This window comes from Humulus lupulus, chromosome 1, assembly GCF_963169125.1.
Source record: "Humulus lupulus chromosome 1, drHumLupu1.1, whole genome shotgun sequence".
NCBI lineage: Eukaryota > Viridiplantae > Streptophyta > Magnoliopsida > Rosales > Cannabaceae > Humulus > Humulus lupulus.
The window spans coordinates 62,787,849-62,859,937 of record NC_084793.1 but is presented as its reverse complement, the minus strand read 5'-3'; the positions used below and the strand labels follow the sequence as shown (position 1 = coordinate 62,859,937).

The 72,089-nt window shown below is 36.9% G+C and overlaps 2 protein-coding genes and 2 non-coding genes across 4 annotated transcripts; 3 read left to right on the top strand and 1 right to left on the bottom strand.

The window, feature by feature from the left end:
* The first annotated feature begins 54,263 nt into the window (after nucleotides 1–54,263).
* On the top strand, nucleotides 54,264–54,370 carry LOC133813636 (small nucleolar RNA R71). The gene has a single exon (XR_009884643.1). It is a non-coding gene; the product is annotated as a small nucleolar RNA R71 (small nucleolar RNA).
* Nucleotides 54,371–61,147: 6,777 nt separating this feature from the next.
* Nucleotides 61,148–61,254, bottom strand: LOC133813668 (small nucleolar RNA R71). The gene has a single exon (XR_009884673.1). It is a non-coding gene; the product is annotated as a small nucleolar RNA R71 (small nucleolar RNA).
* Nucleotides 61,255–63,942: 2,688 nt separating this feature from the next.
* LOC133815579 (uncharacterized) lies at nucleotides 63,943–65,588 on the top strand. The gene is made up of 4 exons (XM_062248400.1): nucleotides 63,943–64,307; nucleotides 64,611–64,711; nucleotides 64,996–65,115; nucleotides 65,197–65,588. The coding sequence occupies exons 1-4, from the start codon at nucleotides 63,943–63,945 to the stop codon at nucleotides 65,586–65,588; spliced, it is 978 nt and encodes a 325-aa protein (XP_062104384.1).
* A 39-nt stretch (nucleotides 65,589–65,627) lies between these two features.
* LOC133815572 (uncharacterized) lies at nucleotides 65,628–65,990 on the top strand. The gene has a single exon (XM_062248394.1). The coding sequence runs from the start codon at nucleotides 65,628–65,630 to the stop codon at nucleotides 65,988–65,990; it is 363 nt and encodes a 120-aa protein (XP_062104378.1).
* The last annotated feature ends 6,099 nt before the right edge of the window (nucleotides 65,991–72,089 follow it).

Here is a 72,089-nt window from a genome sequence, read left to right as displayed (position 1 = left end):
AATAAATACAATGGTCTATTATTGTTATATTTAGATTCTTTAACTTATTGTTTGAATAATTTCTTTGTAAATATCAGAAAAATTCCATATTCATTATTGAGAATGTGATCTTGTATTAGTACGAGAAAATTAAGATCACATGAATGAATAAAAATAGTCAACAACAAATTGAAGTTATGGAATTCTTTAATTAGGGTTGTAAGTATGGTTTACTGAGTATCGTGTTGATACAAATAATCTAGATTCAGATTATTGATGTGGTAAGACATCTCGGTAAAGGTGTTTTATATAATATGATTATATATGACAAGGACCGATATGAATAAAAGTCTTTATCCAAAAACCATTTAATTATGAAGATTTGTAATTCATATAATAACTGATGATCATTTATAGATCAACCTAAATCCTGAGTGTTCATGAACTCTTATTTATGTTTATTAAATCTTTTGATTCATTCGTTAAGGTCTCTTCATAGAATGAGGCTAATGACTTTTGTTTTGGAGATTTAATGTCATGGATGGCTGGGAACATGTATCAACAATACAGAATCTAATCTTTCCTAACAGATCGTATATTGGTTCCCTTATGGGTTAATTCTGGAACTGAATGATTTTCAGCTCAAATCTATAATTAGATTATAGATTAATTATTCACTAGTCAATTAATGGTACTTAAGGAATAAGAAGTAAATTAGAAAGGTAAAATGGTAATTCTTCCATTCTAATTTATGAACTAATTAATTAGAGGGTTTAACTATTGTAAGATGGTTATATCAATGGACAACTTAAAATAAGATTTCTATAAAAGTATATCTATAACATAAAGAGTTCAATTCCGAATTTATAGTGGAGAAATATCATAATTAATAAATTAACTATTATGATTAAAGAGTTTAATTATTTAGTTTTAATTTATTGGAGCTTAATGTTATAAGTCCATGGTCCCCGAAATGGCTCAAACAAACACTAACAAAGATAAATACAAAAATGGGCTAAAGGACTTATTTGATAAGTAAAATATTTTTCTATGCACTAAAGAGAATTATTGTATAATTATGTGTAATTAATTAATTAATTATTTGATTTAACAAAAATATAATTAATTTATTTTTGGGAATTTTGGTATTTAAATAATGATGAAAAAGTTGGGAAAATCACATGCCCTCCCTGGTATGGGTTGGGCGTGTAGCACAGTGCCCAGAAAATGTGCTACAGACAAAAGAAGATTCCAGAAGAATCTTGGTTCAACAATTTTAGTTATTTAAATATTAAATAAATAATGAGATATTTTAATATGATTAAAATATTATTATTTAAACAAAAATCTGATAACTGATTAGTTGTTTTAAATTGTTTAAAATAACTAATATTATTTATTTTAATATATATTGGATATATTAAATATAGGAGATCAATTTTTCTAGAGCAATACTTTTCACAGATAGAAAATATATTGTGAAATCTCCCTGAGAGAAATAGAACAGTGCTACAAGCATAGGTCATTGTTCTTCACAAATTTAGGTCCAAACTTTATGAGATCTCATGTGTTGAGAATATCTGATAAATAGATTTTGCCTATTTTTTTGTTTAACGATCCCACACTCGTTCTTTATGTGTTGAGAATATTTTGGAAGATCTTAGTGTGAAATCTCAAGGATTTTGCTGTACAAAAAGATAGCAGCAAGGAAGGACTTGAGGTAATTTTTCTATTCACCTCTTTGATTCAATATATATATGTATGTGAAGAAGTAGATCTAGAAATCTTGTGGGATTAAATTAACAATTTTGATTGTTGTTCCGGTGCGTATAATCTCTGATTTGATCTATAAAAACCAACAAATGGCACCAGAGCCATCTTCACACACACACACATATATATATATATTGAATCTGTGTGGGTTTAGTTTTATGCATTTATTTATTTATGATGAATGAATGAATGGCTTAATATGATTGAATGTATGGGAATGTGGAATCGTTAATTGTATGTTGTTTTTTTGTTAGGATTTGTTCATGATTAGATCATCATGTAAGCCATTAAGGGGCATACGATATATGCAATTTTATTTGGTTTTTAAAATCATAAAATTGTAATTCTGATCACACAAAGTCAAAACGTAACCCGGGATTCAAAATTCAGCCACCGTTCCTCCGAGGCCATCCTCCGAGCCGCTGCCGGGGACGTCGTACGTCCGTACGGATCCGTACAGTGGGCCCCAACAACACATTTAAGTGCCACGTGTCCCCGTCTTAGTGGTCTAGAATTTTTTTTTATTTTTCTGAAATTAATCTGCTATTTTTGAAAAAAATAATTAAATGTTAAATATCCTATTTGTTAGAAATTTGATATTTAAATAATTAGATATTTTGTTATCCTAACAAATTTTTTTGAATATATTATTTAAAAATTTATTTTTCAAAATAACAGATTTTAATTAAATTTATTTTTTTTAATTAAAAGTTGTGTTAATTAGAAGGAAAATAAAATAATGATTATTTAAAAGTTTTGTTTTAATTAATGAAGATAATTAGAAAATTGTTTTCTTATTATTATTCTGGACCAACGACACATATCCTACCGAAAGTAAAGTGAAGAACCCGAAGGAGATCTAGGCGGTTTTTATTTTATTTTAATTTTATAAAGATGTTGTAAAATTAGAAATACCTAAAAGCACCCGGTTCAACAATTATTTTTTATTTATTTAAGTAATTGTTTTCATGTGATTGATAATATGTTCATGCATTTTGTGCCATACATAATAAAACTCACACAATTATTATCATGCGTCTCATTAGTAGAAACATGATTATTAGGATTGTCCTATATATTTATATGATTTGTTTTGCGAAACCAATTGCATATAAATTACTTAGTTTTATTTTTTTTAAACTTGGTAAAATATCACACCGTTTTTTTTAAGTCTTTATGACTTAATTTCTTTAAACTGGCCTTATTTGAAAATTGTTTTTTAGTAATGTTTAAATGAATATAATTGGTAATTTAAAATTGGATATGGACCTAGAAACATGCTTTCTTACCAATTTTAATTATGTTCATAAAGTTTAAAGAATTTATAATTAATTTGGAATTAACTAGGTTAAAAAACACTTATTTCAAAATAGTGAGTGGGAGAGGGTTGATAACTCAACATAATCTGTGATCTCCATTATTAATATAAAATCGTGAGATATGAATAGCGCCTCGCAACGGCTTGGTTTCCGTCCCCCTAAGGAAGGTGTCTAGACAAGTCAATAGCAAGGTTATATTTCTTACAAAGATAGGAACTAGTGATGTATTTTAGGTTTGCCGACCCTAAAGCGGCATGTCCTAAGTTAAGTCATGAACTCTGAAATAATGGGTTACACTCACAAAGTTATGATTAAGCTTTTGCAGTGGATAATCAAAGCTTGACCAAACTAAGCGGTACTTTAATGTTTAAAAGAAAAAATAATGAGTTATTTTAAGTTTTAAACAATAAAGATAAGAATGTCTTATAAATTCTCTAAGATTAATTTGACTGACCCTAAGGTGGCACTTTAATTGTTAGAAATTTTTTTCGTAGAAATTAAACTTTATTTCATGTGTTTTAATTGTGCTCAACATCACGTTTAATTTTCGAAACTTTGATATTTATTTTTCTAAATATAATAATATTTGTATTTTTTATTCAGAAAATGTCTATTGGTTAATTACACACCGATGCCTTTTTCAAATCCTTGGTTTTTGAACCTAAAAATATGCAACACCAGTTTCGAGGCATGTTGACCATTTTTTCTTATAAAAAGATGATGTCAACCTTCTGTAACAAACCTCCAACAGAACCACCTTTGGCTACTAGCTATGAAGCAGAAGAAAAATATGCAAATTGGATTAAATCCGATCGGTTGGCACGTTATTGCATGCTTTCAACCGTGCCTGGCGAAACAAATGAAAATATATACACTATGACTCAGCACATGAGATGTGGCGAGCAATGACAAAGGAAGTCTTTGCTGAGTGTCATCGTTTATATCAAATGAAAAAGGTAAATAAGATTTACATATATTTTTCAACTTTGAATAATAGATTCAAATACTATGAATATCATATTCAAATTTTTGGATAGTAGATTCAAAAATATATGCCACTAATCTATTTTTTTTTCCTTTACAAAATCAGAACCCTGAAAAGGAGGAAGAGACTAATGAGGATTTTAATAGCAAGTAAAGAGATGGAGAAGTTGGAGAGTAGTTTTATTTAGTAATTTTATTGTTAGTTGAACAATTTAAATTTCTTTATTTTGTTTTAGAAATTTTAGATTTCTTTAAACAAAGAAAACTACAGTCTAGAAATTTAGTTTATTATTAGTAATTTTGATTATTAATGTTTGGAAGCTTATTTCTATTTTTTTGCATAACATTTATTTCTTTTATTAATAAAGTAGTTATTATTTAAAGAAATTATCTATTTACTTGTTATGCAAATGCTTTGGGATAAGCAAAATTTACATACTTATAATGAATGACAAATTGTTTTATAATTCTGAATTATCTAAAACAGCTAATCCTAGATCTATTAAACGACAAAAGACTGATTCCAATAGTGAAACATATCTGTGGCACTTGAGATTGGGCCATATTGGTCTAGACAGAATAAATAGGCTTGTAAAGGATGGTCCTTTAAGAGAAATATCTATTGGATCTCTCCCTATTTGTGAATCATGTATATAAGGCAAAATGACCAAGAGACCTTTCTCTGCTAAAGGTTCAAGAGCCACAGAACCACTTCAACTAGTACATACGGATGTTTGCGGTCCACTTAATGTACAAGCAAGAGGAGGTTATGAATATTTCGTCACTTTTATTGACGATTATTCAAGATATGGTTACCTATACTTGATGCAAAGAAAATATGAAACTTTTGTAAAGTTCAAAGAATTTCAAGCATAGGCTGAAAAGCAATTAGGAAAATCACTAAAAGCACTTTGATCTGATCGAGGAGGAGAATACTTGGATTTTGAATTCGAGGACCATTTGCATGAGCATGGCATTCAATCCCAACTCACTGCACCTGGAACGCCACAACAAAATGGTGTTTTAGAATGATGGAACAGAACGTTATTAGATATGGTTAGATCAATGATGAGTTTCTCATCATTACCATTGTCATTCTGGGACTATGCGATTCAATGTGCTCTATAGATATTGAATGTTGTTCCATCTAAGTCTATCCAAAAGACACCCATAGAATTATGGAATGGTTGTAAACCTAGTTTACACCATTTTCGAATTTGGGGGTGTCCTACACACGTGCTTAAAGGAAAGACCGGGAAGTTGGATTCACGATCTGAAGTGTGCATGTTTGTGGGATATTCCAAAGAGAATAGAGATGGAATTTTCTATAGTCCAAAAGAAAATAAAACATTTGTATCGACAAATGCAACTTTTCTTGAATATGACTATGTTAATAACCACAAACCTCGCAGTAAGGTTGTTCTGGAGGAGATGGTCTCAAATGAAGTTGCAAAGTCACCAACAAAATCTAATGAGAAACGGCAAGAGGAAACTACTAGTTCTAGTCAGAATAGTAGAGAGCCTCATCGTAGTGGGAGGGATAGTAAGCAACCCACACGCTATGAACACGAAGTTCAAATGCTTGTGTCTGACACAAACAAAGACGATCCATTGAAATTTAAAGATGCAATGAATGATTCTAACAAGGACAAATGGCAAGCCATGAACCAAGAAATGGAATCGATGTATTCCAATTCTGTCTGGGTTCTTAAAGATCCACCTGAGAATATCAAACCCATTGGTTGCAAGTGGATATTCAAGAACAAAAGAGGAGCGGATGGGAAAGTAGAGACTTTCAAAGCAAGGCTTGTAGCCAAAGGTTACACACAGGAAAAAGGGGTTGACTATGAAGAAACTTTTTCTCTTGTAGCCAAGCTAAAATCCATTCGTATACTCTTGTCCATAGCTATGTGCATGGATTATGAGATTTGGCAAATGGATGTCAAAACAACTTTTCTGAATGGCTACCTTGACGAAACCATTTACATGTCTCAACAAGAAGGGTTCGTATTAAAAGATCAAGAGAAAAAGGTTTGCAAGCTTCTTAGGTCCTTTCATGGACTCAATCAAGCTTCTAGATCTTGGATTCTTAGATTTGATGACACAATTAAAACGTTTGGTTTTGAACAAAATGTTGACGAACCTTGTGTCTATAAACAAATCAAAGATGGTATAGTAGAATTCCTCGTTCTTTACGTTGATGATATCCTACTCATTGGGAATGATGTAGAGACATTATCAAATGTAAAGAAATTGTTGGCTGACAAATTCCAAATGAAAGATTTGGGAGAAGCGAGCTATGTTCTAGGCATTAAAATTCTAAGAGATAGAAAGAACAAGCTCTTGGAACTTTCACAAGAAAATTATATTGATAAAGGGCTTGAAAGATTCTCTATGGAAAATTCCAAAAAGGGTCAATTGCTGACCAGACATGGAATTACTCTTTGCAAAGATCAGTGTCCAAACACACCACAAGAGCAAGAGGACATGAGAAAGTATCCCTATGCATCAGCTGTAGGGAGCCTAATGTATGCAATGTTATGTACTAGACCTGACATATGTTATGCAGTAGGGATTGTCAGTCGTTAACAGTCAAATCCAGGTTTGGAACACTGGATTGCGGTGAAACATATTCTCAAGTATCTCAGGAGAACGAGAAACTATATGCTAGTATATTCGGGTAGTGACCTTGAACCTACTGGATACACTGACTCATATTTTCAATCAGACAAAGATAGTAGAAAATCTACTTCTGGGTCAGTATTCACTCTTGGTGGTGGAGCAGTTGTCTGGAGAAGCATTAAGCAATCCAGTATAGCTAATTTAACCATGGAAGATGAATACATAGCAACTTGTGAAGCAACTAAAGAAGCAATTTGGCTGAAAAATTTCTACACGGATCTGGAAGTGGTTCCAGAAGTGGAGAAACCACTTGTTCTTTACTATGACAACAGTGGAGTAGTGGCTAATTCTAAAGAACCAAGAAGTCACAAGAAAGGAAAGCATATAGAGCACAAATACCACTTAGTCAGAGAAATCGTACATAGAGGAGATGTGTCCATTCTGAAAATCGCATCAGAACACAACCTGGCAGACCCGTTTACGAAGACGCTTCCTACAAAGCAATTCAAGGGTCATGTACGTAATATGGGATTGAGCGAAATGCCTTCCTTGCTTTAAGCACAAGTGGGAGATTGCTAGGAGTATGTCCTAAAAGCATGTAAAAGACCTTTATTATTTCAATGAATAAATAAATACAATGGTCTATTATTGTTATATTTAGATTATTTAAATTATTGTTTGAATAATTTCTTTGTAAATATCAGAAAAATTCCATATTCATTATTGAGAATGTGATCTCGTATTAGTACGAGAGAATTACGATCACGTGAATGAATAAAAATAGTCAACAACAAATTAAAGTTATGAAATTCTTTAATTAGGGTTGTAAGTACGGTTTACTGAGTATCGTGTTGATACAAATAATCTAGATTCGGATTATTGATGTGGTAAGACATCTCGGTAAAGGTGCTTTATATAATATGATTATATATGACAAGGACTGATATGAATGAAAGTATTTATCCAAAAACTATTTAATAATGAATATTTGTAATTCATATCATAACTAATGATCATTTATAGATCAACCTAAATCCTAAGTGTTCATGAACTCTTGTTTATGTTTATTAAATCTTTTGATTCATTCGTTAAGGTATCGTCATAGATTGAGGCTAATGACTTTTGTTTTGGAGATTTAATAACATGGATGACTAGGAACATGTATCAACAATACGGAATCTAATATTTCTTAACGGATCGTATATTGGTTCCCTTAAGGGTTAATTCTAGAACTGAATGATTGTCAGCTCAAATCTATAATTAGATTATAGATTAATTATTCACTAGTCAATTAATGGTACTTAAGGAATAAGAAGTAAATTAGAAAGGTAAAATGGTAATTCTTCCATTCTAATTTATGAACTAATTAATTAGAGGGTTGAACTATTGTAAGCTGGTTATATCAATGCACAACTTAAAATAAGATTTCTATAAAAGTATATCTATAACATAAAGAATTCAATTATGAATTTATAGTGGAGAAATATCATAATTAATAAATTAACTATTATGATTAAAGAGTTTAATTATTTAGTTTTAATTTATTGGAGCTTAATGTTATAGGTCCATGGTCCCCAAAATGGCTCAAACAAACACTAACAAAGATAAATACAAAAATGGGCTAAAGGACTTATTTCATAAGTAAAATATTTTTCTATGCACTAAACATAATTATTGTATAATTATGTGTAATTAATTAATTATTTGATTTAACAAAAATATAATTAATTTTGAATTAATTTATTTTTGGGAATTTTGGTATTTAAATAATGATGAAAAAATTGGGAAAATCACATGCCCTCCCTGGCATGGGTTGGGCGTGTAGCATAGTGCACAGACACTGTGCTACACGCACAAGAAGATTCTAGAAGAATTTTGGTTCAACAATTTTAGTTATTCAAATATTAAATAAATAATGAGATATTTTAATATTATTAAAATATTATTATTTTAACAAAAATATGATAACTGATTAGTTGTTTTAAATTGTCTAAAATAACTAATATTATTTATTTTAATATATATTGGATATATTAAATATAGGAGATCAATTTTTCCAGAGCGATACTTTCCAGAGATAGAAAATATATCGTGAAATCTCCCTGAGAGAAATAGAACAGTGCTACAAGCATAGGTCACTGTTCTTCACAAATTTAGGTCCAAACTTTATCAGATCTCATGTGTTGAGAACATCAGATAAATAGATTTTTCCTACTCTTTTGTATAATGAGTCCACACTCGTTCTTTGTGTGTTGAGTACATTTTGGATGATCTTGGTGTGAGATCTCAAGGATTTTGCCGTACAAAAAGATAGCAGCAAGGAAGGACTTGAGGTAATTTTTATATTCATCTCTTTGATTCAATATATATATTTGTATGTGAAGAAGTAGATCTAGAAATCTTGTGGGATTAAATTAACAATTTTGATTGTTGTTCCGCTGCGTATAATCTCTGATTTGATCTATAAAAACCAACAACCGCTCACTAAGATCGCCTCGAGCCACCAACTGCAAATATATCCACATAATAATGTAGTCTGAACAATTTATTGCAAATAATTACATTTATGCCCTCAACGGGCCAAAATTACAAATATGTCCTTATCATCTAAACAGGGCCTACATGCATACTAATACTCATAATCATGCATCTCATATATCCATATAATCATATAAGCATGCTTATCACATAATCATGCATTTAATCATTTAAATCACACATAAACTAATTATGCTCTCCCGGTACACTAATCAAGGCCCTTAAGCCTTATTAGTAATTTTGGGTCATTACAACTATCCCCTCCTAATGAGAATTTCGTCCTCAAAATTTACCTGAATAACTTGGGATACTGATCCCGCATCGCCGACTCAAGCTCTAGGTCGCCTCCTCGACCTTACTATTCCTCCATAATACCTTAACCAGAGGAATTGTTTTATTCCATAGGACATTATCCTTCCGATCTAAAATCTGAACTGCTCGTTCCTCATAAGACAAATCTGTCTGCAATTCCAAGTCTTCATACTTCAACACATGTGTCGTATCTGAGACGTACTTCCGGAGCATAGAAACATGGAATACGTCATGAAATCCTGACAACAGCAGTGGCAAAGCTAACCTATAAGCCACCTGTCTGATCCTTTCCAGGATCTCAAAAGGTCCGATGAATCTAGGGCTTAGCTTTCCCTTCTTCCCAAACCTCTTCACCCCTCGCAGTGGTGAATCTCGCAAAAACATATGGTCCCCAACTTGGAACTCCACGTCTCTACTCTTGGGATTAACATAGCTTTCTTGTCTGCTCTGTGAAGCAAGCATCCTAGCTCGGATCTTCTCAATAGCTTTATTTGTCCTCTGAACCATATCTGGCCCCAAATACTTCTTGTCACCCATCTCATCCCAATGAATGGGTGATCTACATCTCCTCCCATATAACATCTCATATGGAGCCACTCCAATCGTTGATTAGTAACTATTATTGTATGAAAGCTCAATCAACGGGAGGTACTTATTCCACGATCCCTCAAAATCGATCACGCACGCTCGAAGCATATCCTCCAATACCTGAATCGTCCCCTCAGACTGTCCATCAGTCTGAGGATGAAAGGCAATGTTGAACTTCAATTGAGTACCCATAGCCTTCTGCAAACTACCCCAAAACTTGGAGGTAAAGATAGGATCTCTGTCTGACACTGTAGACTTAGGAACCCCGTGAAGACGTACGATCTCCTTCACGCACAACTCTGCATATTGATCCACCGTATATGTCGTCTTCACTGGAAGAAAATGAGCTGACTTGGTGTATCTGTCTACTATCACCCCCACCGAGTCATGAAGCCCTACTGTCCTGGGTAAACCTCCCACAATGTCCATCGTAATATCCTCCCATTTCCACTCAGGAATACCCAAAGGCTGAAGCAACCCTGATGGTCGCTGATGCTCAGCTTTCACATGCTGACAGGTTAAACATTTGGCTATGTACCCCACCACATCCTTCTTCATCCCGGGCCACCAATATAACGTCCGTAGATCTTTATACATCTTCGTGGTACCCGGATGAAGTGAGTACGGTGTAGTATTTGATTCATCCAATATCTCACATCTAATTCCCACATCAGTCGAAACACAGATCCGACCCTGATACCATAGCAGACCAACCTCAGAAATAGAATAGTCCTAAGCTACTACCACTAAGACATTCTCTCTAACCTCCTGTAATTGAGCATCTGCCAACTGACCTTCCTTAATCCGCTCTAGTAGGGTCGACTGTAGAGTAATGTTGGCCAACCAGCCCACCACCAACTCTATCCTCGCCCTATACATCTCATTTGCCAACTCTCTTGAAATCTTAGTGGAACTATATAACTAACCCAGGCCCCTCCAACTCAATGCATCTGCCACTACGTTGGGTTTCCCTGGATGATAAAGAATATCACAGTCATAGTCCTTAACCAACTCTAACCAACGCCTCTGCCTCATGTTCAGATCCTTCTGGGTGAAGAAGTACTTCAAACTCTTGTGATTGGTGTATATCTCGCACTTCTCCCCGTACAGATAATGTTCCCAAACCTTCAATGTGAATACCACCGCTGCTAGCTCCATATCATGGGTAGGATACCACTGCTCATACTCCTTCAGCGGTCATGACGTATAAGCTATAACTTTCTCGTTCTGCATCAACACACAGCCCAAACAGAACCTTGACGCATCGCAATAAACCACAAACTTTCCTTCCTCCGAAGGAAGACTCAGCACAGGTGCAATAATGAGTTGTCGCTTCAATTCTTGAAAATTTTTCTCACACTTGTCTGACCAGACAAACTTCAAATTCTCCCGTGTCAAATCTGTTATCGGTGCCACAATCTTCGAGAACCCTTCCACAAATCGTTTGTAGTAACCTGCTAACCCAAGGAAGCTCCGAACCTTCTAGGCGTTCCTTGGCCTCGGAAAATCTCTCACTGCCTCCACCTTAGATGGATCCACCTTAATTCCATCCGCACCAACAATATTTCCAAGGAATGTCACTTCTGGTAGCCAAAATTCACACTTCTTAAACTTGGCGTACAACTGATACTCTCTCAACCTTTGCAGAACCTGTCGAAGATGTCTCTCGTGCTTTGCCTCTGAACTGGAGTACACTAAGATGTCATCGAAGAAGACAATGACGAAATGATCCAAGAAGTCCTTGAACACCATGTTCATTAAGTCCACGAAGGCTGCTTGGGAATTGGTTAAACCAAATGACATGACCAGAAACTCATAGTGTCCATACCTCATTCGAAAGGTCGTCTTCGGTATATCCTCGTCCTTAATCCTCAGCTGGTGATAACCAGATCCTAGATCAATCTTCAAGAATACCGTCTTTCCCGATAGCTGATTGAACAAGTCATCAATCCTTGGTAGAGGATACTTATTCTTGATAGTCAACTTGTTCAATTCCTTGTAGTCTATACACATCCTCAGAGTCCCGTCCATCTTCTTCACAAATAACACTGGAGCACCCCATGGCAAGTAGCTCGGCCTGATGAACCCCAAATCCAGAATCTCCTGTAGTTGTATCTTCAATTCCTTCAGTTTTGTCGGTGCCATTCTATATGGTGCCCTCGACACTGGCTTTGTCCCTGGTACTAACTCGATAACAAACTAAATCTCCCTATACGGTAGCAACCCTGGTAAATCCTCAGGGAATACATCCAAGAACTCACAAACCAATTTGGTCTCCTCTGGCCCTACTGGCAACACCCTGGTAGTATCCACAACACTCGCTAGGAAACCTATACATCCTCCCAGTAACAAGTCCCGGGCCCTCAATGTTGATATCATGGGTACGCGGGGTCCACATACCGCAATCACGAAAATAAAGGGATCCTCGCCCTCCGGCTCAAAAGTCACCATCTTCTTTCTACAATCAACAGTAGCTCCATATCTGACCAGCCAATCCATCCCCAAAATCATGTCAAAGTCCTCCATACCCAACTCAATCAAGTCTACTGACAATTCCCTACAATCAACCATCACTGGCAGTGCTCTAATCTACCTCCTAGAAACTACCAGTTCTCCTATAGGCAATATAGTCTCAAACCCCGCAGTATAATACTCACTAGGTCTACACAGTCTATCAATCACCTTACTAGAAACAAATGAATGTGTAGCACCAAAGTCAATCAATATAGTATAAGAAGAGCTAGTGCTAGAAAGCTGACTTATCATTACCGATGGACTAGCCTCGGCCTCTGACCGCGTCAAGGTGAACACTCTAGCTGGAATCAAGCTGTCCACCTTCCCTGGTTCCTCCTTCTTCGATGTAGGCACAAGATCCTGTGCAAACTTCGCGAGCCTATCAAACTTTAGGGCATATTCTATCACCATCATGTTGCCCAAAACCAAACCCACAAATTCATTAACCTTTGCTGCCCTGATGGCAACATTGTAATACTTCTGGCTGAACAAATCCTTGAATCCATCCCAACTCAAAGTAGTAACATCCCTAGTCCGTGATGCCACTTCCCACCAGATGCGGGCATCCTTTCTCAACATATATGCGACACAGGCCACTCTGTCATGATCCTCTACCCTCATGAAATCTAAAATGGCAGTAATCATACTCATCCACTGTTCAGCCTTTAGTGGATCTGGTCCTCCCTCAAAAATTGGAGGATGCTGTCTCTTGAACCGCTCATACAACGGTTCCCACTTATTCCCAACCTCCATAAGCTGTATAATTGGTACCACTGCATGTGGCACAATGGATGCAGCACTTCCTGACAGAGCCTGCTATACCAGAAATCGGTTCTGCTCATCTTGGCTCTGAAGCCGGGCTTGCATATCTTCCATAACCTGCTGCCAGTTCTCAGGGACTGGCAGAGGGTTCTGGCCCTGGTCATCATCTCTAGTCTTTGATCTATTTCCAACTAGTCGTGTAGATCATCTTGGACGCATAGCTATCCAAGTTAATCTGCAATCAACGACTCGGTGACCAAACTATGATGACAGGGTAATAATCCTTCCATAATCCTCCATAGAAACCCAACCAATCACAAGCAATCAAGATATAACAATTTATTCAAATATTCATTCACATACAACAGCAATGCTAATAAGCATGCCTCAATATCATCACACGGCAGTCAAGGGCCAGGCCCTATCAGTATCTCATGCTCCTTATTAATCAAACAGATATCAACATTCAGATTTCTTTCCAATAATTTAAGCATATAAACATGTATACAAAATTACCAAACCCTGAGTTGAGCTTGTCTTTTGCAGCGAATGTACATGTCCAGCCAGTCTTCAGGAACCCTTAAACTTAGGATGCTCTGATACCAAGTTGTAACGCCCTGGGTAGCCAAGACTGTTACACTGTGTGTTTATAAAGGTGCAAGACTTGTTAATCAAGTCATTTAGTTAGAAGCGTGTTACTGAAACTATAATTGAACCAGGGTTAAAAGATTTTGATCATAAAGGATACATTTCATTTAAATAAACATTTCAAACATGGGATCCCAAAAGAAACTGGGTTTAAGGACAGTTTACCAAAATTCCAAGATATAAACAACTACTGGTCACTCTAAGGGCAAAATAGACATTTTAGGTTCTCTTATCCCTATACCATCCCTCGGCCGTGGCGGCCGATTAGCTGACTATATACATTTAGCCCCAAAGCTCTCCAACTCAGGACTGGTTGTAGTGCACCAAAAAAAAATTTAGATTATTTAAATTTTGTGATTTATTTTATTTAAATGTTAAGTGTGATGAATTGTTTTATTTAAATGGTGTTTCTTTTATTTAGTTGTTGTTTTTTTATTTGATTGTTTGTTTAATTGTTAGAATTGATTGGTATAATCTTTTGAATTTAAATTTGTTAATTGTTTGTTTGGTTAATTAATTTAATAAGTGAATAATTGTGTAACATGTCTATTTTACTATTAGTGTTACATTTTAAATAAGTGTGACAATTGAGGTAATTATGTGAGTTTTGGTTGAATGCGCTAAGGTGCATGGCAGATAGAGATGCACCCTAGTGATTTAGTATGTGCTAGTGCATGGTAGCATGGTACACATGTGTAGATTTTCTACACACTCTTTCCTTTATTGGATTTATTTTAGTTAAGTAAAAAAAAGGGAAAGGAAGGTGCTTGGACGTGTAGTGTGTAGTGGGAAAGGGATTGATTTTTCCATTTATTTTTCTAAGGCAATAAAATCAAATATTGGAAGAAACTATCTATTTTAGGATAGGATGTGATCACCCTTTATTCCTTATATCTATTGTCATAAAAGAAAATAATAAGAAAATTAGGAGAAAATTAAATAGAAATAGGAAACTTACCATTTTGTGTTGGTGAGGCTTTATTGAGAGAGTTGAATAAAGGGGAAAGGAAGAGAAGAGGAGGGCATTTTGTGTGGCTGCCGTGACCTAGAGAGAGAGAGTGTGGCGTGTAGAGAGAGAGGGAGAAGAAGAAAGAAAGGAAGAAAGAAGAAGAAGGTGAAGAGGAACCAAGTCTAGAGTATTTTTTTTGTATTTTTGTTTGTCTAATCTCTTTTTCTTGATTATATGATATTGACTTTGTTTATTTGTTGTGTGTGATTGGATTCTTTCTCCTCCTCGTGGTGGTTTTCAAAAATAAAACCCTAGGCTTGAACAAGGGGTGTGAAGTTTGGGTGTTGATCATATTGTGTTCTTGATTTTACAATCAAGAGAGGTAATGGTCTTTCTTAGCCTATATGTTGGTTTTGATGGGTTTATCTTTGAGGTGGTTGATGGTGATGCAAATGGTTTGATTATTGTAGGATTGATGATTCTGATTTGTATTTTTTTTTAGAGAATATGTTTTGTTTAAAAAGGGCTCATGGGTATGATTGAGAAAATGGATTTGATAGGGTTTATAATGAGGATTATATTTTATGTTTATATTGCTATGGTTATTTTTTTAATCTTTGATTTATGTAAAATGGCAAATGATGATTTTAGAAATATGATAAGAAGTATGTGATTTTTGTACCAATGAATCTTGATATGCATAAAAGGAGGAATGATAGAAATATGTTAGGGTTATTATAAAGGCATGTATATGAAATATGATGTTTATGAATTTATGTATGTTATTTCCATTGTTATTGTTGTTGGATTTCATGTGTAGATTCAATGGAATAGAAAAATGGGTTTTATAGGATTTCATGTGAATATGTTAGTAATATTCTTAGAATTATGTATATAATAAGAGTATGATGAGATTTTGGACATGTATGATTTTATGTGAAATATTTGGGATAAAAGATGAATTTCATGAGAAATTAAGCTTGCTGATTTTTTGTAAATAATTGGGTAAAAGTTTGATAAAAAAAATGATTTGCATGCATAAGTAATGTCCTTGATGTTATATTAATTTTATAAAATTAAAAAGGGTATTTTAAGTCCCATTAAAATGATATTTTACTCAAATAATTACCTACAGAATTTTTATTGAATTTTTGAGAAAATATGAGTTTTTAAATTGAATATGGTGATTTTTAAAGATAAAAATAGTTGCTGGAATTTTTGTAAGAAAATGTGAAGTGAATTTCACTAAAATAAATTTGATGAGTTTTTGGAACAAATTATTATCCTAAGTTATGGTAATATTGAAAAATGGTATTTTAAAATGGTATGAATGCATATTTTGATAAGTTATGATTTTCCTTTATTTTGATTGAGAAAAATATTTAGATTCTATTTATTTGTGGTTTTTGAAGAAAATAAATAGTGGCTGAAAGTTTGGTTTAAAAATGTTAAAAATGGTTATTTAATTGTCACATATGGATTTATGTTACATAAAACTAAGTCTTAAATAATTTAAATAAGAATATATTTTCCACACTTAAAAATATATTTTCTCACATCATTTATGTAACACAATGATAAAATTTATTTTTCTAAAGAAACATATTAAACATAGGTATTTTAATTGATTCCAAGCTTTTTGGTTAATTCTTTGTAATTTGAGATTAATAAATGAAATTGTCACATAATTCATTTTTAAGCTAAATCAAATTATTTTATAAAATAAAATAATGTTTTGAGAAATTTAATCAACTTAGAAATTTTAAGAAAATTAAAGCATGTTATATGTCTATTATTTTTTACACAATAAAAGTAAGAAATGTAGAATTATCGTTTTTAAAACGTCACAATTACGTAATGTTCCCACATATGCATGTTACATGCAACTCCACTTTTACGTCCAAAATTATGTTTATTATTCAACTATGTGGTTTTTATAAAAAGATCATGCATGTAACATAGATAAAATGAGCATCATTCTTTTATAGCTTTATGTGTAGTTAAGAATAATTGCGTGTTATGTGTAACTGTTATTATGTGTGCATGGCCCATGCACACATGAGTTGTATGGAAGGGCAAAATAGTAATTTTATGAACCTAAGAAATGTTGTTTTGATTATGATATAGGCTCGTTGAAAGATTGTGAAAATTTCTTAGGTTGGACCTGAGGTAAGGAAGTTAGATAGATTCTATGATTTTATGCTATGAATGGTAAGACTATTGTATGAATGAATTGTTATGAAATATGAATCCCATAATGTGATGATATGTTGAATATGATATGTGTATGGATGTTAGATACATCAAACAAGTTACGATGTTAGATACATCAAACAAATTACTATAGCTAAAGACGTAACTCCTAGGGCGGACGCGCCGAGGTTATTCAAGGACCAGAGACTCCTGTTTACCTCATAGGGTGACATGGACAACTAGCGAGCCATGCTCATCATGTATGCTGTATGATTGTGATATGATGATATGTTACGATTACGTTATATTATGCAATGATGATATGTTACGATTATGTTATGATATGCCATGATGTTGTAGATGAACGTTAGTGTTTGTATTGTTGTATTCTTACTTGCTTATTGTTTGTACTTCCTTACTGGGCTTTTAGCTCACCCCCCTTACTTTCCTTCCAGGAAGCAAATAGGATTTCTTTATGGCACGCGTGGTGACGTGAGGAGTTCTATCATCATGGGGTGTATGGCGTGGGGTAATCCTATGGATGGAAAAACGATCATCGTAGAACGCCATTTAAATTATGTTTTGTTTTTAAGAGACTTTCCTAAATTATCAGTGGGACTCAGTTATTTAATTTTTGTTTCTTTGAACTTTGCATAAAAATCTATGTTTTCTTTTAAAACTTATGGCCCCAACTTGCATGGTTTTAAGCAAGTCCCCACTGAGACTTTGATAATGAGTGGTATTCTTTTATAAACTATGTTATGCGAATGTTTTGTAAGTATTAGTCTAGGGCGTTCTTTACACTGGTCCACCTTGCCCTTGCCTTTACCTGCACCACGTAGCACCTGTGAGCCAAGGCCCAGCAAGAAAGCAATAATACTGAGCATAAACGATAATCAACCGTCAGATATTTCACAAATCTTCACTCTAATATACAACAGGTCATATTGCTCACATAATCAAAGATATCAATTTACAAGCCAATAATCAGTCATCCAGACAACAAACTTGTCGCAATCATCATTTAAACAACAATAAACATATCACACAATATCCAGGGTTGGCACCCGTAGGCCGCACCCTCTGATTGACACTGACTCTTGCTCGCTTAGACCGAGCTCAGTGATTATGTACTTAACCTCAGCTACCAGTGGCCGAGCCGCATCCTGTGCGAAAATGTTATGTCCCCGTGGCATAATACCATCTTATGACATCACATACAAGCATAGGGAACTCTTAGTCCCAACATAATCACATAACTGGGTGCAGTTTCTTACCTTTGATTCCGAGCGCTCTGGTTAAAGAAAAAGACCTTTGAGCACGATCCCGTCCGAGCCCTAGCGTACACCTAGTCACAACCGTAAAATAGAACTATCATTAAATTTCAATTTCGTAACCCAACTTCGGGACCAATCCCAAGCCCTCAGGAAGCCTAATTCCACCAAACAGGGTGGTGGAATCGACCCCCGAGCCCCCAAGCAAAAACCCTAAGAAAAATACCCAAAACCTACTTCTGGAGGAAATGTAGTGCTACAGCGCCACAAGGTGGGCGCTACAGCGCTACAAGCAGAGACAAACGCCTCCCAGGAAACCAGGCAGAGCGTTGTAGCACTCTAATGCTAGCGCTACAAGTTGTACCAGCAACCCTCTGAGTTTTTCCTTCGAATTTCCCCGAGCCAAAGCTCCTTAAATCCCCTCCAAACCTCAACCACACTTCAAATTAAGCCTACCATCCACTACATCTCATCCAACATGGCCCAACAACACCAAACTTGGCCACATGCACCATCAAACACAAAAAATCAAGATTGAGCATAAAGCTCAAGAACTTAACCAGAAAACCCATAAATTCAAAACTTCAAAGCCAGAAATTATTATCTTTAATGGGAGAATTCGACCTTAGGTTGTTTCTATGCCCTTCCAGCCTTTAGTTCTTCAAATCCCTAAGCTCAAGCCCCTTGATTCCCATCCAAAACTCAAATTCAGAAACAACTTCATCAAAGTCAGAAAATTCAGACCAAACTCTCTAAACTTAACCTTTATTTGGACACTAACTCCAGCTAAACTTCTAGCCACTCCAAGGATCAAAGTACCAAGACTTTTCCTAGACCTTCCCTGAGTTTCCAGCTCCAAAATCCACAAGAAACGGTGAGGAATAGGGCAAACCGTGTGGAAGAGAAAGAGGTGAGTAAAATGCTCTATTTTTTCTTCTTTCTTTCTTTCCTTTAGCTTCTAACCTTTTCTATAACTTCCACTAACTCTAAAAAGCAGATTAATACTTATCCTTTTTTTAAAACCAAAAGACCATTTTGCCCTCCCAACCAAGCCTTTTAGTCATCTAGGGGTATTTTGCTCATTTGTTCCCAATTCCTGCTAACTCCTCAAGTGTTCCTAATATTTACCACTTAAATCCTGTCATCTAATTAATTACCAATTATTTTCCTCGATGCCTAATTATCTCCAATATATTTTCCCAAGTTCCCAGAAATACCCCCAGGCTCCCCCGAGCCGGGTATAAATCCCCACTGTGACTTTTTCGCTAAACCGCTCACTAGGATCGCCTCGAGCCACCAGCTGCAAATATATCCACATAATAAAGTGGTCTCAACAATTTATCGCAAATAATTACATTTATGCCCTCAATGGGCCAAAATTACAAATATACCCTTATAATCTAAATAGGGCCTACATGCATACTAATACTCATAATCATGTATCTCATATATCCATATAATCATATAAGCATGCTTATCACATAATCATGCATTTAATCATTTAAATCACACATAAACCAAATATGCCCTCCTGGCACACTAATCAAGGCCCTTAAGCCTTATTAGTAATTTTGGGTCATTACATAGGTTTTGAAATAAAAGGAAAGAATAAGAAAAATGGGAATGGTCTAAACCTAAATATTAAAAGTACCTTCGACAACTTAGGACTTCGTTCTATACCTCAAACACCGAAATCACTCCAAAATCTTACTTCCCAAGTGTTTAGAAAAGCTTTAGATTTGAAAGCTTTAACCCCCACAACCCTAGTGTTTCTCTCTAGAATGAACTTAGCAGCTTGGAGGCTCTGAACAGTGCTTGAAAGATGATGAAAATGGCTGAGTGAAGGGTCCTATTTATAGAGTTCAAGGAGTGAAACTAACTCCTTTTAAAATGAATAAATAAATGATTTAAAATGAATAAATTTTAATTATCTGTTCAACAGATGCCCAAAACTCGGTTAGAGATGTTCCAGAACAAGTCAAAGTTGTTGGGGGCTATTTCTAGTTTGGTTTCCACGAAAAATCAAAAATGGCTCCAAGAGTCGATATATCTCCTACCCTAGGCGATATATCGCCCCTACCTATGCCTTAAGGGTCCGTGGTTTCGTTCGTGGGAAGTCGACGTGTTTTCCGTATCAATCATAGGCGATATATCAAACCCCATAGCTGTGATATATCGGCATACACTGATATTTTAAACACATTTTCAGCACACTTGAAGTTTGCTAAAACCACTTTGACTGAATAAAACGTAATCCTAATAGATGAGGGAAGGTTCTAAACCTTCTAGATCTATCCTTTAATAAATTATTCATCCAAAATGCTTAAATCCTTAATAATCATACATGTGAGAAGTGTCACGCTCTTAATAATTCTATCTAAACCTTAGGTTATAATAAATAATATTTCTAGGACTAGCTATATTAATCAAACCTTATGTTAAAATTAATATTTCTATACTATGGGCTAAACTTATAATATTCATAACTATCTCTACGAGTTTCCAACTAAATCCCAGCTTGAACCAATAACCATGAAAACTAAAATTCTAAGCTACCACTACTACTATCTAGCTAAGTAAAATTCTGAGATGCTACAGCTGGACATCCCATATGGTGTTGTAAGCAGAGGAGCAGTCTACACCCACTAATGTGCAATACTCCAAGACCTGGCGAGGCACTTCTCCAAGTGTCACTGACAGCTTAATCTGCCCCATCGGAATTTGACCTTCCCCCGAGAACCCGTAAATAATGGAGGTGCAAGGGGATAGGTCACTAGCAGCAAGCTCAATCTTCTCAAAGGCTGACTTGAACAAGATGTTCACAGAACACTCGTTATCCACCAAGATCCGAGCCACCATCTTATTGCAAAATTTGGCTCTCGACCACAAAAGAGTCGTGGTGGGGAAAATTCACCCTCCGAGCATCATCCTCGGAGAATGTGATGACTTGGTCCATCAATTGGGGCATTCGTGCTAACATCTAGGCTAGCGCCAACACTTGATCATCGTGGTTTAGGGCCCACGCATAGTGATTCTGCAAGTCCCTCGATGTGGACCCAAGTGGGTCCTCCGGAGATTGTCCCTACTCTCATGTTCACCAAGGGAGGTCCATGGGCTACTTACTGCTACGAGGTCGCGGGCACTTGGCCTGGAGCCTGAGGAACAACCTATTGTGGAGGTAATCCTACGAATGGAGCCTGGGTTGGGCATGCTCCGGCCCTATCATACTGGTGTAGGTGCCCCAGTTTGATGAGATTCTCAATTTCATCTCTAAGTGGCTTATACTCGTTGGTGTGGTGCCCAACATCATTGTGGAACCAGCAAAACTTAGTTGCATCTCTTCTCTCCTGATCGCTCCAGATAGGCTGCTATTTCCGATAGTGGACCTGCTGTTCCAAGGCTAGGAAAATATTCTCCCGAGTATCCACCAGGTATGTGTACTCAGAGTATTTTGGGAGTGTACTTCTCATCAGGAGATGCTTCAGTTCTCTTAGGCTTCTTGCCTTTGCCTTTTCCCCCGTGTTTTCCCCTGCTAGGGGCCTCGCTGGGTGCTGCAGATTGGGCTGGAGCCGCAATTCCAGCACTGAATGCAGGATAAAAGGCACTTTATCCAGTTGGAGCTGCTCCATAGTCTATCAGGATGACTCTAAAACCAACATTTGGCTTGGTGCTGAATCCAGCTAGTTGAACAATTGGACTAAACTATGGAGTGCTCATAACACTCGGGCCAAGCGCTGAAGTGTATGGCGAGTACTGGGTTTTTGGATCCACGCCGTTTGGGATCAACAAAACGGGGAAAAAGACTGATCCTTTGAATGTTTCAATCTGGGAATCCTCCCAATTAATGTACTCTTGGGCTCGACGTATGAATTCATCAAACCTGTGGCATCCTCTTTGCTAGAGGTCATCCCATAGTGGGGATCCTGCACGAATGCCAGCTTGTAGGGCCATTAGCTGTTGGCCATCATCGACCTTCTTGGTCCTGCTTGCTTCTTCCATAAAGTGTTTGATGGAGGCTTTAAGGGTCTCAAGGGGTCCCTGTTTTATTTTGGCCAAAGCATTGACCTCAAAGTTCACCTTCCAAGCATCTATGAATTGTCTTCAGAAGGAGGAGGAGAGTTGGTGACAGGAGTGAATGGATCCCATCTTGTTCTTCTTGAATCACTCACCTGCTAGTCCCATAAAGTCAACAAGAAGGTGTGGCACTTGGCGTCCTCGGAGATGCAGTGGTATTTAACACCCAAAATGTGACAACCACTAAGCGATAGTTGTAGTAAAATTGGGTGGTCGATCCACAAGGAGGTAATCTAAACCCAAAAAGTTAGTTGAAAAATAACACAAAAGGTTAGTAACATGAAATAAATAAAAATGAAAATGAAAATAGATTTGAGATTCTGATGTTGTCTTTTTTATGAAATGATAAAATGAGACAAATTAAATAAAAATAAGGTGTAATCAAGAGTTGAGAAGTGTAAAGATTTTAAGAATCATCCATATGCTTGTTTAGTTACTTGATTTACAAAACTACACAAGTAAATAATTCACATCCCAACATTTACTTGGAAAATCTAACATTAAATTCCATATTCTTTTCTAACAAAAGTCCATTTGAGTTATAAAGTTCTTTACTTTAGGAGCGCAATGTTAATCTTATGAAAAATCTAAAAATGACAAAATACCCAAGGGCAACAATGCAATAGAAGATTAGACCTAAAATTATGTATCAATATTACTTTTACTAATTGGAAGTACATAGAAAGAGCATGACTAATCCTATATACTATTAGCACAAGTAAATAAAGATAATAAAATAAAGATGAGGATGAAAGAACTAAACAACTCAAATGCATTGTATTAAACATGGTAAATCAAAGTAGCAAAATAACACCACTAGCATTGTAGAGTCCCAGAATATTTACTTAACTAGCTAGATAGTAGTAATAGTAGTAGTAGTAGTAGTAGTAGTTAGTATTAGTTTGTAGTATGTTAGATTCCGTGGATTTTGGTTCAAGTCAGGACTTAGTTGGAAACTCATAGCAATAGTTATGAATTTTATAAGTTTAACCTGTAGTTTAAGAATATTAATTATAACATAAGGTTTGATTAATATTGTTGGTCCTAGGTGTATTATTTATTATAACCTAAGGTTTAGATAGAGCCAATAAGAATATGACACTTGTCATAAGCGTGATTATTAGGGAATTAGAGTTTGTTATTTTATGGTTAGTTAAGAAATTTGTGGATTAGGTTGTTATTTATATAATTGAATAGATTTTCCCGTAACTTTAGGGAACTGTAACTTCCGACCTAGTTTTGACCCAGTTATATTATCAATTTCAAAAAATAGTATTTCTAGAAAGTTGTAGATAATTGAATTAGCTTTCTAATGGAATAAAGATGGTATAAATAAGAGTCCTACAGCTCCAATTATGTTGATTTTACTATAGGTGAGTTTAGAGTTACGAGATTTAGGAAGTTAGAAGTTAGGATTCTATTTTATTATTTTATTTTTATTTTTAAAACAAGCTTTGACTCCTTAGACCTACCTCTGAACTATTTGACCGAGTCCTAAGCCTTTGACTGACGAATATTCAAATATTTTCAATTAAATTCATTATTTTTATTCAAAACCAAAAAGAATATTTTTATTCCTATAACTCTATAAATATGACTTAGAACCCAGCCCTTCTCCTCACTCTTCAGCTGTGATCAGACTCCAAGGTGCTAGTACTACCATAGAGTGATAAACACTTGGGTTGGGAAAAAGGTTTTCCATTCTTACGCTTTATAAAATACTTGGGAAGTGAGGTTTAGTGTATTTCAGCATTGGAGTTAGACCAATCCATAAGGTCAACTAAGGTACTCCTATTCTTTAAGTCCAATTCTTTAAAACTCTTTAGTTTTCTTTAGTTCCTTTTATTCAGATCCTAACTTTCGTTATTGGTTCTTGATTAGGTTCTTGAAACTTAAGTTCTTTCTTGATGGTTTAGTTTCCACATTCATTCTTTATTCTTTAGAAATACTCACCATTTGTATTGTTGGTTTTAGGAGTGTTCCAAATCCCATCCTTGTTCTCATGTCCCGATGTTGGTAAGAAAAATAGGATAGATTTTATGTGCTTATATGTTATGTTATGTTTATGTTATGTTTTGTTATGTTATGTTATGTTATGATATGTTATGTTATATGATTATGCTATGATATGATATGTATATGTATGATATGTTTTAGTTCTTGGGTATATGTTTTGTTTAGATAACAAGCATATAATTTGTTTAGATAACAAGTCCCAATAGTATATTCCTTGGGCATATGATTTGTTTAGATAACAAGCCCCATAAATTTATATGACTTGTTTAGATAACTAGCCCTGTAGAATTATGGGCATATGATTGCCTAGCTAGCAAGCCCCAAGATGTATGATGGCCATTGTAATAGATGTTTTTGTAGCCATATGTTTATAGTGTATGCTTATGATATATGATATATGTTTTAGATAGTCTTATGTTCTTTTATAGTATTTGATGTAGTCTTATGCTTATGTTTACGATGTATGTTTTGTTTTTAGTAGATTTTCCTTGTTGGGCATTAGGCTCATTCCTTTATTTTAGTGTGATGCAGGAAAATGATTATGGAGGCGGAAGGATTCTTAGTAGCATGGCATATGTGTTGAGGAATAATGGAATGGATGGGTTGCGTTTCGATCGAGGATGACGTTTATTTTAGTCTTTTGAAATATGTCTCTTTTGTAATTCTGCACTCAACTTTTTTTTTAACTTATTTTTAAAGCTATGTTTTATGTTTTGTAAACAATGGGATCTCATATCATATCACATTTTATTTTACATTTTTAATAAAGACAGCTATTTCTTATATTTTGGGTTTTCAATAAAGGCATGTTATTTCTTATGTTTGTATCGAAATAGTAGCTATGTCTAGTAGTTTTAATGGTCCGAGGTCTTAGAAATAGTTGAGTCATTACAGTTGGTATTAGTGCAACAGTTCATTTACATGAAGTTCTCCTTGATACACATGCTCAAGCTCCGAATCTAATCACCAATGAAAGTGTTTATGTTATAGTTGTTATGATTATGTGTATTAGCCCTTATGTTTTCAGTTAAGAATATTTATAAATTAGTTTTTTTTTCGTTATTTATTTTATTTATTATCTTTGCATCTATGATTGTATATAGTGAAAACCTATTTCCAAATAAATATCATTGTTATTTTTAAATGACATGTATGAGTTTGATTTTCTTTTACAATCATAATAAATAATGACCAAGTTCGGTGAGGGTGGATACAAATCAATGGACCGCGTTTTATATTGAGAGTTAGGGGGCCATAGTAGTGAGAACGACTTTACTGATCCCAGCTCTCCCTCAATATGGTTAACTTTGGAACAACAATGAGTTTCGAGCCTGAGAATTAAGTCATATAGGATAATTAGAAACACACTTAGGAAATAATAAAGATGGTTTATTTTTTTAAGTATAGAAACACACCATAATTAAAAGAAGGCTTATAAAAATATTTCATAAGAAGTCATAATTAATAGGTTCGAGTTATGTTTGCTTAGATTAAGTTTTTTCCTTAGAGCCTATTAGGGTAAGTTCTAATATGTTTCCTCGACTATTAGAACTTTGCTGAAGATGCCGCTCAGAAGATCTGCTCGCAACAACGCCAATGCCCCAAGCGTCGCTCCTGAAACTTATGAAGCCCCTACAGTTCACAGAAGGAGGCGTGCAACCAATGCTGCTGCTAATGAAAGAGCGTCGCCGCTGCCGGTTGACAACACTACAGAAATTGTAAGACTACGACAGGAAGTGGAGGAATTACTACAGCAACAGCGCAACAAACTCAGCCTCCGCCGCAACCACAGCCTCAGCAAATGGCTTAAGTACCCCATCAAGTAGGTCATTATGGGGGATGGCCAATGGAGAACCATGCGTCATACCCAGCTCAGCACATGGAGGCAATTTACGAGTGGTTTCATAAGCAACACGCTCCAAACTTTGAAGGGACAACAGACCCCTTTGAGGCAGAAGAATTGCTCAGAAATGTAGAGCCGATCCTAGCGCATATGAATCTCAACAACGCGGACCGCATATCATGCGTTTCGTCTCTACTTAAGAGGGATGCTAGAATATGGTGGGACTTAGTTCAGCAGACTAACGATGTCCCCACCATGACATGGACAAGATTTGTGGAGCTGTTCGACAAGAAGTATTACACCTCGGCAGTCATCGCTACAAGGGTCAAGGAGTTTGCTAGTTGGAAGCACGGGAACTTGACAATAGTAGAATATGCTCGGCAATTCGACAGATTAGCCATGTTTGCACTAGAGATGGTTCCAACTGACTTTCTGAGGGTGACCAAGTTCGTTAGAAGACTTAGACAAAAGATTGAGCTAGGAGTTAAGCTAGCAAATTCGAGAAATACTACCTATGCCGATGTTCTAGAAACATCAATAGAAGTAGAAAGGCTTCAGGTGAATGTTCGTAGGGAGAAGGCTAGTAAGCTTGAGCCTAAACAGCAGGGTCAACATCAGAATGGTTGGAACAACCACAACAACAGCTGTCAGCATAGCAATAGTAATAATAATGGTCAGAAGAGAAGGCATCCAGATGATAAGCTGGCCAATGGTGATAAAAGAGCACGGACAAATGATGGAGGCAATAAGTCGAGTTATGTAGAATACCCGCAATGCTCTAAGTGCCAAAAGAAACATCTTGGGGAATGTCATGCAAACATCAAGGGATGCTTCAACTGTGGTCAGGAAGGTCACTGAAGGAGGCAGTGTCCCCAGCTCAAGCAAGAGGAGAAAATGGACAATACGATGGCTCCTGCTAGGGTATTTGCTTTAACCCAAGGAGAAGCTGATGCTAGCAATAAATTGGTTACAGGTTATATTTCTGTCCTCAATAATGTATGTTCTATATTATTTGATTCGGGAGCAATATACTCGTATATCTCATTAAGAATGATAGAGAAATTAGACAAACCTTGTAGAACTAGGTTTCTGATGTAACGCCCTACTACCTTAGAGCCGTTACTAAGTGAGTTTAAAACAGAAATTGTGCATCTAATTGACTCAAGTGGTTTCTAAAACCAAAAGTGTGAATAAACCAGAGTTTAAGGCTGTACTCTTTGAAAATGTTTAGTTTCATTAAAAACGTTAATTATAAAACATCTGGGATCCCAAAATAAGGTTTACAAAATATTTACAACTCAAAATAGATTTACACTTGATCAGCTATCAAAAGAATGGTTAAATACAGCCATATACAAAATGCCCCCAACCAAAGCAGTCGGGCAGGCCGAACATGTACGCGCCGCCCCCACGCTCTCCATACTCATAGCCGGTTGACTGACTCCTTGCTTTTACCTGCCACACGGAGCACCCGTGAGCCGAAGCCCAGCAAGAAAACCCAAATAACACATAACATATGCAAAGTAAATAGCTGGCAATAATTCACTGATACATAGGAAAACCACCATAATAAACAAGTACGGCCATGCCGCTCCCAAGGCCTTACCAAAGCCTGGAGTTTCGGTTCTCACCGCGAGGATAACTCATGTATCCCTTGGGTCCCACCCTGAATATAAGCATCCCATGTGCTGTGTTACTTTCGGCCCACGGCCGCCCCGGCCTATGCCGTACCCGGCCTCTGCCGCTCGTTTCATCATAATAACACATATAGTACATTCAAAATAAACATTCACACACATCATGGTTCATTTAAGTTTAAGCATTTGCACGTAATACAATCCGGGGCCACGCCCTACAATCACACAGTGGGGCCATGCCCTAAACTCGGGTGTTACGGTTTTCTTACCTGTATCCCGTGCTTTCCAAAGTACCACGGTCACGAGCACGGTCCTTTAGCACGAGCCTCTCCGAAATCCTAGTCACAACACACATAAAACACTTTTAATACTAACCAAACCCAAAACCACTTCCCGGGACCAATCCCGCACTCTCGGGACCTCTAAAACCTTAAAACAACACCCCGGAGGCATCCCACGAACCCCCGGAGCTAAGACCTAAAATTGCCAAAAAGAGCTACCCTGAAAATTGCCTTGTGCCGCGGCACCACATCCTTGTGCCGCGGCACCCATCAGACAGAAGCTCCCTTGCCGCGGCACACAAAAACCCTGCCGCGGCACGCCTTCGCAGACCCAGAATTCTGGGTTTTTCCTGCAATTTTCCCCGAGCTTTAACCTCCCCAAATCATCCCAAACCAAAACCTAAACCCCAAAACTCAAATCCAAACCTCATATGAACAATCTAACACCCCATAAACACTAGAATCAAATCCAAAACATCAATACACACAAGATCCACTCCTTTGATTTCAAATTCAACAACCCAAATCAAAACCCATGAAAATCTTAACTCAAGCATTAAATTCCTCAACCAACACAGAAAACAAACTTAAATAAGCATAAGATCCTTACCTCAAGAGTAGAATCCACACTAAAAGTTCCCTTGATCTCCTTCTAAGCTTCCCACTTCAGCCCCTTTCTACACCTCTTCTTCTTTCTTCTTCTTTGCCCTAGCCTTTCTCTCCTCTTCTTTTCCTTCTCTTCTAATTTATCAAAGCCACAAGTGACCCAAATGCCCAAACCGTACCCCCTAAATCCCAGCTGCATAATGTCTATTTTCCTTGCCAAAAGACCAAATTACCCCTCCTTACTAATCCTTCTAAGCTAAACCTTCAAGGGTACTTAAGTCTTAACACTTTCATTTCAATTCTACCACTTCCTATCTTAAAACTTGTTACTCACAGCAGTTACAAATGGTTACCAAATTACCAATACTAATCACTCTTTCTAAACTCAACTTACAAGATTCCCGAAGTACCCCTGGGCTCCTCCCGAGCCGGGTACAACAACCCGTTGTGACTTTTAGACTAACTGGCTCACTAGGACCGTCCCGATGCGTGCATCCTGGTAAAACATCACACTCACATGGCACAATTCACATAGTATAATTATCACAGTTATGCCCTAACATGGCCAAGTTACAATCATGCTCATTTTAAGACAATCAGTTCTACATGCATACTGATTCACATAGTCATGCATCTCAAATAATCCAATAGTCATATAACGTGCAATAAATCATAATGATGCATTAAACTTAATAAAGTCACACACAAAATCCCATCATGCCCTCCAGGCACACTACTCCAGGCCCTTAAGCCTTAACACTGAATTTGGGTCGTTACAACTATCCCCTCCTCATGAGAATTTCGTCCTCGAAATTTACCTGAACAACTCGGGATGCCGCTCCCGCATATCTGATTCCAGTTCCCATGTCGCCTCTTTGACCTTGCTGTTTCTCCACAATACTTTAACCAAGGGGATGGTCTTGCTCCTCAAGACCTTGTCCTTCCTATCAAGGATCTGAACAGGCTTTTCTTCGTATGATAAGTCCCGATCCAACTCCAAGTTCTCATAGCTCAACACATGAGTAGAGTCCGAAACATACTTCCGGAGCATGGACACATGAAACACGTCATGAACTCCTGATAAAGCTGGAGGCATTGCTAACCTATAAGCCACCTCCCCAATTCGTTCTAGAACCTCAAATGGGCCAACAAACCTGGGACTCAGCTTGCCCCGAACGCCAAATCGTTTTACTCCTCTCAGGGGTGAAACCCTGAGGAATACATGATCACCAACCTAAAATTCTACGCTCCTGCGTTTCTGATCTGAATAACTCTTCTGGCGACTCTGGGAGGCGAGCATACGAGCTCTAATTTTCTCAAGTGCCTCATTGGTCCTCTGAACCATCTCAGGACCTAAATACCTTCTCTCACCTGTCTCATCCCAGTGAATCGGTGATCTGCATTTTCTACCATACAACATCTCATACGGAGCCACTCCGATAGTCGCCTGATAACTGTTATTGTACGAAAACTCAATCAGAGGGAGATACTTACTCCAAGATCCCTCAAAATCCAAGACACAAGCTCGTAACATGTCCTCCAGTATTTGAATTGTCCTCTCAGACTGTCCATCCGTCTGAGGATGATAAGTGGTACTAAACCGAAGCTGCGTGCCCATTGCCTTCTGCAGGCTCTTCCAAAACTTGGAAGTGAAAGTGGGGTCTCTGTCGGATACTATTGACCTCGGAGCCCCATGAAGTCGAACGATCTCCTTAACATAAAGCTCTGCATACTGCTCCACAGTATAAGTCGTCTTCACAGGTAAGAAGTGGGCGGACTTGGTATACCTGTCCACAATCACCCATACCGAGTCATGCTGACCCACGGTCTTTGGCAATCCTACCACAAAGTCCATGGCAATATCTTCCCATTTCCACTCGGGAATCCCAAGAGGCTGTAATAATCCTGCTGGCCTCTAGTGTTCCGCCTTAATCTGCTGACAGGTTAGGCATCTAGCCACATAGTCCACCACGTCCCTCTTCATGCCTGACCACCAATACAAAACCTTCAGGTCATGGTACATCTTCGTAGAACCTGGGTGCAAAGAGTAGGGAGTGGTATGAGACTCGTCCAAAATCTCTCGCCGAATGTCTGGATCAATCGGAACACAAATCCGTCCTTTGTACTTCAACAAACCCATCTCAGAAATAGAGAAGTCCTTAGCTGCTCCCGATAGGACGTTCTCTCTACGCTCAACTAACTGGGGGTCCTTTCCCTGTGCTTCCTTAATCCTCTCGAGGAGTGTTGACTGAAGAGTAATGTTGGCTAACCTCCCAACCACTAGCTCTATACCTGCTCTGGTCATCTCTCCTGCTAGTCTGTCAGATATCTGCCTCGAACTATACAACTGTCCTGGGCCCCTTCGGCTCAATGCATCAGCCACCACATTAGCCTTCCCAGGATGGTATAGGATATCACAATCGTAATCCTTTACCAGCTCAAGCCACCGTCTCTGGCGCATGTTCAAGTCCTTCTGGGTAAAGAAATACTTTAGACTCTTGTGATCAGTGTATATCTCGCACCTCTCTCCATACAGATAGTGTCTCCAAATCTTAAGTGCGAATACCACTGCAGCTAATTCCAGGTCATGCGTGGGATACCTCTGCTCGTACTCCTTTAATTGCCTTGATGCGTACGCTATCACTTTCCCAGCCTGCATCAACACGCATCCCAGACCCTGTCTGGAAGCGTCACAGTAGACCACAAACTTCTCATTATCTGTTGGCAGGCTCAGCACTGGTGCAGTAATCAACCGCCGCTTCAGCTCTTTGAAGCTATTCTCGCATCGATCTGTCCACACAAACTTGGTCTTCTTCCTTGTCAATTCTGTCAACGGAGTAGCAATTCTGGAGAACCCCTCTACAAACCGCCGTAGTAACCTGCTAGTCCAAGGAAACTTCTAACTTCAGGAACATTGCTGGGTCTAGGCCAAACCCTCACTGCTTCCGTCTTACTTGGGTCGACCAGTAACCCATCCTTACTGATAATATGGCCCAAAAATGAAACTTGCGATAACCAGAACTCGCACTTACTAAACTTGGCATATAGCTTATGCCCTCTTAACCGCTGCAACACTAGACGCAGATGATGCTCATGCTCTGTCTCTGTCTGGGAGTATACTAGGATATCATCAATAAACACAATCACAAACTTATCCAAGTAATCCTTAAAAATTCTGTTCATCAAATCCATAAATGCCGCCGGGGCATTGGTTAATCCAAAGGACATAACCAGAAATTCATAATGCCCATACCGAGTCCGAAATGCAGTCTTTGGTATGTCCTCATCTCTGATCCTCAATTGATAGTAGCCTGATCGGAGATCAATCTTCGAAAACACTATACTCCCTTGAAGCTGATCAAATAAATCGTCGATCCTAGGCAATGGATATTTGTTCTTGATGGTCAGCTTATTCAACTCCCTGTAATCGATGCACATCCTGAGCGATCCATCCTTTTTCTTAACAAATAAAACTGGAGCACCCCACGGCGAGAAACTCGGTCTGACAAACCCCAAATCAAGTAGTTCCTGCAGTTGAATCTTCAATTCCTTTAATTCTGCTGGAGCCATTCTGTAAGGTGCTTTGGATACTGGCTCTGCTCCCGGAGCCAACTCTATGACGAACTCGATCTCCCGCTGTGGCGGCAACCCCGGCAGATCTGCTGGAAACAAGTCTGGAAACTCGCAGACGACTCTGGTTTCATTCGGTCCCACTGCCGCCACCTTAGAGGAATCCACTATACTTGCTAGGAATCCTATGCAACCCTCTTGCATCAGGTCTCTAGCCTTTAGTGCCGAGATCACAGGTACCCGCGGTCCATCCACCGATCCCACGAACACAAAGGGTGCCTCGCCCTCCGGTTCAAAGGTCACCATTCGTCGCCTACAATCAATTGTTACTCCATATCGCGTCAACCAATCCATCCCTAGTATTATGTCAAAATCGTCCATATCTAGTTCAATCAGGTCAACAAACAATTCTCTACCATCTACCACTACTGGTAAGGCTCTAACCCACCTCCTAGAGACTACCAGCTCTCCTGTAGGCAATACAGTCTGAAAACCCCTAGCATACAAAATACTAGGTCTACACAGCTGATCAATCACTCTAGCAGAAACAAATGAGTGCGTAGCACCAGAATCAATCAATGCAGTAAACAAGGATCCAGCGCTAAAAATCTGACCTGTGACCACTGATGGGCTGGCCTCTGCCTCAGTCTGAGTCAAGGTGAAGACCCTAGCAGGCATGAGGCTGTCACCCTGCCTAGGCTCCTCCTTCTTAGCCTGCGGGCAATCTTTCTTCAAGTGGCTGGTGCTTCCACAAACAAAACATGCCATGATGCCGGTACCCGCTCCAGAGGCGGACCGGCACTCGCCCTGATGCCGTCGCCTGCATCGAGGACACCATGGATAACTCCTCCAGTTGTCATTACCGCCCTGGCGGCCACCCACGGAACCGCGAACCCTCCTGTCGGAACCATAGGGAGTAAATGAGTCTGGTACTCTCCTCTTCTGCTCACTGGGGCCGCTGCCCCGACTAGGCCCAGAAGAAGAAGGCATTACCCTCCTGGTATCACGCCTAGCAGCGCTATCCTTCCAGATCTGATCCTCAGCCCTCTCAGCAGTGAGGGCCTTGTCTACCACTTGCGCATAGGTAGTCTCTGGAGCCATTGTAATACTCACGTCACGGGCGATCATTGCACCTAATCCCCGTACAAATCTGTCCCTTCTGGCCATATCAGTCGGCACAAGCTCTGGCGCAAACTTCGCCAATCTATCAAATACCAAGGCGTACTCAGTGACAGATAACCTGCCCTGAGTCAGACTGTTAAACTCATCCGCCTTCGCCGCTCGAACGGCTACGCTGTAGTATTTCTCGTTGAAAAGGCTCTTGAATTCCTCCCAGGTCATAATAGCAGTATCCCTTCGCTGCCCCACCACCTCCCACCATATTCGTGCATCATGTCTAAGCATATAACTGGCACAATCAACCCTATCCCTTCCTTCAACCCTCATGAAGTCCAGGATTACCGACATTGTACTCATCCACTGCTCAGCCTGCAGTGGGTCTGCTCCCCCCTCAAAGGTAGGAGGTTGTTGTTTTCTGAATCTTTCATATAGAGGTTCCAACCTGTTCCCAGTCACAGGTTGAACCGGAGCCGGTACCACACTAGGCGGTGGTGGTATCACAGTGGCCGGTGGAGGAGCTGGTTGCCTGTACTGACTAAGCTCATCCTCTGTTTTCTTCAACCTAGCCTCCATCTCTGCTAAAATCTGTTGCCAGTTCTGAGGAGCAGGTGGAGGGTCCTGCCCCTGGTTATCATCCTCGGCCTGAATACCGCGGAGTCTCGATGATTGGCGAGGCATTGCAACTAAATGCCTGCAATCAATGACACCGCTCATTACGCATGATAACAAGGTCCAATTTCCACCTCTCAATCTCAACAACAACCAAGATCAATCGACCAAAGTGCCATACAAATATCATGCAGCATACAACGGGCCTTGCCCTGGCATCATGCATATGTTATTTCAATGATCATGCTCATAATAATTTAGGCAGGCACACAAAGCATTAAACACATATTCATGAATATATCAACCGATCATACCAAACTACCCTGAGTCGAGCTTTTCAATGGCAGCGTGCGTACATGTTCGGTCGATCTCCAGAACCAATAAACCTTGGCTCGCTCTGATACCAAGTTGTAACGCCCTACTACCTTAGAGCCGTTACTAAGTGAGTTTAAAACAGAAATTGTGCATCTAATTGACTCAAGTGGTTTCTAAAACCAAAAGTGTGAATAAACCAGAGTTTAAGGCTGTACTCTTTGAAAATGTTTAGTTTCATTAAAAACGTTAATTATAAAACATCTGGGATCCCAAAATAAGGTTTACAAAATATTTACAACTCAAAATAGATTTACACTTGATCAGCTATCAAAAGAATGGTTAAATACAGCCATATACAAAATGCCCCCAACCAAAGCAGTCGGGCAGGCCGAACATGTACGCGCCGCCCCCACGCTCTCCATACTCATAGCCGGTTGACTGACTCCTTGCTTTTACCTGCCACACGGAGCACCCGTGAGCCGAAGCCCAGCAAGAAAACCCAAATAACACATAACATATGCAAAGTAAATAGCTGGCAATAATTCACTGATACATAGGAAAACCACCATAATAAACAAGTACGGCCATGCCGCTCCCAAGGCCTTACCAAAGCCTGGAGTTTCGGTTCTCACCGCGAGGATAACTCATGTATCCCTTGGGTCCCACCCTGAATATAAGCATCCCATGTGCTGTGTTACTTTCGGCCCACGGCCGCCCCGGCCTATGCCGTACCCGGCCTCTGCCGCTCGTTTCATCATAATAACACATATAGTACATTCAAAATAAACATTCACACACATCATGGTTCATTTAAGTTTAAGCATTTGCACGTAATACAATCCGGGGCCACGCCCTACAATCACACAGTGGGGCCATGCCCTAAACTCGGGTGTTACGGTTTTCTTACCTGTATCCCGTGCTTTCCAAAGTACCACGGTCACGAGCACGGTCCTTTAGCACGAGCCTCTCCGAAATCCTAGTCACAACACACATAAAACACTTTTAATACTAACCAAACCCAAAACCACTTCCCGGGACCAATCCCGCACTCTCGGGACCTCTAAAACCTTAAAACAACACCCCGGAGGCATCCCACGAACCCCCGGAGCTAAGACCTAAAATTGCCAAAAAGAGCTACCCTGAAAATTTCCTTGTGCCGCGGCACCACATCCTTGTGCCGCGGCACCCATCAGACAGAAGCTCCCTTGCCGCGGCACACAAAAACCCTGCCGCGGCACGCCTTCGCAGACCCAGAATTCTGGGTTTTTCCTGCAATTTTCCCCGAGCTTTAACCTCCCCAAATCATCCCAAACCAAAACCTAAACCCCAAAACTCAAATCCAAACCTCATATGAACAATCTAACACCCCATAAACACTAGAATCAAATCCAAAACATCAATACACACAAGATCCACTCCTTTGATTTCAAATTCAACAATCCAAATCAAAACCCATGAAAATCTTAACTCAAGCATTAAATTCCTCAACCAACACAGAAAACAAACTTAAATAAGCATAAGATCCTTACCTCAAGAGTAGAATCCACACTAAAAGTTCCCTTGATCTCCTTCTAAGCTTCCCACTTCAGCCCCTTTCTACACCTCTTCTTCTTTCTTCTTCTTTGCCCTAGCCTTTCTCTCCTCTTCTTTTCCTTCTCTTCTAATTTATCAAAGCCACAAGTGACCCAAATGCCCAAACCGTACCCCCTAAATCCCAGCTGCATAATGTCTATTTTCCTTGCCAAAAGACCAAATTACCCCTCCTTACTAATCCTTCTAAGCTAAACCTTCAAGGGTACTTAAGTCTTAACACTTTCATTTCAATTCTACCACTTCCTATCTTAAAACTTGTTACTCACAGCAGTTACAAATGGTTACCAAATTACCAATAATAATCACTCTTTCTAAACTCAACTTACAAGATTCCCGAAGTACCCCTGGGCTCCTCCCGAGCCGGGTACAACAACCCGTTGTGACTTTTAGACTAACTGGCTCACTAGGACCGTCCCGATGCGTGCATCCTGGTAAAACATCACACTCACATGGCACAATTCACATAGTATAATTATCACAGTTATGCCCTAACATGGCCAAGTTACAATCATGCTCATTTTAAGACAATCAGTTCTACATGCATACTGATTCACATAGTCATGCATCTCAAATAATCCAATAGTCATATAACGTGCAATAAATCATAATGATGCATTAAACTTAATAAAGTCACACACAAAATCCCATCATGCCCTCCAGGCACACTACTCCAGGCCCTTAAGCCTTAACACTGAATTTGGGTCGTTACATCTGACATAGTTGCCTTTGGGTAAAATAGTCCTATCATTACGGATAGTACGAGGCGTACCAATCAAAATCGAGGACGTAGAACTAGAAGGATACTTGATAGAGCTAAAAATCAAATACTTTGACTTGATATTAGGCATGGACGGGCTAGCAAGGCATGGCGTAACCATCGATAGCAGATGTAAGCAAGTGATGTTCGAGACTCCTGACGATCAGAAACAATGCTATATGGGAAAAGATTTAGGACTACATACGCTGCTTATTTCATCTCTCAAAGCTCAAAGGATGATAAAAAAGGATGTCGTGCATTCTTAGCCAACGTTACGGATGTGGTAAAGGAAACACCACTAAAAGTTGGAGACTTCCACTTTGTAAATGAATTCCCAGAGGTATTTCCTAGCAACTAGCAGGATTGCCGCCGACACGAGAGATAGACTTCACAATCGAACTAGTACTGGGCACTGAGCCATTCGCTATGGGGAGCACCAGTTATATTTGTGAAGAAGAAGGACGGAAGTATGCATATGTGTATAGATTATCGTGAGCTGAATAAAGTGACAATTAACAATAAGTACCCACTACCCTAACTTGACGACTTGTTTGATCAACTCCGAGGGGCAACCATGTTTTCAAAGATTGATCTATGGACCGGGTATCACAGCTCAAAGTATGGGAAGAGGATAATCCCAAGACAGCTTTTAGAACTTGTTATGGACATTACGAGTTTCTAGTTATGTCTTTCGGTCTTACCAACGCTCCAGCCGCCTTCATGGATTTAATGAATAGGGTCTTCAAGGATTATTTGGACAAATTCATTGTAGTGTTCATCGATGATATCTTGGTGTACTCAAAGGATGAAGTCGAGCACGAGGAACATTTAAGGATGACCTTGTTACGACTGAAGGAGCATCAGCTTTACGCAAAGTTCAAGAAGTGTGAATTTTGGTTGTCGCAAGTAGCGTTCCTCGGGCACATAGTATCCAAAGAAGGAGTTGCGGTAGACCCATCTAAGATAGAGGCTGTGAAGGATTGGCCAAGACCTAAGAATGCATCTGAGGTAAGAAGTTTTCTGGGACTAGCAGGTTATTTTTGGAGGTTCGTAGAAGGCTTTTCTAAGATAGCCACTCCGTTTACCAACCTAACCCGAAAACAGCAAAGGTTCAACTGGACTGATAAGTGTGAAGAGAGTTTCCAGTTGCTTAAGGATATGCTCAACAACAGTACTTTATGTACCGACACCCAATGATAAGTTTGTAGTCTATTGCGATGCGTCAAAGCAAGGATTAGGTTATGTGTTGATGCAAAATGATAAGGTGATAGCATACGCCTCAAGGCAAACGTAGTTACTGATGCGCTAAGTAGGAAGAATTACGGAAGTCTAGCATCATTAGCTGGAATAGAAAAGTCGCTACAGTAGGAGCTGATCAATGCTGGAATAGAAGTAGTCATTGGTTACCTGACTAACTTGTCCATCCAGTCAAGCCTGTTAGAAGATATACGGATTGGGCAAGGACATGATGACACATTAGTAGCACATATGGATGCAGTTAGAGAAAGGAAGGCCACAGATCCCAATATCTAGTCAGGGATTATTAAGATACAAGGATCGGGTATGTGTGCCAAATGATCAAGGGATTAAGATGAAGACTTTAGAAGAAGTGCACAATACCCCATACTTAGTTCAACCAGGGTTGACCAAGATGACTCATGACCTTAAAGTGTTATATTGGTGGCCAGGAATGAAGAAAGATATAGCGGAGTATGTGTCTAAATGCTTGGTATGCCAGCAAGTGAAAGCAAAACATCAGCGGCCTGCAGGCTTATTGCAACCACTTAGCATTCCAGAATGGAAATGGGATGATATAGCCATATATTTCGTGACGGGTTTTCCATGAACAAGTAAGCAGCATGATTCAGCTTGGATAGTAATAGATAGATTAACCAAGTTAGTTCATTTTCTGTCTGTTAAGACTTCGTACACAGCAAATCAATACACAGACGTTTATGTCCAAGAAATAGTACGACTGCATAGAAGCTCTAAGACAATAGTATTCGATAGAGGATCGCTGTTTACATCGAGATCTTGGAGTAAGTATTTGCCGCGAATAGAATTCTCCTACAACAATAGCTACCAGTCAACAATTAGGATGGCACCCTACAAGCTACTTTATGGAAGAAGGGTCGATTGGCGTTGCATTAGGACGAGGTAGGAGAAAAGCAACTACTTGGACCCGAAGCTATTAGGGGAGCTCAGGATGTAGTAGCACTGATTAGAAAGCGTATGCTCGCTATTCAAAGCCGTTAGAAAAGTTATGCAGATGCCAAGCGGCGTGATTTGGAATTCAAAGTCAGAGATCAAGTCTTCTTAAGGATATCTCCTATGAAAGGTGTGAAGCGGTTCGGGAAGAAAGGCAAGCTTAGTCCTAGGTTTATAGGTCCTTTTGAGATATTGGACAAAGTGGGAGCAGTTGCATATAGATTAGCCCTACCGCCAGCTCTAGCAGATAGTCACAATGTGTTCCACATCTCGATGCTGCGTAGATATGTGTCAGACCCATCTCACGTCCTCAAATATGATATGATAGCACTCCAGAAAGACTTGAGTTACGAGGAACGACCGGTTAGTATCCTAGATTGAAGGATGAAAGAATTACGGTCTAAGAGTTTTCAGATAGTCAAGGTCCTATGGAGTAATAGTTCTGAACGGGAGGCAACGTGGGAGTTGGAGGAAGACATGTTAACTCGGTATCCGGAATTGTTTGATAAGTAAATTTCGGGGACGAAATTCTTTTTAGTGGAGGAAAATTGTAGAGTCCCAGAATATTGACTTAACGAGCTAGATAGTAGTAGTAGTAGTAGTAGTAGTAGTAGTAGTAGTAGTAGTAGTAGTAGTAGTAGTAGTAGTAGTTAGTAGTAGTTTGTAGTATGTTAGATTCCGTGAATTTTGGTTCAAGTCGGGACATAGTTGGAAACTCATAGCAATAGTTATGAATTTTATAAGTTTAACATATAGTTTAAGAATATTGATTATAACATAAGGTTTGATTAATATTGCTGGTCCTAGGTGTATTATTTATTATTCCTAAGGTTTAGATAGAGCCAATAAGAATATGACACTTGTCATACACATGATTATTAGGGAATTAGAGTTTGTTATTTTATGGTTAGTTAAGAAATTTATGGATTAGGTTGTTATTTAGATAATTAAATAGATCTTCCCGTAACTTTAGGGTACTGTAACTTCTGACCTATTTATGAATTTCGAAAAATAATATTTCTAAAAAGTTGTAGATAATCAAATTAGCTTCCTAACGGTATAAAGATGGTCTAAATTGGAGTCATACAGCTCCAGTTATGTTGATTTTACTACAAGTGAGTTTAGAGTTACGACATTTAGGAAGTTAGAAGTTAGGATTCTATTTTTTTTTTAAACAAGCTTTGACTCCTTAGACCTACCTCTGAACGATTTGACCGAGTCCTAAGCCTTTGACTGATGAATATTCAAATATTTTCAATTAAATTCATTATTTTTATTCAAAGCCAAAAAGAAGATTTTTATTCCTAGAACTCTATAAATAGGACATAGAACCCAGCCCTTCTCCTCACTCTTCAACTGTGATCAGACTCCAAGGTACTAGTACTACCATAGAGTGATAAACACTTGGGTTGGGAAAAAGCTTTGCCATTCTTAAGCTTTATAAAATACTTGGGAAATGAGGTTTAGTGTATTTCGGTATTGGAGTTAGACCAATCCATAAGGTCAACTAAGGTACTCCTATTCTTTAAGTCCAATTCTTTAAAACTCTTTAGTTTTCTTTAGTTCCTTTTGTACAGATCCTAACTTTTGTTCTTGATTAGGTTCTTGAAACTTAAGTTCTTTCTTGGTAAGTTTCTTCTTGATGGTTTAGTTTCCACATTCATTCTTTATTCTTTAGAAATACTCACCATTTACATTGTTGGTTTTAGGAGTGTTCCAAATCCCATCCTTGTTCTCATGTCCAGGTGTTGGTAAGGAAAATGGGATAGGCTTTATGTTCTTATATGTTATGTTATGTTTATGTTATGATATGTTATGTTATATGTTTATGCTATGATATGTATATGTATGATATGTTTTAGTTCTTGGGTATATGTTTTGTTTAGATAACAAGCATATAATTTGTTTAGATAACAAATAACTTGTTTAGATAACAATTCCCAATAGTATATTCCTTGGGCATATGATTTGTTTAGATAACAAGCCCTATAAATTTATATGACTTGTTTAGATAACTAGCCCTGTAGAATTATGGGCATATGATTGCCTAACTAGCAAGCCCCAAGATGTATGATGACCATTGTAATAGATGTTTTTGTAGCCATATGTTTTATAGTGTATGCTTATGATATATGATATATGTTTTAGATAGTCTTATGTTCCTCTATAGTATTTGATGTAGTATTATGCTTATGTTTAAGATGTGTGTTTTGTTTTTAGTAGATTTTCCTTGCTGGGCATTAGGCTCATTCCTTTATTTTAGTGTGATGCAGAAAATGATTATGGAGGCGGAAGGATTCTTGGTAGCATGGCATGTGTGTTGAGAATGAATGGAATGGATAGGCTGCGTGTCGATCGAGGATGATGTTTATTGTAGTCTTTTGATTTGAAATATGTCTCTTTTGTAATTCTGCATTCAACTTTTTTTTTAACTTGTTTTTAAAGCTATGTTTTATGTTTTGTAAACAATGGGATCCCATACGATATCACATTTTAAATAAAGACATGCTATTTCTTATATTTTGGGTTTTCAATAAAGGTTTGTTATTTCTTATGTTTGTATCGAAATAGTAGCTATGTTTAGTAGTTTTAATGGTCTAAGGTCTTAGAAATAGTTGGGTCATTACAAGCATATAGAATCATCCCTAATATTCCTAGGAAGATTAGGTCATTATGCTCATGATTCTAACAAAATTCTAAGAAGAAAGTGAGTAGAAATTTTGCTATAGTTTCTTTACTCAAGAAATTACATATTAAATGTGAAAGAAGAGTCCCTATTTATAGAAGAAGAAAATGACTAAAAAGAAATTAAATTACAAATGGGTGTACAAAATAAATCTGAAATATTAATAATAAAATATGATTTTGAAAAAATTGAAACTTATTATCAATATTAACCTAGCTATTTTAGTGAATGGTCATTTTTCCTTTTTTCTAAAACACCACAAAATGTGTGCTTTAAAGCTCAAAATGGAAGGTTCAAGGCCCAAAATGCATAAGGGAATGGGCTGGTGGCAGGTTGAAACTTTGACCCAAATGAACCAGTGGGAGAGCGCCATGTGGCACAGCTGGGCAAGAGAAAGGGGGGCGGGTCAGCAGTTGCTTGCGGGTCGATGGCACGGGTCAAGTGGGTTGGGTCCACAAGTCACACGCGGGCAGGAGTCTGGATCACGCGGGTCGGCTGGGGCTGGGATGCAAACAAGTGGCAGGCATGGGGCGCGCCAGGTGGCAGACGAGGGAGAAAGGAAAAAGTCGGGCTTTGGCTTTGAGCCGAATTCTTGGGCCAATTCTCTTCAAAAATGTGACAATTTCAACTCTTTTTTTTTTCAGTTTTGATTCTTTCTTTTTTTTTCTTTGTTTCCAAGTGCCAAAAATACCAATTAATTCTTACAAAATAAAACACAAATTAAATTAAAATTAATATTGTCAATTATAAAATATATTACAATAAATTCATTAAAATATTAATTAAAACTTAATCTATTTTACACTTTAAAACTAGTAAATTAACATTTTTTTAGCACTAATCACAACCCTTAACTAGATTATTGCTACTCCCTAACAATTCAAGCGAAAAAAAAATATCAAGTTGAATAATCAAGTTAAATCAAGCAAAACCATCTAAACATATTCAAAGTATCAGCAAGAAGTCAGAGATTACTATCGAAACTACTTCAATTGCAATTCCAAAGTCGTGTGTGTGCACACCAAACCACATTCATTTGTATCGCAAGTCATAATACAAATAGTATCAAAAAATCTCTAAAGTATATAGGTCTCAACTCCAAATTTGTCACGAGCATTGAAAGTATTTTAATGGGAAGGATAACACTCTTTGAGTTGGAATCAACTTATTGGAATTCAAATGACAAACAACATTTGGGATTTACATGAGACAACTCAAAGAATAAAATGACAACTAACTAGAAATGATAAATAAGAAAAGGAAACTATTAATAATAAGTTTTTTTTAATACAATTACACAAAAAAAAATAAGAGAAAGATTTTTTTGGTCAACAACTACAAAATAATAAAGGAAGTGTTGCTCTTGTTCTCTTTTTTTTCTTTTTTTTTTCTTTTTTCAATTTTTTTTCATCATTTTTTTGGACTATTTTCATTTCTTATTCTTTTTTTTTTGTTTTTGTTTTTTTTTTATTATTTTATTTTATTTTTACAAGAGGCAACACAAAAATTAAATTGAATTACAAATAAAATAAAATAAATAGAACACAAATTTAAAATTTATTACAAAGACTCATTCTTATTTGAAAAATATCCCTCTAGTAAATGTCGTGTTTTAAATTCTAAAGATGTGACTTCACCAACTCAAATAATCAATAAAAGTTCAAAAATTTGTTCTCTCAACTCTCACAACTAACCAAGAAATGAAAAACTTTAAACTTGAAATTTCTCTCAATTATTTGTGTTAACAACCAATTTACCACATGTTTGGAAAGTGCACAAAAGAACTCTGAAAATTACTTCTTAATAGCTAAACATAGTAAAAACTGACTTAAACCAACAAGTTGTACTAATGCTTGGATAATTTTAAGAAAATTTGACTTGAAAATTCAACAAGACAATAAGATTTTCCAAATGATTGCTCACCACCCCCAACCAAAATCAAACAGTATCCTTAATGTCAAAATGAATACTCAATGAAAAAGATAGGGAAAGAGAACACCTCGATGATGACCATGTCCATGAGGCGAGAGCGGAAAGAACCTGATGACAATATCCCAAAACAAACAAAAGACAAAAACAAACAACACATACAAAAGTGAAAGAAAGACAGAAAAAATAAAAATAAAAAAAATAATAAAAACAATGTAATGCTTTAGTCTTTGGCCATCAACTCAAAAAATTCTCCCATCGGTTGGGTTTTCAACCTCAATAGAACCGTTGGGAAATACTTACTTCACTACAAATGGACCAGTCCATCGTGATCTCAGTTTACCGGGGTGCAAGTGCAAACGAGAATCATACAGATGCACTTTCTGATTTGGCTCAAAATGTTTTCGCAGGATCTATTTATTGTGAGGAGTTTTTAACTTTGCTTTATAGATCCTAGAATTGTCATATGCATCATTTCTCAACTCCTCAATTTCAGACAATTGGAGTTTGTGATTGATACATGCGGCATTAAGATCAAAGTTGATGGCTTTGATAGCCCAATAAGCTTTATGCTCGAGCTCGACATGTAAATGACAATCTTTTCCAAAGACAAGTCGATAGAGAGACATCCGAAGAGGGAATTTGAAAGCAATGTGGTATGCCCAAAGATCGTCTGGAAGACGTGTAGACCAATCTTTGCGGTCAGGATTTACCATCTTTTCTAGAATGTGTTTTATCTCCCTATTGGCTAACTCATCTTGGCCATTATTCTGTTGATGATAGGCATTTGCAACTTTATGAAGTACACCATACTTACGCATACGACCCTCAAAAGATCTGTTGCAAAAATGAGTGCCTTGATCACTGATGATAGCGTGAGGAGTATCGAACCTTGATAACACATTTTCTTTCAAGAATTTGACAACTGTAGCGTTATCATTGGTTCAATAGGGTACGGCCTCGACCCATTTGGAAACATAATCCACAATGAGAATAATGTAAAGGTAGCCAAAAGAAGGTGGAAATTGTCCCATAAAGTCTATCCCCCAACAATCAAATATTTCGATAACAAGAATTGGGTTCAAGGGCATCATGTGCCGATGAGACAAGAAATAATTGGTGTCTTTGAACAGAGTGGGCCAGTAATGATCGCATTGTAAGATTTTTGCAGCAGTTTTCTTCACAAAAAAGTGACCACCACAAGCATCATTGTGGCAAATATTTAGCACACTAGACACCTCATCATCGTGGATGTATCTTCGCATGATTTGGTTGGAGCAGTACTTGAATAAGTATGGGTCATCCTAAAAGAAATTGTGCACCTTAACCAGAAATTTGTGTTTGTCTTGTGAACTCCATTCAGATGGGAGTTCACCTATTACTAAGTAGTTCACAATGTGAGCATACCATGATAACTTAGTAATAGAAAGAAATTGTTCATCAGGGAAATCATCATGAATGGGTGGACCATCAGTGGGATTGCTGAATTCAAGTCGGGACAAGTGGTCTGCGATGAAATTTTCAACACATTTCTTGTCTTTGATCGCTATATCAAATTCTCGCAAGAGAAGGATCAACCGTATTAGTCGCGCCTTAGCATCCTTTTTGGAAAGGAAGTATTTCAAGGCAGAGTGATCCGTGAAGATCGTAATAGGTGATCCAATCAAATAAGATCAGAATTTTTCAAGGGCAAAGACGACGGCAAGCAACTCATTTTCAGTAGTGGAATAGTTCATTTGAGCAATATTGAGAATTTCGCTTGCATAATATACAACAAAGGGTTTGCCCTCCCTTTGTTGTCCTAACACATCTCCCACAGCAAAGTTGATGGCATCACACATGATCTCAAAAAGAAGACTCCAATCGGGTGACTGAATGATGGGAGCAAAAGTGAGTGAATTTACAAGCATTCGGAACGATTCCTCACACTTAGGTATCCACTCAAAAGTAACATATTTGGCTAGCAGGTTGCTTAGCGGACGAGCTATCAATGAAAAAAAAATTATGAACCTCCTACAGAAACCACCATGACTAAGGAATGACCTAACATCTTTGACAATGTTAGGAGTAGGCAGGTTGAAGATAAGGTCGACTTTTGATTGATCAACCTCAATCCCCCTATCAGAAACAATGTGGCCTAAGACTACGCTAGAAGATACCATGAAGTGACATTTCACCCAATTGAGCACAAGTCCTTTCTCAATACACCATTTTAAAACAGCTTCAAGATGAAGAAGACATGTGTCAAAGGAATTTCCAATAACGGTTAGGTCATCCATGAATACTTCCATTGATTTTTCAATCATATCACTAAAGATTCTCATCATGAATCTTTGGAATGTAGATGGTGCATTACACAAGCCAAATGGCATGCGCCGAAAAGCAAAAGTGCCAAAGGGACAAGTGAAAGTAGTCTTATCTTGATCCTCTAATGCAATCTCGATTTGATAATAGCCTATATAGCCATCAAGAAAATAATACAAAGGATGACCAGCTACATGCTCAAGGATTGGATCAATGAATGGGAGTGGAAAATGTTCTTTGCAGGAGGCGGCATTTAATTTTTGATAATCAATGCACATGCACCATCCTGTCATAGTTTTTTGTGGGGACAAGGACTCCTTTTTCGTTTGGGACCACAATGACACCAGATTTCTTGGGTACTACCTGAGTAGGACTAACCCACTTGCTGTTGGCCAGTGGATAGATGATACCAGCATCTAGCAATTTTAAAACTTCATTTTTCACGACTTCTTTTATTATGGGGTTTAGTCGCCTTTGAGGGTCTCTTCGAGGGATAGTCTCATCCTCCAGATTGATTCAATGGGAGCAAATTAAAGGGCTAATACCTTTGTTATCAAAAAGTGTCCAACCTATCACAGATTTATGCGTTCGTAGTAGCTCGAGTAACTGAAATACTTGAGAATTTTGAAGGTTGGACGAGAAGAATAACTGGAAAGGTTTCACCGTCTACTAGGAAGACATGTTTCAGACCCTCGGGTAGTTGGGTCAATTGAACGATTGGAACCTCTTCAACTGAAGTTTTTGGTTGTGCCCTTTCACAAGGTAGCTCTTCAAAGTGAGGTTGCCAAAACTTAGTCCTTCTATTGCGTGAGTCTATGTGATCTGATATTACAAGAGTAGACTCAATAGAATCGTGACTTTCATTGTCAGATAGGAGGAGTTCATCAAGATTATCGAAGTTGTTTTGCAATTGAACCTCCTCAAGAATTAAAGCGTCAATCATGAATGTTTGATAACATTCATCGTCTTCTCGGGGTTGTTTCTCGATGTGGAAGATATTGACTTCAAGAGTCATGTTTCCACACAATATCTTCATTAGGCCATTCCGACAATTGATTAAAGCATTTGCAGTAGGAAGGAATGGTCTTCCAAGGATAATATGAATTTTTTACTCCGTTTTTACCACAGATTGGTTATCAAGAATAAGAAATTCCAAGGGGTAATATAATTTTTCAATTTGAACTAAAACATCCTCAACAATACCCATAGGCTTTTTGGTGGAGCTATCGGCAAGCTGCAGCACAATAGATGTTGGCTTCATTTCTCCAAGGCTGAGTTGCGAGTACACAGAGTAAGGCATGAGATTTACACTCACGTTAAGATCAAGTATAGCTTGGTTGACTTCATGAGTCTTAATTTGGCAAGAAATGGTGGGACAACCGAGATCTCTGTATTTCGGCGGTGTCTTTTGTTCAATCACCGCACACACTTGCTCAGTCAAGAAAGTTGTAACGCCCTGGATAGCCAAGACCGTTACACTGTGTGTTTATAAAGGTGCAAGACTGGCTAATCAAGTCATTTAGTTAGAAATGTGTTACTGAAACAATAATTGAACTAGGGTTAAAAGATTTTGGTCTCAAAAGTTTCATTTCTTATAATCAAACATTTTATTTACATGGGATCCTAGAAGTAGTAAAGTTAAAAGACAGTTTACAAAATTTCGGGATTAAAATATAGTTACTAGCCACTCTAAGGCAAAACAGACAATTAGGCTTTTCTCGTCCTGTACCACTCCCCAGCTGTGGCAGCCAATCAGCTGACTATGTACATTCGGCCCGAAAGCTCTCAATCTCAGGACTGGTCCAGTTTTCCCTTGCCTTTACCTGCACCACGTAGCACCCGTGAGCCAAGGCCCAGCAAGAAAACACAATAAAAGAGCATAATCATCAAGCAAACAACCAGATAACTCATGCAGCATAATCATATACTCAACAATCCAAACATTCACGTTATTCAAGTATTCAGCATACCAATTACATCATTTCATATTAATAATCAATTTACACATGATAACCAGGGTTAACGCCCTTGGGCCGCACCCTCTATTTATCCTACTGACTCCGGCCAGCTTAAACCGAGCTCAGTGAATATTAAGCTGTCATCAGCTACCAGTGGCCGAGCTGTGCCCTGTACGCAAGTATTATTTATGGCACCCTTAGGCCTTTTACCACATGTCCCATGGCATAATACCATCTATGACATCATACAAATATAGGGAGCTCTTAGTCCCAACATAAACACATAACCGGGTGCAGTTTTCTTACTTTTAGATTTCGATAGCTTTGTTCAATACAACCTGCAAGCACGATCACGTCTGAGCCCTAGCGTACACCTAGTCATTGTCATAAGTTAGAACCAACTCCAAACTTCAATTCCAAAACCTAGCCTCGGGACCAATCCCGAGCCCTCGGAAATCCCTAATTCCACCAAATGGGGTGGTAGAATCAAACCCCGAGCCCCCGGGCAAAAACCCTAAGAAATATCCCAAAAATCCCTTTCTGGGAACAGGGTAGCGCTACAGTGCCCTAAGGAGAGTGCTGTTGCGCTACAAGCAGAACCAAAAAGCTCTGGAACTTCAGGGCCTAGCTTTGTAGCGCCCAATGACTAGCGCTACAGTGCTAGTCACAGCACAACCCTAAACAGGTTTTCTTCCTTCAAATTTCCTCGAGCCAAACCTTTCCAAAACTCAACCAAACCTCAATCAAACTTCAAAACAAGCCTCCCAACACCCATATCTCACCCCATAAGTCCCAACCATACAAAACCCAATCACATGCACCCCAAATCAAAGAAATCACCATAGCTGAACTTAGAGCTCAAAACTCAACAAGAAAAACAACTAAAACCACAGAATTCAAGTGACCAAGTTCAGAACTTCATACCTTCAAGAGAGAATTTCAACCTTAGGCTATCTTCCACACTTCCTTAGCTTTCACTCCCCAAAGCTTCAGCCTCAATTCCCTAGAATTTCCACCAAAACTCAGCTCAAAATCCATATTAACACTAAGAACCAGAAACTGAGTTACAACCTCAAAACCTTACCTCAAATGATGAATATTGTAAAGGAACGCCCTAAACTAATACTTATAAAACATTCGCATAACATAGTTTGTAAAAGAATAACACTCATTATCAAAGTCTCAGTGGGGACTTGCTTAAAACCATGCAAGTTGGCGCCATTAGTTTTAAAAGAAAACATTAATTTTTATGCAAAGTTCAAAAGAAACAAAAAAATTAAATAACTGAGTCCCACTGATAATTAGGAAAGTCTCTTAAAACAAAACATAATTTAAATGGCGTTCTAAGATGATCGTTTTTCCGTCCATAGGATTTCCCCACGCCATACACCCAATGATGATAGAACTTCTCACGTCACCACGTGTGCCATAAAGAAATCCTATTTGCTACCTGGGAGGAAAGTAAGGGGGTGAGCTAAAATCCCAGTAAGGAAGTACAAATAATAAGCAAGTAAGGATACAACAAATACAAACACTAACGTTCAACTAAAACATCATGACATATTATAACATTTTCATAACATATCATCATAGCATATCATAACGTAATCGTAACATATCATCATATCACATTCATACAGCATACATGATGAGCATGGCTCGCTAGTTGTCCATGTCACCCTAATCATATTCATACAACATACATGATGAGCATGGCTCGCTAGTTGTCCATGTCACCCTAATCATATTCATACAGCATACATGATGAGCATGGCTCGCTAGTTGTCCATGTCACCATATGAGGTAAACCAGAGTCTCTGGTCCTTGAATAACCTCGACGCGTCCGCCCTAGGAGTTACGTCTTTATCTATAGTAACTCGTTGGATGTATCTAACATCCATAAACATATCATATTCAACATATCATCACATTATGGCATTCATAATTCATAACAATTCATTCATACAATAGTCTTACCATTCATAGCATAAAATCATAGAATCTATCTAACTTCCTTACCTCAAGTCCAAGCTAAGAAATTTTCACAATCTTTCAACAAGCCTATATCATAATCAAAACAATATTTCTTAGGTTCATAAAATTACTATTTTTCCCTCCCATACAACTCATGTGTGCATGGGCCATGCACACATAATAACAGTTACACATAACATGCAATTATTCTTAACTACACATAAAGCCATAAAAGAATAATGCTCATTTTACCTATTTTACATGCATGATCTTTTTATAAAAACCACATAGTTGAATAATAAACATAATTTTGGACGTAAAAGTGGATTTTCATGTAACATGCATACGTGGGAACATTACGTAATTGCGACGTTTTAAAAAAAAAAATTCTACATTTCTTACTTTTATTGTTTTAAAATTAATAGACATATAACATGCGTTATTTTTCTTAAAATTTCTAGGTTGATTAAATTCCTCAAAACATCATTTTACTTTATAAAATAATTTGATTTAGCTTAAAATAAAATATGTGACAATTTCATTTATTAATCTCAAATTACAAAGAATTAACAAAAAGCTTGGAATTAATTAAAATACCTATTTTTAATATGTTTCTTTAGAAAAACAAATTTTATCATTGGTTAATTGTGTTACATAAATGATGTGAGAAAATATATTTTTATTTAAATTATTTAAGACTTAGTTTTATGTAACATAAATCCATATGTGACAATTTAAATAATTATTTTTTTTAAACCTTTTAAACCAAACTTTCAGCCACTATTTAATTTCTTTAAAAATCACAAATAAATAGAATCTAAATATGTTTCTCAAAAATAAAGAAAATCATAACTTATCAAAATATGCATTCATACCATTTTAAAATACCATTTTTCAATATTACCATAACTTAGGATAATAATTTGTTCCAAAAACTCATCAAATTTATTTTAGTGAAACACACTTCCCTTTTTCTTACAAAAATTCCAGCAACCATTTTATCTTTAAAAATCACCATATTCAATATAAAAACCTCATATTTTTCTAAAAATTCAATAAAAATTCTGTAGGAAATTATTTATGCACAATATAATTTCAAAGCATAATTAAATTTCTTAAAACATCAAAATCCTTTGCAAACTTTATTTGAGCACTCAAAACATTAATCTCATCATGAACAACATCATTTTTGTACAAAAATCAGCAAGCACATTAAATCATAAAATTTATTCCTTTTATTAGATTCACAAAATTCATGCTCAATTATGCACAATATTTCAACACAAACCCTAGCATGCTTCTAACCCCTTTATCCATTTTAATCACATCATGGGTATATAATAATTCATCATTCACCTTAGAACTTATTCACAAGTCATGAACCACAACCACCATTGATCTTGTGTTACATATATTCTCAATATAATATTATCATGCAATTATTCCAAAAATCACAATCATCATAACTTCATACAAGATCTTGCCACAACCTATCATGTTTCTAAAATTTTCATTGACATAAAACATAATAAAAATAACAATCATGCTTTTGAATACCCCTTTAGGCCGAAACACATACAATAAAAAAATAACCTATTCTTTCATGTATTTTAAACATTCATCATCACTACACATACTCTCATTACACAACCATAAAAATCAAACCCAACAACATAAACCCATGCATAAAATTATAAGAAAACACTCCATCAATCCATGAACATCATATCATTAGGGTTATAGATTTGATACATCTCTTGATTGTAAAATCAAGAATACAAAATGATCAACACCCAAACTTCACCACCCCTTGTTCAAGCCTAGGGTTTTTTTTTAAAACCACCATGAGGAGGAGAAAGAAATCCAATCACACACAACAAATAAACAAAGTCAAAATCATATAATCAAGAAAAAGAGATTAGACAAACAAAAATACAAGAAAAACATACTCTAAACTTGGTTCCTCTTCTCCTTCTTCTTCTTTCTTCCTTTCTTTCTTCTTCTCCCTCTCTCTCTCTAACACGCCACTCTCTCTCTCTCTCTCTCTAGGTCACGACAGCCACAAGGAAAATGCTCTCCTCTTCCTTTCCTTTCCCCTTTATTCAACTCTCTCAATAAAGCCTCACCAACATAAAATGGTAAGTTTCCTTTTTCCATTTTATTTTCTCTTAATTTCTTATTATTTTCTTTTATGATAATAGATATAAAAGAATAAAGGGTGATCACATTCCTATCCCAAAATAGCTAGTGTCTTCCAATTTTTTATTTTATTGCCTTAAAAAAAACAATCCCTTTCCCACTACACTACACACACTACACGCCCAACACTTGCCCTTTTTGAATTTTATTTATTTATTTTCCTATTTATTAAAATAAAACTACCAAAAAATATCAATAAAGGGAAATTATAAAATGTGTAGAAAATCCACACATGTGCACCCTATTACCATATACTAGCACACACTAAAACACTAGGGTGCACCACTATCTACCATGCACCTTAGTACATTCAACCAAAACTCACATAATTACCTCAATTTTCACACTTATTTAAAATGTAACACTAATAGTAAAATAAACATGTTACACAATTATTCACTTATTAAATTAATTAACCAAACAAACAATTAACAAATTTAAATTCAAAAGATTATACCAAACAATTCTAACAATTAAATAAAATAACAAACAATCAAATAAAACAAACAACAACTAAATAAAATAAACATTTAAATAAAACAATTCATCACACTTAACATTTAAATAAAATAAATCACAAATTTAATTAATCTAAAAAAAAAAATTGGTGCACTACAAATATCCTTTGCTAATTCCCCAAGCCAATTCAAGGATCCTAGTGTTGAGTCCTAGCCCAAGCCTTCTCTGAATTTTAGCTCCAAATTTCCAAAGAATTGGTGAAGAGAAGCCCAAACCGTGCAAGAGAGAAGGCTCCTGCTTTTTTTCCCTTCTTTCTTTTCCTTTTTCTTTTCTTTAGCCTTCTACAATTTTCTACATAATCCACTAAGGCATAAAGAATTTTAATACCTATCCCTGCTTTTAACTCAAATGACCAATTTTCCCTCCCCTTTAAAACTAATCTTTTAAACCTCCTAAGGGCATTTTAGTCATTACACCCAATTCCCGCTAATTCCTCGAATGTCTCTAATATTTACCGCTTACTTCCCGACACCTAACTAATCACCAATTATATTCCTCAATATCAAAATAGACTCCAATATATTTCCTAAATTCCTAGAAATACCCCCAGGCTCGCCTCGAGCGGGGTATAAATCCCCGCCATGACTTTTTCGCTAAACCGCTCACTAGGATCGCCTCGAGTCATAGATTACAAATGTATCCACATAATAATGTGGTCTCAACAATTTATCACAATTGGAGAAGCATTGAGTGGTGCATTATTAGGATTAACTTTTGGAGTACTGGGAGAGGTGGCTTTTATGGATGGGTCTTGCAAAGTTGTACCATTTCTAGTTGTGATGGAATTTACCTCCTTAACATTTTGATCATTGGAATTTTAAGATTGGGCCATGTGTTGGCCTTGCACATTGAATGTCGGTTGGGAAGGAAGTTTGCCTTTTCCCAGAATGGCCAAGGATTCAGTCAATTTTGAGAATTGACATTTCATTTCCTTAATTTCTTCCATCATTTGACAATTTAGTTTGGATTGTTCCTCTATGAATGCATGAAGGGTATTCTTAAGAGAATTTCATTGTGGATGAGCATTATATTGAGGTGCAGAATATGCCTTTGATGGTTGAACTTGTTGCTCATTTCTCCATTGTCCTCCAGACAATTGAGCTTGGTTAGAATCTTTATAATTGAAATTTGGGTGGTTTCTCCAACCAGGGTTGTACATATGGGAGAATGTCTTGTTATATGCCCCTAAGGCATTGCATTGCTCGTCATAAACCCCCCTCATTTCATTAAAAGCTAAGCAGTCCTTAGCTAAATGCTTCGTCCCTCCACAAACAAAGCAAGGTTCTTGTGGTTCCGCTTGAGCAATCATGTGTGGTTTTTGGCCATTTTTTTGTCATTAAGTCCTCAAACTGCTTTTTAAAAGCTTCGAGTTGGGCCTTAACACTATACTCTTCTCAATGTTGATAGATCCCAAATGGTTTGTGTCGGTTGGTGCTATCTGTAGCACTTGGACTAGTCCAAGTGTGAAATTTTTTTGCTGTTTCTTCGAGATATTCAAGAGCACCATCTGGCTCTTTTTTGAGGAATTCACCATTGCATAGCATTTCTACAAACTGATGCTCATGACTCATGAGGCCTTCATAGAAGTAACTGACCAAACGCCAGTTCTCATAGCCATGGTGTGGACACTAATTCAATAGATCTTTGAATCTTTCCCAAACTTGATAAAACATTTCATTATCCTTTTGGGAAAATGTGGAAATCTGTTGTTTTAGACTGTTGGTCTTATGGTTAGGGAAGTTTTTTAGAAAGAAATATTTTCCTCCCATGTTCCAATAGACCTAGGTCCAAACAGTATAACCAGCTTTTGGCTTTGTCCTTCAAGGAGAAAGGGAAGAACTTTAGTCGCACAACATTTTCAACTCGGTTATACAACCTGGCTACTACCTCCTCGAACTTTCTAATATGCACGTATGGGCTTTCGTTTTCCATTCCATGAAATGTGGGCAAGAGTTGAATCATGTCGTGTTTAAAGTCTAATGCGAGCATATTAGGAGGGAAATAATGCATGAAGGTGTGGACGTGCGAGTAGGATGGAGGTAGTCATTTAGAGTTCTTGGTTAGATTTCATCATTACGAGCCATTAGGAATGGATTATTATCAACTAAAGTTTGTTGAGAAGCAGGAGTGGTGGAAGGATTTCCAGAAGAAGTGGTGGATGAATTGGAAGAGGTTTCACTATAAGTTTCATGATGATTCATCCACTTTCGGAAATGATTTTTTTTTTTTTTTGTTAAACTTGTTCCCAGATAGATTTGGAGGTTTTAGGATGACCTCCAACGCCTTACTAAAACTCCCTGAGGTTGCTGAGTAAGTATGGTGGATCATAAGGTAAACCTTTTCAACTAAACAACCTTTAAGCAAAGTGAAATCGCTTATTTTGACAGAACAAGCTTGGTTTTCTTTTAGTACTAAGTTCAAAAATGTAATAGTGCAAAGGTATATGCTCGAAATGTTCCCAGGCCGATTAGGAAGGTTGCCAAGGTACCACTTTAGACCCATACTTGCCTAGATAGAAGTCCCCAAGGTTCCCAGGTAAGTGTGGGGGGTAATGTTAACACAAACCTTATTTAACAACCAATCTTTCTAGACAGAAAAATATCGATTTCTACCATTTGTAATATTACTAAGCGTTTTATGAAAAAATTTATGCAATTTTATGCTTCTTTTTTTTTTTTAAGGAAGAACTACATTCTAAGGAAGACTAAGGCAAAAAGAATGGAAGATCTAAACTAAGAACCTAAAGCGACAAAATAGTCGACACAAAAATATAGAAAATAGAAATTAAGTGAAGATAAAATAATAAGCTTATCTCTTTTTTTTACAAATATTTATTAAACTATAAAAAATAAAATAAAATAGAAATAAAGAAAGAAAAGTGAAATTAGAATTAACTAAATAGAAAAAATATTTATATATATTTATATAATTCTCTTTTTTTATGTAACCAAAAAGAAAGGAAAAGAAAAATAAAAATAAATATATATTTATTTTTGTTTTTTTTAAGTTTTTCACTATTTTGTCTTTTGTATATATATATATATATTTTTTTTCTCTTTTTTTACCGAAAAAGAAAAGTATGAAAATATATATAACTAAAATTTTTTTGCTTTGGTTTTTTTAATAATATTCAAATTAACTAAAAATTATTTATACTAACACAATATTCATAGCAATAAAAATACAAATAAAGTTACCAACATTTTGGTAAAAATTTCATTAAAACTTTTGAAAACTACCTCCCTGACAATAGCGCCAAAATTTGTTTAATGCCCAAAATGTGACAACCACTAAGCGGTAGTTGTAATAAAATTGGGTGGTCGATCCACAAGGAGGTAACCTAAAACCAAAAAATTAGTTGAAAAATAACACAAAATGTTAGTAACATGAAATAAATAAAAATGGAAATGAAAATTGATTTGAGATTTTGATGTTGACTTTTTTGATGAATGAGTTAAGTGAAATAAAAATAAGGTGTAATCAAGAGTTAAGAAGTAGAAAGGTTTCAATAATCATCCATATGCTTGTTTAGTTACTTAGTTACTTGATTTACAAAACAACACAAGTAAATAGTTCACATCCCAACATTTACTTGGAAAATCTAACATTAAAGTCCATATTCTTTTCTAACAAAAGTCCATTTGAGTTATAAAGTTCCTTACTTTAGGAACACAATGTTATTCTTTTGAAAAATCTAAAAATGACAAAATACCCAATGACAATAATGCAATAGAAGATTAGACATAAAATTATATATCAATATTACTTTTACTAATTAGAAACACATAGAAAGAGCATGACAAATCCTATATACTATTAGCACAAGTAAATAAAGATAACAAAATAAAGATGAGGATGAAAGAACATAAACAACTCAAATGCATTATATTAAGAACATAGTAAATCAAAGTAGCAAAATAACATCACTAGCATATGGAATTGATAACTTTATTTTAGTGTCATTTTAGAATGTCTTTTTTTGGTAATCTTGAGTCTTTATGTGTGTTTTGTTCAAGATTACGCTTTTGTTTGTCTTTGTTGTAGGTTGGTGCGGTGAATCATGAGAAAAAAATATAAAAAGAATAGAAAATAGTGGGAAAATGATGCTCTTGATGGTTGTTGGACTCAAAATGATGCTAAGGACGATTAAAAGTCAGTTTTTGATGAAGAGACAAGTTGAAAGGCCTAATTTGAGAAAAAAATGGAATTAGAGGCGCGACTTGAGCTTATAAGTCGCGACTCTAGGCAAGTCAGAAACATATGGCTACTGGTAGCAATTAGTGTCGCGACTTGACCGTATCAGTCGCAGCGCAAGGGAACGTCAGAGGCTAAGAAAGGGAAATCCTGGACACAGGCTGCGACTTGATACTCTTGAGTCGCGGCGCCTGAAGACTTGTGCAGAGTTAGAATGCGTCAAAAATGGACAAGGGCCGCGACCCAGAGAAGGCCAAGTCGCAGCCCGCATATGAAAAACACAGCTTTTGTAATTTTTTTACTATAAATTCATATTTAGGGTTGAATTACGTCATTAGGTCAATTTTTAATTACGTTTTTAGAGACTAATTTTGATTCTTAGGCTAGTTATTCTGCATTTTTATATTTTCCTTTCTTCTTTATGTTTGTGAATCTTATGTTTTTGAATTACAATTTTGTTGATTTAGTCATGTCTGATATGAACTAAACAATTTTATCTAGGGTTTAATGTAGTCACTTGGATTTCTACCTAATTTAATTATGATGTTCTTTTGATTTTTCTTCTCTATTCAAATCTATATAATGTGTTCTTAATGCTAATAAATTATTTATCAATATTTGCTTGATTTATGATTTTTATTCAAAATTTGCAAGATGAGAATTGAACATGCTATCATTATATTGACATAGGTTGCATATTGAACGAAGTACCTGTATGAGTTGTGTAGTAATTAGGTTTCCATGCTTAATGTCTTCTATATGTTTAAGTTTATCACAGAGATGAAGAAAACCTGCATATAGGTTGAGATCTTATGTAGCTTCCCAAATTTGCTAATAAGGCTTAGGGCCTTGATTAGCGTGTCGGGAGGGCAATAATTGATTTAATTACATTAATATGTGAACTTGATGATTATGTGATTAGAATTGCATGTTTATGTGAACTAAATATGCATGTGGGCCCCATTTGGCTATGAGGGGCATAATTGTAATTTTAGCTCGTTGAGAGCATAAATGCAATATTTGTGTATATTGTGATTGTTACCACGTGTGAGTGGTGATATATTTGTGATGCACGATCCGAGACAGTCCTAGGGAGCGGTTTCGCTAAAAAGTCACAACGAGGTCGAATGCCCGACTAGGGAGGAGCCTGGGGGTATTTTGGGGATATAATATGTGTTTGGGAATTATTGATTAATGGATAGTAATTTAGCAATGATTTAGTTATGTTGGGATTTAACAGGGATTTATAGGAATACTCGGGGACTTAACGGGATTTGGCAAATGACTAAATTTCCTTGGTGACACTTGAGGATTTAAGATAAGCTTAAGGGGCAGATTGGTCTTTTTGGCAAGTAGGTATACACCTAGGCTGGAGAAAACATTGGAACAAAAAGAAAAGAAAGGAAGAATAGAAGTTTAATACTCATTTTTCTTTGGCTTCTCTCTCTCTCCACCGATATTCTTTCTCCCTTGAGGTGTTGAAGCTTTGGAGGAAACCTTGAAGAATTGGGCTGGAGAATTGGAGGATTGGGAAGCTTAAAGCTCAGGGAATCAGTTCAGGAATTGACTTAAGTGTGGAGGTAAGTTTCTTAGATTGAATCTTGTTGTTTAATTACTTTGATTATGTTAAGAACTTAAGCTTGCATGAGGTTTGGTTTGGTTAGTTGTGTTTGGTTTGAATTTTGGTGTTAGTGAGGATTAAAGGGTTGTTCTTGGGTGGATGTGATGCCTAGGTTGTGTAGACAAGGAATCTAGGTTCAATTCTGAGTTTAAGTGGTGTTTGAAGTATGAAACTAAGGTTTAGGCTTGAGGAAAACGCAGGGGAAAATGGTGATTTCTGGGTTTGGAGGCTCGAGCCACGGCCCTGTTCTTCAGGCGTCGCGGCCCGTGTGTGTCAAAGAGGTTGGAAGCCTCTAGCTACCCAGGCGCGCTGCGACCCAAGACTAGGAATGTTGTGACCTGTGTCTCTCATCTGGGAGGCTTTATGCCTCTGACTTGGGGCGCGCCGCGGCCCAAACTCTAAATTTTGGTTGTGTGAAGGTTGTTGGCTCGGGAACCCAAAAGTTAAGGCTCGGGAAGGATTTTACCACCCCGATTGGTAAAATCCAAGGTCCCGGAGGCTACAATTATATCCCGAAGTTATTTATTGGATTAGAACTTGATGGATGGATATTGTTAATGCATTGTGACTAGGCTTTCAGCAAGGCTCGGGTTAGAGGACTGTGCTCGAGATTGTGGTGCTCAGGAAGCTTGGGACACAGGTAAGAGAACAGTTTGTACCCATAGAGTTATGTGGTGTATTTTACTGTATGTATTGTTTATGGTTTACTATGTCATATATGTGAATGTGACTGATCGGTAAGAGCCGGGTGTGGCAAAATCTGGGAGAGGCAAGAACCGGAAGCGACAAGAGCTGGGAGCAGCAAAAGCTGGGAGAGGCAAGAGCCAGAAGCGGCAGGAGCCGAGAGTGGCAAAAGTCGGGAGAGGCAAAAGCTGGGAGTAGCAAGGGGCTGGGAACAGTGTTATGCACGCGGAGTGCAAAGCCGAGAACAAAAAGCGGTCGGGAACGGCGTTTAGCACGTGGAGTGTAGGCCGTTAGGGCGAGACCCTCCTAGGATGCTGGAGTCATCCTCTTGGTGCAGACCGCGAACCCAGGGTTCGGTAAAGCACCTAGGACGGCATGGCCGCTATGTGTTTAGCCTATTGGGTGCTTCATTATACGTTGTTGAAATATTGAACTAGTGTGATATTGTACTGCTAAGATGTTATGCTATTGTGCTTATGTGTTGATATATTGCTATGATGGTATGTTGGTGTACTTATGTGCTATTATACTGCTATGATGTGATGTTGTTGTGCTTTGAGGTTCTCTTGCTGGGCCTCGGCTCACGGGTGCTCTGTGGTGTAGGTAAGGGCAAGGAAATGATCAACCAACCATGAGTTAGAGGGCATGGAGCGGTGCATACATGTTTGGCCTATCTGGCCACCATGGCTGGGGTATTTTGAGGAGATGGTTTTAAATATTGATTTTGTCACTTAGGCCGACTGTAAAGTAACTTTTTGAGTTGTAAATATAATTCCAAATAGTGTTTTTGGGATCCCAATGTAACCCTTTTCCTGATTTAAAGGATTGACCAACTTTTTACACCAAAATCTTATTTAAACGAGTTTACATTTTAATTAACTACACTTTAAACCTAAAACCTCGATTAGCGAGAGATTGGCACGTTTTAAACACATTTAGTAACAGCTTTAAGGAAGTAGGGCGTTACAACTTATATCTTGGAAAAGAATAGGAATCAAATTATGTTAACCTGCTATTAGAATAGGAAGAAAGAAATTTAGAATTGATTAGTATAATTAGTAGGATGACAAGTTGATGAACTTAACACCCTAGGTCTTTTTAATAGTGATTTAAATCTTTTAATTAGTGATTCTTGATATTAGTTTTCTTTTATAATTTTAAAATTAAATTCATTCATCTAAATTTTAATTGCCAAATAAAAATTAAAAGAACAATTAGTGGTAATTGTAAAATAGTCTTCGTTGGAACAATACTCTACTTATCATATATATTACTTGAATCGATTGCGTGCACTTGCGTATATATATTTTCGTGATCATGTTTTTGGCGCCGTTGCCGGGGACATAATTTCCAATATCAAAGTTAATTGTTGTTTGTTCTAATTTTGTTTTTTTATATTATTTTTTATTTTTATTGTTTTAAATTTATTCGGATCAAGGTTGTATTGTATTTCAGGAGTTGTTGGTATATGCGAGGAAGTAGATAAAAGGAAATCATACCAATAGATCTTGAAATTGAGAGAACGTGCAGAAAGAATCGAAAGATAAAGAAACGGTTGGATTTCACCATGGATGAGAACGCAAATAATGTTGTCAAAAATGAATATATAGGTAATGCAGCTAAAGTCGATCCACCATTAAGGAACTATGTACTCCCTACTGTTACGGGGATACATTCAAGCATTCGTCCTCCAACTGTTGAGGTAAATAATTTTGAGATAAAACCTTCAATTATTCAGATGGTGCAAAACTGTGTACAATTTGGGGGGTTACCAAATGAGAATCCAAATCTCAATTTCACAAACTTGTTAAAGCTATGTGCGACATTCAAAATGAATGGGGTGAGTAATGATGATGTAAGATTGAGATTTTTCCCATTTTCACTCTGGGACAAAGCTAAGAGTTGGTTGAAATTATTACAAGCCAACTCTATTCTTACTTGGAAAGATTTGGCTCAGAAATTTCTTGGTAAATATTTTCCTCCTGCCAAGTCAGCCAGAATAAGAGGAGAGATTAATAATTTCCACCAGCTGGATGGGAAATCTTTATATGATGCATTGGAGTGATTTAAAGAGTTGCAAATAAAATGCCCACATTATGGAATAGAGAAATGGCTGCTAGTTCATACTTTTTACAATGGTTTGGGGGGGCAATACAAGGACAATTATAGATGCAGCATCAGGAGGAGCATTTATGAGAAAAAGTGCTAATGAAGCATATGAATTATTGGAAGAGATGGCTATGAATAACTATAATTGGCCTACTCAGTGTGAGAACAAGAAAGTAGCAGGAGTCTTAGAAGTTGATCCGATTGCGTTATTGATAGCTCAAGTCGCATCTCTAACCAAGCAATTGCAACAGACTAATCTCGCCGCACAAGCAATGCAAGTACAGAATGTTGTGAGTTGTGAGATTTATGGGGGACCACATTCTTATTAAAAATGCCCAAGCACAGCCAGTTGCTCAACTGATGTGAATAATATGCCCTTGGAACAAGCACAAGTTATTGGTAATTTTTCAAGACCTGTACCTAACACTTATTCCAATTCCTATACGGCTGCTTGGAAAAATCATCCTAATCTGTCTTGGAAAAATAATCAAGGGTTACAACCACAATATCCATAGGACCCACCTCAACAACCCCCTCATCAACTGACTTATGGATTACATTCTAGAATATATTATGATCAAAATCCACGCCCATCTCATCCACCACCACATCCTCAAATGAACCCACAAACAATTCAGCCAGAACAATTAAATTAATTCATGACAGAGACAAGGTCTTCAATTAGGAGTTTGGAGATACAAATCGGTCAATTGGCTCAAATGTTTTCTAGTAGACAGCAAGGAAATTTTCCTAGTTCCACAGAGGTAAATCCTAAAGAACAATGTCAAGTTGTCACTTTTAGGAGTGCGACTAAGTATGATGGTCCTACAATCGATGATAGGGGGAAGAAGAAAGAGGATCAACAAGTTACTAGTCCAATACAAGAGGAGGTTACTGAAGACCTTCCAAAAACAGAAAAACCAAAATACACTGAGCCTACACCAAAGATTCCATATCCTCAACGGTTTCGAAAGGCTAATCTTGACAAACAATTTTCCAAATTTCTTGAGGAATGTAAGAAACTTCACATTAAAATTCCTTTTGCAGAGGTTCTAGAAAAAATGCCTAGTTATGTGAAATTTATGAAGGAGATATTGTCTAATAAAAGAAAAATGGAGGATTATGAAATGGTTGCATTAACTGAAGAGTGTAGTGCAATTATTAAAAAAAGCTTCCTCAATAGTTAAGAGATCCAGGCATTTTTTCTATACCTACCACCATTGGGAACTTTCATTGTGAGAGAGCTTTACGTGATTTGGGTGCAAGCATAAATTTAATGTCGTTGTCTATATTTAAAAGGCTTGGATTGGGGGAAGCTAGACCCACTATTGTTACTCTTCAACTGGTTGATCATTCATTAACACACCCAGAGGTATTATAGAGGACATTCTAGTAAAGGTAGATAAGTTCATTTTCCCAACGGATTTCATTGTATTAGATATGGAGGTAGATGAGGGCGTGCCTATTATATTGGGACGACCATTTTTGGCCACGGGGTAAGTGTTGATAGACGTTCAAAAGGGAGAGTTAAGGCTTAGAGTACAAGGTGAAGAGGTCGTTTTTAATGTTTTCAAAGCTTTGAAATATCCATCAGAGAGTGACAGTTGTTTTTGTGTTAGTGTATTAGAGGAACCAAGTAAAGGGGTCCAGTCTATTAAGGATCCAATGGAGTTGAGTTTGATTGCAAGTCCTGAAGAGTGTGCTTGTACTGAAGCTAGTGAGTATGTTAAGTGGTTGAATTCATCAGGGAAAATATATAAAAAGAAATATGAGGAATTGGGGCAAGTTCCTGAGAGACCTCTCCCATCCATTGCGAAACCACCAGCTCTTCAATTAAAAACCTTACCCGATCATCTTAAATACGCTTATTTGGGGATGAATGATACTCTCCTAGTTATTATTTCCGCTTCTTTATCTGTGACTGAAGAAGAGAAGCTTCTTAGGGTATTAAGGGCTCACAAACTAGCAATTGGATGGACTTTGGCGGATATTAAGGGCATTAGTCCTTCAACAGTGATGCACCGTATATTAATGGAGGAGGATAGTAAGCCTAGTATTGATGCTCAAAGGAGTCTCAATCCTTCAATGAAAGAAGTTGTAAGAAAAGAAATCCTTAAAGGGTTGGATGTAGGGGTAATTTACGCAATATCTGATAGTGCTTGGGTTAATCCGATCTAGGTAGTTCCAAAGAAAGGTGGCATAACGGTGGTTAAAAATAATAATAATGAACTTATTACAACTCATACGATGATGGGGTGGAGAATTTGTATTGATTACCGTAAGATAAATAAGGCCACCAGGAAAGACTATTTCCCTTTACCTTTTGTAGATCAGATGCTAGATAGATTAGCAGGCCATCCTTATTACTGCTTCTTGGATGGATATTCGAGATACCATGAAATTCCTATAGCACCAGAGGATCAAGAAAAGACTACCTTCACATGCCCTTATGGAACCTTTGCCTTTCGGAGGATGCCATTTGGGTTATGTAATGCTCCCGCCACCTTTCAAAGATGTAAGATGTCAATCTTTTCTGACTTGGAGGAAAAATGTATTAAATTTTTTATGGATGACTTTTCAGTCTTTGGACCCTCTTTTGATGAATGTTTGGCTAATTTGGAAAGGGTTCTAAAAATATGTGAGGAGTCCAATGTAATATTAAATTGGGAGAAATGTCACTTTATGGTGATAGAAGGAATAGTCTTGGGCCACAAGATTTCACGCCATGGAATTGAAGTATACAGCGCCAAGATTTCAAAAATAGAAAATTTACCTCCTCCAGTGTCTCTTAAAGGGGTTCGAAGTTTTCTGGGTCGTGCTGGATTTTATAGGAGGTTTATAAAGGACTTTTCAAAAAATTTGAAGCCTGTATCTACTTTAGTTATGAATGGTGTGGTATTCAACTTTTATTCTGATTGTTTAAGGGCGTTTAACACACTAAAGGATACATTTGTATCTGCTCCAATTGTTGTATCACCAAATTGGAAAATTCCTTTTGAATTAATGTGTGATGCTAGTCATTATGCAGTAGGAGCGATTCTTGGACAGTGAGTTGACAAGGTATTCTGAATGATTTATTATGCTAGTAGAACCTTGAATGATGCTCAATTAAATTATGAAACTACTGAAAAGGAATTACTTGCAATAGTCTTTGCATTTGACAAGTTTTGGCCATATTTAATTGGTAATAAGGTCATTGTTTAAATAGATCATTCTGCTATTAAGTATCTTATGACCAAAAAGGATGCTAAACCTCGCTTCATTCGATGGGTCTTATTATTGCAAGAGTTTGGTATGGAAATTCGTGATAAGAAGGGGACAGAAAATCTAGTTATTGATCATTTATCTAGATTGGAAAAAGAAGATGAGCATAATGTTAAAGAGGAACCAATTAATGAAATTTTCTGGATGAACAATTATTTTCGATTTAATGTGAAGAGAAGATACCATGGTTTGCAGATTATGTCAACTATTTGGTAGCTAAAGTTGTGCCTCCGAACATGTAAAGGAAGCAACTAAAAAAGTTCTATTCAGAAGTTAAGCATTGTTATTGGGATCAGCCCATTCTTTTTCGTCATTGTGCTGATCAAGTGATTAGAAGATGTGTCCCAGAAGAGGAAATGATTTTCATACTTACTCACTGCCATATTGTACATTGTGGTGGTCACTTTGGAGGAACAAGGACAGTAGGAAAAGTTTTGCAATGTGAGTTTTATTGGCCTGCGTTATTTACAGATGCTAATGCCTTTGTTAAGAGTTGTGATCGTTGCCAAAGGGCCGGTAATATATCCAGAAGAGATCAAATGCCAATGACTGGAATTCTGGAGGTTGAGCTGTTTGATGTGTGGGGAATAGGTTTTATGGGACCTTTCCCATCATCCTATAATAATAAGTACATTTTGCTGCCAGTAGATTATGTTTCTAAATGGGTGGAAGTTGCAACAACTCTTACTTGTGATGGTAAGGAGGTACTTAAATTTCTTCATAAGAATATTTTTACTCGGTTTGGTACTCCAAGAGCCATTATTAATGACAGAGGCAGTCGTCTCTATAATAAATCATTCATAACTCTATGCGCTCGTTATGGAGTTCATCATAGAATGGCCCTGTTTTATCATCCACATGCTAATGGTCAAGTTGAAGTGTCAAACTGGGAAATCAAAAGTATTTTAGAAAAAACTGTAAACACATCAAGGAAAGATTGGTCGAAAAATCTTGATGATTCATTGTGGGCTTATCGCACAGCCTTTAAGACTCTGATTGGTATGTCAGCATATCGGTTAGTATTCAGGAAGGAATGTCATTTAGCAGTTGAACTTGAGCATTGAGCTTATTGGGCGGTGAAAAAGTTGAATGTTGATTTATTTATGGCGGGGCAGAATAGCCTTCTAGAGTTGAATGAGCTCGATGAATTTAGAAACGAAACTTATGAAAATGCAAAGATTTATGAAGAAAAGTCTAAGGTTTTTAATGATAAAAGGATCATTAGAAAGGATTTCCAACCGGGAGATAAAGTTCTGTTATTTAATTCTAGATTGAAGCTGTTTCTAGGAAAATTGAAGTCTAGATGGTCAGGACCCTTCACAGTTGTGGTCTCGTTACCTTATGGAGCGGTTCCGATTCATAGCAAGAAAACAAGACATTTTAAAGTAAATGGTGAGAGGTTAAAGCATTATTTGAAAGGATTTGGGGAAAAGTGCAAATCAGTGATGGTTTTGGAACCCCTTTAAATGGGGTATTCACTGTCCGGCTAAATGATGTTAATGACAACGCTATAGGAGGCATTCCTATATTTAATTTTAGTTTTTGTTTTTATTTTTTATTAGTGGACAATTTTATTGTGGAATTGTGCAGTTTATTTATTTTTATTTTATTTTATTTTTAGTATAAAGTCTGTAAAAAAATCGTGAAAAACGTGAAAAAAGTTGTTTTTCAATTAGTCATTAGGCCAAGTAGCAACTTGAACTAGCAAGTCGCGACATTTGCACAAGTCAGAGAGTACTTAGAAATTGTTGGAGGGGCGGGTCGCGACTTGGGCTTATAAGTCGCGACGCCTGGAAACGAGAATGTTGGAAAATCTAAGGCAGGCTGTGACTTACCCTATCTAGATCGTGGCGCGCCTGTGTCAGACAGAGGGGAAGTGGTTTTAAAATCAATTTTTCAAGACATATCCCTCATTTTTCATTTCCTATTATCCCAAATCATATTTTCTTGTGAAAAAGCTCTCAATTTTCTTCCATTTATCATTTTATTTCAAATACTCTTTAGCTATATTTCTAATTACAATTCCTAATCCATATTGATTTATTTCTTCCTTTCTTTTTGCCCTAATCCTAATTTGTTTTTCTATTGGTGCTAATTGAAGATTGAAGGAGAATTCAAGAGTGGGCAGTTTTTTAGATTTAAAGGCTTGTACGTTTTCTCTTTTTGCATTTTTCATTGAAGTAATTTTTACTAAGGGATTGCATTGGATTGTTGAACTGCTTGTTAGTATATTTAGTGTCTTTGGATGAAATTTTTGAAAGTATTCAGTGAGGAAATTATAGAAAATTGGGGGAAGTGCTGCCAAAAATTGTGTGTGACATTTTTTATCAATTGTGTAGGTATGGTGCCAAGGAAACAACCTACTAGGGCTGCATCTTCTAAGAACAGTAATCAACCCTCAACATCCGGTACCCAACCACCCCAAACTCAACCAATCCCTCCAACACCTCAACCAATTAAAGAGTATGATCTGACGCGATTTATTAGCAAGGATGCCTTTGATCACTTATAAAGGTTATCTCAGCGTCTAGTAATTCAAGAGCACGGAATGGAATATCGAGAAGAATCGTACCCTCAAGAAACTTATAACATTATTAGGAATGATATTCTACGTCGTGGTTGGAAACTTTTTGTGGATGATAAGATGCCGAAGGCCAATTGTTCACTAGTTTATGAGTTTTACGCCAACTGTCCTGGGGCCGTTAATAAAAAGGTGTTTGTTAGATGGATTTCGGCTGAGTGTGCCATTGATAATATTGATGCCCTATATAGATTACCAATGTTTTCTCAAGAAGAAGATGAATATTATCAATGGCGTATCATAGTGAAATAAATTGGACTGGGGTGACAGAAACTTTAGGAATTCCCGGTGAGTCTTTTGTTATGCGGAATGGGGAGCTGAAACATTTACGGAGATATCAAATGAATTGTGTGGCCAAAGCCTGGACTCTTTTAGTGAGTGTGTGACTTATGCCCAACACCCACTTGTCTGAAGTGGGGATTGATAGGTGTCACCTGGTGTATGCTATTATGACGGGACTCTCTATTGATATTGGCCGAGTTATTCGCCAAAGCATCAAGAATTTATGTAGATTGACTACTACTACCGGGTTGGGGCACGGATCAATTATAGCTGATCTATATGAAGTCTGGGAGTTACCTAAATATCCCAGTGATATTTATAGGAAGGCCATGGGGCCTATTTCTCGTGCTACAGTGAATAAATTCAATGCCCCATCCTTGGAGCCACCAGTACCGCTACCCAAGAATGTGAGAGTTGAAAGGGAAAAAGAAGCGGCTGAGGAACCCATACCTGCCAATGATTAACAAGATGGATCAAAGGCAGCTGAGGAGGAAAGGAGAGAAGCATATCCTCAATATTTGGCACTTCATGCCCCACCGGATCTGCACTTGGCCAGATTAGAATATATCATTCGGCAGAACTAGCATACTCACAATTATTTGGGAGAGCTTCATGATTTTCATAGAGCTCAGGTTGACAGACAAAATGAGTTGGTTTACCGATGGTCAAACCAAGAGGCGGATTTCCAGTACTTTCCTCATCCACCGCCTTGGCATCCTTTTCCAAATCCACCACCATTTTAGAAGTGATTCGCACCAGGTTAGTTTTCTTTCTTTACTTATTTTTAAACATTGGGGACAATGTTTAGTTTAAGTTTGGGGGAGGGAGCTTATTTTTCTGTTAGTTTTGTTTTGTATGATTTGTTTAGTTTTTGTTAGTGTTTGGAGTTTTGTTTTAGTGTGTTTAGTTCCAACATGAATAATGATTGACAACAAGTGCCGATGAGAATAAAGTGAATGTTATGAGTATAATTCAAAGAAAGTGAAATCTGAAAACAAAATCGGTGTGCTTGATTTAACACTCTGTTAGTTCATTTTAGTTTAGATAACATTTGTTGAATATCTTGTCATGAAATTTATGTTTTTGAATATTGATTATGCTTGCTGAAATTGGTTAGTGGAATGATGAATGGAAAGTGGAAATTATTTTCTACAATTCTATAACTTTCTTACTTATTATTTGAGGCAAAATAATATATCATGTATGCTTAAGAATATGATTTAGGCTATCATTTGGACTGCTTGAGCTTTTCTTGCCAACCTTAAATTACTTGATCCCTTGTTTACCTCTTTGAGCCTAATCTTGTATCTTTTTGTTCTAAACCATCATTTAAGCCTAATACTTGAAACATGGTTATATATCCGTCCCTAATATACTATGAGCATATGATTGAGAAAAATTATGGGGATTGATGTGTAATGGAGTTTGATTGTGATTTTAGTGGGTTTAGAAAATGAAAACTAAAAAAAAAAATTAGAGTATATATATTGAAAAAAAAAGTTCAATACCCTCCCAATATGAATATATAGAAAAATCAAGTTTGGGGGAGTGTAGTTATTATTGAAAAATAAATAAAAATAAAAAAATAAATATCTCTCTAAAGAAAAAAAAAACAAGAAAGGGGATTGTGGGATTGTATTACTATGGAAGTAAAGTTGGTGAGTTTTGGTCATGACTTATAGCAAAGTGAGCTTAAAATTTTCTTTTTCATCTACCTTTACCTAAGCCATCATTACAAGCCTATAAAAGTCCTATTGATTATTATGCATATCATGATTTATATTAGTGTAGAATTGCAAGTATGTGAGCTTATGGAATTATTTGGTTTGAATGGGTCGATTAGAAAGAAATTTGATTAGCATAATTGATTTCAAATAAGTTTATTTAATGATCATGATTTGATAATCCAAAATGTTAGTAGACTAAAGTGTGTTGATGGAGTGTTTTGATCAAAATTCTAGATTGAATAAACTATTGAGTAGTTTTCTGAGGATTATATGATTAACATTCATGATTTTGAGGCATAATTATTGTTGTTGGTATAATTCATGTTGTGGAATTTGTCTTAGTGGTTAGAGTATAGGTTTGTTTGAGTCCTTTGTTCGAGGGCGAACAAAGAGCAAGTTTGGGGGAGTTTGATAACTTCATTTTAGTGTCATTTTAGAATGTGTTTTTGTGGTAATCTTGAGTCGTTATGTGTGTTTTGTGCAAGATTATGCTTTGGTTTGTCTTTTTTGTAGGTTGGTGCAGTGACTCATGAGAAAAATGTAAAAAGAAGAGAAAATGGTGGAAAAATGATGCTCTTGGCTGTTGTTGGACTCAAAATGACGTTAAGGACCATTTAAAGTCGGTTTTTGATGAAGAGACGAGTTGAAAGACCTAATTTGAGAGAAAATGGAATTAGAGCCGCGACTTGATCTTATAAGTTACGGCTCTATACAAGTCGGAAACATGTGTCTGCTGGAGGCAATTAGTGTCGCGACTTGACCTTATAAGTCACGGCGCAAGGCAAAGTCAGAGGCTAAGAAAGGGGAAATCCTAGACACGGGCCGAGACTTGATATGCTTGAGTCGCGTTGCCTGAAGACTTGTGCAGAGTTGGAATGCGTCAAAAATAGTCACGAGCCGCGACCCAGAGAAAGACAAGGCACGACCCATATATGAAAAACACAACTTTTGTAATTTTTTTTTACTATAAATTCATATTTAGGGTTTAATTAGGTCATTAGGTCAGTTTTTAATTACGTTTTTAGAGACTAATTTTTATTCTTACACTAGTGAGTCTGTATTTTTATATTTTTCTTCCTTCTTTAAGTTTGTGAATCTTATGTTTTTGAATTACTGTTTTGTTGATTTAGTCATGTCTGATATGAACTAAACAATTTTATCTAGGGTTTAATGTAGTCACTTGGATTTTTATCTAATTTAATTATGATGTTCTATTGATTTTTCTTCTCTATTCTAATCTATATAATGTGTGTTGAATGCTAGTAAATACTTGATCAATATTAGCTTGATTTATGATTTTGATTTAAAATTCGAAATATGAGAATTAAATATGCTATCATTATATAGACATAGGTTGCATATTAGAAGAAAGTACATGTATGACTTGTGTAGTAATTAGGTTTCCATGCTTAATGCCTGCTATATGTTTAAGTTTATCACAGAGATGTATAAAACCTGCATATAGGATGAGATCTTATATCTTGAAAAAGAATAAGAATCGATTTATGTTAACCTGCTATTAGAATAGAAGGAAAGAATTTTATAATTGATTAATAAATTTAGTATAATGAAAAGTTGATGAAATTAACACCCTAGGTCTTTTAAATAGTGATTTTCATCTCTAGTTTATTTTGTTCTTAGTTATTTATAAATTTAAAATTAAAGTCATTCATCTAAATTTTGGTTGCCAAATAGAAATTAAAAGAACAATTAGTGGAAATTGGAAAATAGTCTTCGTGGGAACGATACTCTATTTATCATCTATATTACTTGAACTGATTGCATGCACTTTCGTATATATATTTTCGCGATCAGGAATCATCCCCAACCTTCCTAGGAAGATTAGGCCATTATGCTCATGATTCTCACAAAATTCTAAGAAGAAAGTACGAGAATAAATTGAATAGAAATTTTGCTATAGTTTCTTTACTATAGAAATTACATACCAAATGAGAAAAAAGAGTTCATATTTATAGAAGAAGAAAAAGACTAAAAAATAAATTAAATTACAAATGGGGTATACAAAATAAATCTAAAATACTAATAATAAAATCTGATTTTGAAAAAATCAAATCTTATAATTAATATTAACCTAGCTATTTTACTGAATGGTCAGTTTGCCCTTTTTCTAAAACACCACAAAATGTGAGCATTAAAGCTCAAAATGGAAGGTTCAAGGCCCAAAATGCATAAGGGAATCGGCTGGTGGCAAGGAGAAACTTTGACCCAGCCGCAACTAGTGGGAGCGTGCCATGTGGCGCAGCTGGGCAAGAGAAAGGGAGGCAAGTCAGCAGCTGCTCGTGGGTCTGTAAGAACCCAAACTCACTAATAAGGCTTAAGGGCCTTGATTAGTGTGCCTGGAGGGCATAATGGAGATTATGTGTGAACTTAATGATTAAGATGCATGATTATGATTTAAAGCATGTTATATGATTACTTGAATATTTGAGATGCATGACTATGTGTATTAGTATGTATATAGGCCCAGATTAGGTTAGAAGGGCATAATTGTAATTTTGGCCATTATGGGCATAACTGCTTTGATATATGTGATAAATGTCGAGACCACATTATTATGTGGATATATCTGTGATCTGTGACTCAAGACGATCCTAGTGAGCAAAGTAGCGAAAAAGTCATGGCGGGGATTTATACCCGGCTCGGGGTGAGCTTAGGGGTATAAATGGGAATTTAGTGGATGAACTGGAGTCCATTTTGACATTGAGGAATACCATTGGTGATTAATTAGGTATCGGGAACTAAGCGGGAAATAATAAAGACCCTCGAGGAATTAGCGGGAATTGGGTGAAGTGACTAAAATGCCCTTAAGTGGACTAAAGGATTAGAATTAATAGGGAGGGCGTAATGATCATTTGGCTCTTAAGGATGGGTATGTTAGTGGGATTTGTAGAATATTACAGAACTTTGGAAAAGAAAGAAAAGGAAAGGAAAAGAAAGGAGAGAAAACAGAGAGA

Excerpts from the sequence above, each read along its gene's own strand:
- LOC133815572 (XM_062248394.1), top strand. The coding sequence starts at position 65,628 with ATGGCGGGGCAGAATAGCCTTCTAGAGTTGAATGAGCTCGATGAATTT.
- LOC133815579 (XM_062248400.1), top strand. The coding sequence starts at position 63,943 with ATGGTGATAGAAGGAATAGTCTTGGGCCACAAGATTTCACGCCATGGA. Across the intron at positions 64,712-64,995 it reads TGTGAAGAGAAGATACCATG|ATGCTAATGCCTTTGTTAAG; the intron begins GTTTGCAGATTA and ends CGTTATTTACAG. Across the intron at positions 65,116-65,196 it reads GTTTGATGTGTGGGGAATAG|TTGCAACAACTCTTACTTGT; the intron begins GTTTTATGGGAC and ends AATGGGTGGAAG.